This window comes from Centrocercus urophasianus, unplaced genomic scaffold (genome assembly GCF_019232065.1).
Source record: "Centrocercus urophasianus isolate 14NV4802_14NV808 unplaced genomic scaffold, USGS_Curo_1.0 seq_21, whole genome shotgun sequence".
NCBI classification, from domain to species: domain Eukaryota; kingdom Metazoa; phylum Chordata; class Aves; order Galliformes; family Phasianidae; genus Centrocercus; species Centrocercus urophasianus.
Genome location: NW_024884767.1, coordinates 12,868,841 through 12,940,929, shown reverse-complemented (window position 1 = coordinate 12,940,929; position 72,089 = coordinate 12,868,841). Strand labels below are relative to the sequence as shown.

The following is a 72,089-nucleotide window of genomic DNA, read 5'->3' as shown; positions in this document are numbered from 1 at the left end:
GTGTTCCTCAGGTGTCAGCTATTCAGGAATCTGGCTTCTATGTGGTAACAGAATAATAAAAAGCATTAGCAGTCAGAGAACCAAAGCCACATGGTTTGTTTGGTTGGTTGTTGTTGTTTTGTATCCTGATGGATGAAAGTATCAAATTTCTGGATTAAAATCATGCACAACAGATGAAGTAACAGATGTGTAACAGTAATACATTCCCTCTCCCTCACACCCCAGAATGTCTTTTCTTAATGCGAATTACAAACAACACTGTTAAAAATTGAGCAGTTATTTTCAACATGAAAGACAATAATGGAGATACTAAAAATATTTTCCCTCACAGCTACTCCAAGGAGTGGATGGAGTACCTCCCTATGAGGACAGACTGAGAGAGCTGGGGCTGTTCAGCCTGGAGAGGAGAAGGTGCTGGGGAGGCCTGAGAGCAGACTTTCAATATCTTAATGGGGCCTATAATGAAGAAAGGGACAGGCTTTTCATCTGGGTTTGTAGTAATAGGACAGGAGGAAATGTTTTCAAACTAAAAGGGGGGAGATCTGGATTGGATTTAAGAAAGAAGTATTTTACACTAAGGGTGGTGAGGACAGGAACAGGTTACCCAGAGATGTGGTGAATGCTTTGTCCCTGGAGACAGTCAAGGTCAGGCTGGATGGGTCTCTGAGCACCGATCTGCTGTAGATGTTGCTGTTCATTGTGGGGTGGTTGGACTAGATGGCCTTTGGAGGTATCTTTCATCTCAAATGATTCCGTGATTCTCTGATTCATTCATTCTTGTCACCCAACATATACTGTCTTCCTAAAACCGAGAGATGTATTTTGACAGCAAATTATTTGAGTAGCCCTGAACAGAGGTTTCTAACAGTGAAGGTGTCAGGTACTTCATTTCTGTATGCCAAACTTATGAGAAAAAAATCTCACTCAACAGAACTAAGCCTGTTTTCCCTGTTGCCAATCAGATATGACAACATTTAAGAATTAGCAGAAACTGCTGATTGCATGAAATGTTCAGGTTGGGAGGGAAACAGCCAAAAGCTACAGAGCAGTCTCCACAGGTTGCAAGAATAACATCTTCTCCCATGTTCATTTATTGAAAAATAAGGCATATCACAGCATGGGACAAGCGATAGAAATATTATCCTGTATATTTACTGCTCTGAAGCACAGAAGTGCTACAGGCAGAAAATTGGGTAAGGCCTTAAAGCAAGCGCAAATGAAGCTTTAGAAAGCATTTGACTCAAAATTTGTCTTTGCATGCACTATAGTACTTGCTTCTTTGTACTTCTTGAATAAAGAATCTGTCTTAGTAAGTAGCAGAGCATGGTAGCAGAAAGCAGAACTGTGCACCTCAACATGAATGTGTTCATTCTCTGAGCAATTTTTGGTATCTCTCATATGGTGATAAAAGCAACCAAGTGAGCCCATAGGGAATGGGGAAGATACATTTAAAGAAAAAACTTAACATTATAGTAGCTTGCAAATGCAATTAAAATGCTTTTGTTTAATGGAAAAGGCACTAAAATTAGGAAGAAGTACTATGAGGCATAGCAAGGTGATGGAATGTGGTTTGGTATTAGTCACGTATGTCCCTTCTGTGACTGAAGTTGCCCTGTGAGGGGCAGATCACAGAGGGACTCCTGGACTGTCATTACAGATGCCTTTCCAGGAGCTGGCACATTTCAGTCACGCCACCAGAGACTGAACCACCAGCACCACTCTTGCCGAGGAGCAGCTGAAGATGTGCCAGTCGTAAAGGGTGACATGCTGCAAAAGTCCTGGGATCAGCAAAAGGCTGTGCAGAAGGAACATATTGGTTTGCAGGGGATAACTAGCATCAGCAGAAGAAAAGCAACAGGATGAGATGTCTCTCCAAGCAAAATCTTTTCCTTCTGGTTCTGTCTTTTGACATAGAGGACTCTCTCCAGCATCATCTGAGCTCCTCTGTAAACTGAATGTTCTGTCCTAAATCATTCTGAGGAAAGGAGGTTTTCCTGAAGCTGTGGTTTGCTGGCTCCAGACAGAAGAATGATAAAAGGTACAAAAAGTAATGTTATGCTGTTTGAATTACACTGTCCCAGCCCCAGGGGTCTTCTTTTTTGGAATTTTCCTGTTGGCAGTAAATCTCAGAATACTGAATAGTTGATACAAGAATTGAAACAATTTGGGGATGCTTCTCTCAGCCCTTTGACTTACTGACCCTAGCATACTTCTGTCTTACAAATACAAACCTGTGAGACATCACAAGTTTTCCAGGATTGTTGAACTGGTCACAAATTTCCAATTAACCTGCTGACCTAGCACTTGCAGATAGGACTAAATTGCTGATAAAGGCTTTGTTCAGGATAGCCAGGAATTATCTTGTGGAACCACATGTAAGTGTTAGTGCTAATAGTGCACTCATTCCTTGTCCAGATAAATCTAGGCTCTCAGCAGCGCTGCAAGTGAAGAAGACTTGTTATCTAGCTTCTATATCTTAAAATTCACATTCTGGATTTTTCTGTGGTACTGGCACAAAACAAGATACTTTGTCTTTTGACAGCAGAGAAGGGCAGGCTCTATGGTCCTACAAACATTCCGATGCCGACAAAAGGAATCAATGCTACGTTTGGCTAGCATGACAAGGGCTTCCCCAGCAGATGTAAAAACTGTCCTTACCCCCTGCATTTCCTCTTAGGGATAATGTAATAGCTAAGTCTTCCCAGGTGATGCAGAAACAGGACATTTTGTCTTGAACGCTTTCACCTTCGTGACCAGAGCAGCAATGTAAAAAGGGCAGTGCTTCTACTTGACACACATGCAAAGCCGTGAGTTGTGTTTCGATCGTGATACCATGATCTCTGTGCAGGTTGAAAAACAGGCCCCAGGAAAAGGGTGAATGCATAAGGACACCTTGGCATTTAATTTGTAGCCACAGCTCCCAGGTAAATGGGTTCCTTCTTGGTTGGCGAAGGACTCTGCAAACTTTTGCTGTACTAACCAGGGCTCAGTGTCTCAGGAGCAAAGTCAAACTGCTTGGGAAGCTGAAGTCACCTCAACATTACAGGACAGAAATTCAGATGATTTGAAAAACGGAATTGCTTTGTTTTTATAAATGGCAATTACATTTGTTTCAGTGGTCTTTTTTCATCTGTATTTTCAAGTTTATATACTGATGACTGGGACTTTAACGAAGAAATCCTAAAGAAGGTGCTGAAAGAGGCATAGCTTCTGAGTTCAGTATAAATGGAAGCCATTTAACATCTGAGAAGGCATCTGTGAACAGGGCAAGGAAGATGAACGGGTATTTTACAGAACAGCTGATTGCACACACGTTGCTGTGGACTGCTGGGTTTGTTCATCCCTTAGACAAATGACGGACTTTGCACACCAAATAGAGAAGCGTTACTGAACCATGCTGATGATTCAGAAGCAGTTCCTGTTCCACACAGCCATCCCTGTCCCTGCCCCACTGCCGGTTATGGCCCTGCCACACCTCCTGGCAGCAGAGCTTGTCCTCTGGCCACCTCCCCTGCCATCTTCTCCCTTGGTTCCAGTAGCTGCCATTATGTGAAAATGCTTCTAATGCCACAGGTTAACCAGACCAAGAAGGTTAAAAATAACTACACAAAAAAGAAAAAGAAAAAAAAAAGTAGCAGTTAATAAAATATCCAAGGATACCCATCTTTTACAGCAGAGATAGCAGAACTGAAAACATACTCTTAAACTCCTACCAGTGCTTCCAGTGTGACATGTGTAAACTGCTGATGACTTCAGCTTATATTATGAAGTGAGAAGAATAAGGAGCAAATCCATGCTACTGTTGGCTCTCCTTCTGGACAGCAGAGTGCAGCCCCAGGCAAAGGGTAAAGGGAGGAAGAGAAATCAATTGTGAGAGCCATTGTTCCTTGTGGTGGTGAGTCAGTGTTCTTAGGCCTTGAGGAGCAGCGTGATTGTAGGTTTCATTTCTCACTTTTTTTCCTTTTCAGGAATAGCAATATTAAAATTATATTTCAAATTCTGAACTGCAATTCTGTGGAAAGAGGTTGCACAGAAAGCCAAGGAGACTTGCTCAGTAAATGGGGTAGGAATCTGTGGTTGTTTCTTTCCGCAGATATTGTGTTTCCCATCACTTCAGAAGAATTCTGATTTGGTGCTGAGTAACTATCAGAGTTACCTCATCCCTTTACAACATTAAGTAGTGGGATATCTGCTCTGACCTCCTATTATTGCATGCAAAAATACTAATGAAGGGTTTATTCTTCCTCACTATCATCAGGAATCTCTGGCATTTATATGACTGGTTTTACACCACTCTAACTTTTGTCAGTTAGGCATTGTGCAGGCATCTGCAGTTACTGTCCCTGACCAACATGTTGGGTAGGTGAGTGGAATCACCTTACAGAATTCCCGTTATATTGGTGTGTCTTGTTTTTGCAAAGGAGGAGTGCAAGATAAATAAGCACATGTAAATAAAAATAACAAATTACCATTGCCAAATGCAGCCTTCCCAGTTTAACTGGGTGTATGCTGTGGTTGTTGTCTAAGTTTTCTGCTTGTTAGTGTAAAGGACATATAGTGTAGGCAGATCTTGTGTAAAGCACCAGACGAGTTTTAATTAAATAATGTATACTTTACAGTACAGTCTGATGTTTTTAATATAATAAAGTGTACCTGCTTTGTTGGTGAAGAACAAATATTTTTGACGCACATGCAATATCTAAAAAGACAAGAAAAACAAAACAAATAATAGCTCTTGTTTCTATCTAGCATGTAAAATTTTAATAGCTTGCCAAAACAAACTGAATTTTTATAGGAAATTTAGTGACACCAGTAATGTATTTAACACTTCTGGTCTGATTATTGGGAGTTCTGCTCAAAACCAAACATCTCCTAATGCACAGCAAACAACAGCATCTGTTAATCACTGTCTGCAGCCATATAAATAAAAAGAAAGGCCTTGACTAATTCCAGTACATTCATGACAAGGGGTTGTTTATACTCCTGTAAATTAACAGGCCTTCGTAGTGTCTCCAGATTTCCCTCTGCTGGAATTATGGCAGTATTGCTCACCAGAAATAAACTGCAATGGTCTACTTGCAACAGATTCATGGGGAATATGTTTTAAATTTTGCAAATATATGAAGATTGAACAAGTTCCTGACTGATATTGTCATTCTTGTCCCTGATGATGGCTTTGGTGGCCTTTGCCACTCCATGATGCACCTGGCTGCTTAAAGCTTGACAGTAGATGCAGAGGAGAGGTGCAGAGAGGCAAATCTCCATGCTGTATCTTATTGGGAATTTTAACTATATTCCCATACAGGTGTAGCCTTTGCTTTTGCACAGCACAAGACTCAGAGCTTGCCGTCATGACTGCAGCTTCCTGTCTTCACTATTTACTGATCTCCCAGGGATAACTCCTTGCTCTCAGTGCCCCTTGTTTATTCTTTGTTCTGGCAGTACTGGCATCAGCAGTGCTGACTTTCATTCCAATTAAAATAATTCACTGTTAGTACCAGAATGTAACATTATACATCAAAGGACTGATTGAGCTGGGAAAAAAATGGTCAGGCATGGTACTGTTCAGTTCACTGTAGCTACAGAGAGCAGGGCAAAAAGTTCATCCTTATGATCCTCATTCGCTTGCTGTGTGGAAGAACAGGGTAATTAGTGAGTTCAGCCCAATGAATTTTCTGCAATTTTTTTTCAGTCACTGTGAAGATTTATGAGGATACAAATGTATGTAGGGGAAGGAGTCACTTGGAGAGTTAGTGAAGTCAGTTTAATAGCTCTCCTTGAGGAAAACTGTAGAGACCCTTCATACATAATAGAACAAATTATCTGTGTACTGGACATGAGCAGCATGGTACATTTGGCTCTAGGATATGGCTCTGATTATCCTTTCCTGTACTACAGATTGATGCAAAACTGCAGTACTCCAAGTAGTGCACACAGAGAACACTGTTTTCTTAGCTCCCATGTAGTGTACCCCTCCTTTTGTGTGTGTATTTTACCAGCTTAGATTCATTTTTGAATGAATGCTTAAAGTCTTGGAGCCCCCAACACAAGAAGGACGTGTTGGAGTTGTTGCAGAGGGTCCAGAGAGCCATGAGGATATCAGAGGATTAGAGCATCTCCTCTTCAAGAACAGGCTGAGAAAGTTGGGGATCTTCAGCCTGGAGAAGAGAAAGCCCTGAGGGAGCATTATAGCAGCCTTCCAGTACCCGAAATGACCATTCTATGATTCTATGAATCTAATCTTTGCCCCTGATTCTTTTCAACTGCCTGGAAAAATTCATCTTTTGCAAAACAAGAAAGGTGAAAAAAAAAAACAAAACTAGTTCAAACAAAACTCCCATCCCTGACTTACTGTTATATAATGCACAGCTGTGCAACAGCATTTTCATTACTATGGCTGAGGTTACATTAATTTTCATGGATCATTCAGTCTTCAGCCATTCTGTCCAAATATTTTGTGGGATTTGTAACTTGGGCATCTTGTTCAGGAGAACAGAGTTTGTTCAGCCTACTCAGTCAATGCCTGGTGTCAATGCCTATCCACCTAAGCTGAATTCACATCAGTTTCTGTTAAAGGATTGGATTTTAGAGCCAGACACACATACAAAATCCTCAGAATTGGCATTACACTGTTTTCTCTGGGTAAAATGTGGTCACCTTATCTCAGGCTCCTCCTTAAGCTGAGATACTGTTGCTAAATATTTACAGATATGTTTACCTGTAGCTGGTTTACAAGTGGATTTTACAGTCCATTGTCAAAAATCACAGAGGCAGCATCACAGTGTATTTCTTACATGTGTGACAAAAACCTTGCTGAGAAAGGAACTGACTGAGGAAAGCAGAAAATCAAACCATTAAAAACACTGCAGCATGTGGTATACTCAGAGATTATTCCATCTCGTTCTACAGTTAAGGGCTGAAAACATATGCAAATCTTTGGTTGGATTTTCTGCTCTCTGTGTACCCTTAAAGCCCATGTTCTACAATTTTTAAGATATTTGATATAAAGCAATTATGTCCCAGAATGTTTGCACTGTAATCAGTGTTGCGTCCTGCCCAGGAATGCTGCAGTACATCACCAACAGTTGGGTGCAGTGTGGCAATATGCGAGCATGTGGATGTGCTTGCAGCCCAGTGCCTGCTCTCATGTGCATTAGGTTTCATTTGGACTCCTTTTTAAAGCTATTAGATATGACACTGCTTGATTGTTGCTTCAAATTGTAGAAAACACTGTTCCCTTTAGAAAGGTGTTCCTGCACATGGATGGATAAGGTAGAATAAACCTGAAAGATTTTGTTAAATTGGTTGCAGCCACATTCTCACTTGCCTGCGTTACTAGGTAACATTACAAGTACAAAAGCTGAAATTTTGTTGATAAAATTTGGTAAAATTGATTTTAAATTGACTTAGCAAATGGATTTCTTGCTATGAAGTGGTTTTGCTAGAAGTGTTTTAACCATTAAGAGAAGAGAGAATCAACATGAGTTAACTGAAGAGCAGTGAAGAATGTTGCACCTATTACGTAAAATCATAGTGACATGCAAATCATTTGTAATGATATAAAGCCCTCATTACTGTGAAAGAAACAAGCGCTCACTATCAGTCTTTCTCTGGCAAGACCACAGCTCTGTTGATGAACTCAGAGAGAACTTTGCAGCTTTTCAGCATTATGTGGCACTTGCATGCATCCTGCTAACATGCCTCCCAAGCATATCTTGCAAAGGGAGTTAGAATTTTGCTCTGCAATGCATAATTTGCTCTGCATAATCCACCTCCTCAAAGCATTCACAGCCTCTTAACTCTCAATAAAATCAAGTCTAAGCAGTTGGGTATCATCTTCTCCTAGACTACCTCTCGTTACCATGAACTAACATCATGCTATGCCCCTGTGTGTAACTAGAGAGTGCCAAGTTACCTGCAGGGCATCCCTCCCTGGATCCTCTTTTATTTTATTTATTTTGACAGGCACAGCCCCAGCCAAAGAGATTTGAATCCAGAACATCCTGGGCATTCTGCAAGGCCCATCTGTTTAAGAGAGAAAGAGGCATTCTGGTTGGCACTGGAAATACTGAGCTGAATGACACAGAGCAGAGAAGAGCAGAAGAAGAGGTCACAAGTGTTGTCCCTGATTTTTGCTTCCACATGTTTGTTCCTTACATGTTTGCTTTCAAGGACAACTCTGTGAAGAGCAAACAAGCTTCCTTTTTGGTTGTTGACATCTTGCTATCAATGTCCACAGCACCCATCTGTGCCATAATTTTCCTTCTCTGTTCTTCTCCACCTAAGTTCCCAAGAGAAGATCACACTCAAAGTTCATTTCAGGTACATCTATGTAGGAAGATAAGTGTCTTGGATCTGCTTTAGTTTGTCTTATAAATTATTCAGAAACAAAAATACTTTAGCACTCTTAAAGCATCACTTTGTTTCATTCCTAAAAAAAGAAGTGAGTTGAAACTAACACTCTGATAAAATCTAGTTGAGCACGACACTTTGTAACCATTCCATTTCCCCTCTTACACACTAACAGATACGCTTTTTGATCTTCTAAAGGTAGCATTTCAAAAATTGTTAAAACCAGTAGTAGTTCCATTCTATTATCTTTGCTGAGAAGAAAGCTTTGTTTCCCATTTGGAGAGATATTCGTCCCCATCTAAGGATGAAAAATGGGCTGCACTCTAAATTTCTGAGCCAAATCATCAAGAACTGTGGCAGTTCTTTGGCTTCTAAAATACAGTTATGTATATGGAGTCAGGACTTTCAAAAGCAAGCAGGCCAAAGGCCAGAAATTGAGGACAAAAACTGAGATATTGATGGAAGAAAATAACAAAAATAAAAACCACACCTGTAGTGAGGAGGTGGAGGTGCAGAGATTTTGGTAAAATTGTACTAATCTAATCACTTCTTCCAAATTATACTGGAGTTAAATGTGTTACTAAAATTCTGTAAATGGTTATTTGCCTAAAAAAAATACTGTAGGAAATAGTGATTCTATCTAAATTTCTTAATCTGAATCAATGAACAGGATGTTAAGAAGAGGTGCATTTCAGAGTTTATGTGGGCTTTGATTTAAAAAAAAAAATACACAATTAAAATACACAGTATTAAAATAAGCAGAGGAATTTCCTTTTATGCTTTTTTTTTTTCCTTTGAAAAGTAAGCTACTTTGAAGCCACTACAGGCTTTGACAGTAAAGAAAAAAAAAAGAAAAAGAAAAAAACTGAGATGCTGGATATTATCAGTGAGAGAGTGTCATTTTCTCCACCCAAAGCTTAGAAAAGACAGAGTGGAGAAAGGAAATGGGAGCTCTGAAGGGAAATGCAAGCCAGCTTCCATTTCTGGATGTCAAGCCTTGAGCCCATTGGTAAACAGCCAACTACTAGCTGCAAGGAAAGTTCAGTAGTAAGGAATTAAGACTGAAAAAGCAAATGTGCTCTGACATTGAGCCAACTGAAGTGTTTTAAGTCTAGGTGTTTTCAGTAGTAACTCGGGGAAAAACAAAAACCTTATAATCCAGTCATAAAGTCACAAATACTGCTGATTTCCTGCTCCCTTATGCTCATCTTATTCTTGTCTGCCAGGACCCCCACATCCTTCTCCACATGAGGCTGCTCTCAAGCACAACTTCCCCCAGTTTCCTATAAGTACCTGGGATTGCCCAGACCCAAGTGCAGCACCCTGCACTTGAAATGTCTGCAGTGTGGTAGGTGCAGAGAGATCATGAAAGAGTGGCAGAGATGAAGTGTTGTGGGCTGAGCCCATTCTCCATTCTCCATTGCTCTGCACTTCACAGGAGAGGAGGTAGAAGAGGATGGTTTGCAAAGGAAGATTTGATAGTTTCTCACTGCTCTAGACTGCTATTAACAGGCAATAAATTACATTAATCTCCCAGTGCTGAGACTGTTTTGTCTCTGATGCTAACTGGTGAGTGATATACCCATCTTTATCTCCATCCACAAGCTCTTTATCTTCATGTTTTCTCATCCTCTTCCTTTGAGAAAGGGGAGTGGGAGAGTTGTTTTGGTGGAGTTTAGCTGTCCACTGCAGTGAAGGCACCACAATCACTTGCATGCATAACTCCCAGGTGACCAAAATTTAAACTTAAACTGTTCACGGCTCTTAGTATTCAAACTACTCATTGTAAGCCTCTACACAATTCAAATACAAGTAAGATCCTTTATCTAGATTCTTAGGAATAAGGCTGAGTTTACAAAATCTGAAAAATTTTCTGCTTGTAATAAAGTTCTTTTTAAAGAGCTACTGCTACTGCCTTCTTTATCAGTGGTATGATTGTTTGAATTGATGGAACCCAATGAAGAAACTTGAATAGAAGATAATTTCTTGTCATTGTTGATGTTCTGAAACACATTCTGCTGTGCTTAATCATAGGATACTGCAAGCTGTGCTCCTACCTAGTTAACAAATTGCATAAAGAAGAGTACCTATTGCATGTTTAAAATAATGAAAGAGATGCAACACAGCTGGGTATGAAACTTGGATATTACACTGACTGTGTCAGTTTGCAACCTTATTCAGCATCACTTTTTCCCCGTACTGTGCCAGTGAAGCAGAAAGAATACTTTGAAGTTTCTAATGCCAATTTTGATAACTATTGATTGTTTCCTGTAAAGGAATGCAATAGGTGAAAGGATATTTGCCCAGCAAATAGTCCTTGTTATTAAAGGACTGATCCAGACCCTAGATTGATCTAAGTATTATGGCTACTACTGATTTTAATGGGCATAGGATTCTATCCTAAGTATTAAATTTTCTTGGGTATCTGGACAACAGTGAAGGTTTCTAACCTTCCCTTCTCTGGATTTGCAAGGTCTTTTGTTCTTTTAGATGTCTGCAAACTTGAAAGCATAAATCAAAAGCACACTCTCATTGTTCATACATCACACTACATCAACCAAGCCGAGAGGTGTTTTCAGCTTGCTTCTAAATATGGCTTACTGTAATGTCCAAGAATGTCCAAGTAAATAAAGGTTGATGTAAGAGACAGAAATACCTTATAAGAGTTGGACATACAATAATTTGAGATGATCAGCCTTCAGCACTCATACAACACTTATCAGGGTAGAATGCTTAAGACAAGATCATGATTCTTGCCTCTGAATAGTCAGTTCTTTCCTGAACATGAGATTAATATGAAAAGAATTGTAAAGTTCCACTGTAGACCTGAAAAATGTGCAATAACCATTACAATTTCCAGAAGAAGACATTGAAATAACCAGGGAAAAATCTAAAGACTGCTTGAGACCAATAAAGAAAACAGGTATACGAGTACATTACCAGGTGACTGCATTTGAAGTATATTATTTACGCGATGTTATAAGCTGAGTTTTTCAACATCTCTGGGTGAGGACAGGATTTGTAGTGCAGATCTGCTCTCTAGTGGCAAAAATTTACCACAGTAATTTTACAGAAAAAAAAAGTGAAGTTCTGACATAACTAAGTCAGTTCATTGCTGGTTTGCAAGAAGAAGCAATTAGAAAAATAATAATAATAATAATAATAATTATAAAAAGACCAACTGAAACCAAGAGATTCTGACTAGATCTGACTGTTCTAGTTCATTTGTCATAGAATAGAATCGCAGAGTCCTTAGAGATGGAAGGGATCTTTGAATGTTATCTAGTCCAGCTCCCCTGCAATTAACAGAGACATCCAAAGTTAAATCGGGTTGCCCGGGGCCTGCTTCAGCCTTGCCTCAAAAGTTTCCTTGGATGGTTCTTCTATCACAGTTCCCTGGCAGAACTGATTTCTTGTAATACAGTCTTAAAATACATTCAATACATCAAGTAAAAATGAGGTAATTTACTATTCTTCTGAACTGTGCAGTGTTCTATCAGGCTAATATCAGTAGCCTTAAAAGCTTGTAAGACTAGAATGTCAACTCTCAGTGTAGATACATGCATGTTGCTATTTGTCAGGGACACATCCCCTTTAAGCTTCCTAGTTTAGTTTCTCCTAGAAACAGAAGACAGCAACAGCATTAGATCATTTAAATCACTTTGCAGTTATTTCTCTCCCTACATATATTATTCAGAAAAATTCCAAGAAAGACTGGGAAAATATATTGAACAATGTTATTTACAGTCATTTCACTTTGGAGAGACATAAACCTTATTATTATCTCCTGAAATCATTCTTCTGTTTAGATAAGACTGAGTAACAAAACCATTTCTAGCTTTTCAGTTATTTTACTCTTCATTTAGTAATTCACACGGAAGTGGGTGTGTTAACTTTTGAACACTGATAAATTAAACTACAATGGCTGAATTGACCATGACTCCCTTGTGTCAAAACCTGGCTAAAATGCATAGAGGCATTGAGAAACTAGCTGCCAGGCTATAAAGGATATGCCAAACTGGTAATTCTGATACGCAGAAGTTCAGCAGCTGCTGTGCAGACATTTTCATCTGAGGACATAGAGAAGAAGGTGATGACTCGTTCTGCTATAGCCTCCCACACAGGTAAGATAAAATCTAGTTTAAATAATAGTTTTAAAATATAAATATAATAGTTTTAAAAATTAAAAACAAATAAATTTAAAAAACAAAATATTTTAAAAATAAGACAGTGAATGTAACTAAAGGGGAGATATTGGGAGTTGTGTTTATACCACTGTGCTTGTATGATATTCAGTGAATTTCTCATTTAATGTTCAGAAAAACAAGTGTTAAGAAAAACGGGGATGGAGTAGGCTAGTACACTAGATAAAATTGTCTTTCATAACAATCACCTTCTTAGTATACACTGCCTTTTCTTTATTGCCAGCCCTCAAGTCTGGGAAGATAACACCAGAGGCTTTTGGAAGCTTTCTTTTTAATCACTTCAGAGAAAGGTTTACATAAGCTAAAGACCTGACTCTGGATTTTGAGGACATACACTCATTCAGAAGTGCAAATGCACACAGCTGCATAACCTACGTACCTTCTGGCTGGTAGAAACATCTATAAATAGCTAATCCTTTAGCACTTTCCCCTTGCTATTTTTGCACTGCAGAAGCACACAATAGTTTCTGGCTGTGCATTGGCTCTTCTTGTACTGTAACTAGGCAACAGCCCTATCTGAAAGCTAGCTGATCCTTGCCCTGAGCAGCTAGCAATCTAAAGGAGCAATGTGACAACAGTGAATGCAATTGACAGTATGGAAGGGAGATGGGTAGAATGGTCTGCATAATAGAAGCAGTCACAGCGCTGCAGCTGTGACACCACCAAAAATGCTGTCTGCTGGCACCATGCAGACAGAAGATGAAGCACCTCATCTTGAACTGCCAAGGCGTTCAGAGGAGGCAATGAGGTTTTTTTTCCTTTAATTTCCATGACTGGGTTCTTGTAAAAGTCCACCAAAGTTCTGTGTGAAGTACTAACAAAAGTATTTTGTTCTGAAATTAACAAATAGATACAGGAAATCTTTCCATAAGAAAGCAAGCTGTCAACTTCCATGAGGACAGGACACCCTATTATTCTATCCCAGGCACACCTTAGATGAGAGTTTTTGTTGGTATTTCTATTGATAGACTTATTCTAAGGAATGAAAAATTATGTGAGATACCAAAACCAAACCTGGTTTAGTTCAGGGTTAAGCTGCAGTGTTAAGGGATACCAACTCAACCTAAATTCAGAAATACTTCCATCAGGACTGATGTTAGATTTGAGACACAGGTATTTAAAACCATTATTTAATTACTAGCAGTGTCATCGGACCCATTTCTGAGATGGTTAGCTTAAATATTTTTAGGTAAATTATTTAAGAAAAACTGAAGATTATTTCTTATGAAGCCAGTACTACAAGACAAACAGTTCAGATGAATCCACTCAATTTTTCACTTGGATGATGCAGGACAGTTAATGTTGTAACAAAACAAATGCACCTGCTGTTTCCTAAGTTCAGTTGATTTGTACGCATGTATTCAGTAAGTGTGCAAGAATAACTGTATGCATAAGGCAATTATCTATGTCAGTATGAAATAGCAACTTCTTAAAAACACTTCTACTCAGACATTCTGATAAAGTGACATTATTATTTCATGTCATCCTTTATGCATGATGTTATTTAAAAGCATACGCATAACCTTAAAAGATTTGTTTAAGTGTAGAAGACTGGCCCTAACCAGTCCATCCAATTTTTACAGTGACTATAAGTTTCTAGTAGCTATGAGATTAATATTAATACTACCCAATGCTTTTGGGGAATATTTGGTCTTACAGAACTGCATGTAGCTTTGAAAGACTTCAGAAGATAGAGGCAAAGTAATGTAACTGATGATCAACCACAGAAATTTCTTGAAACATCCTTGGTTAATATTTTGCAAACGGTCAAAGAGAAAAGTAATTAATGTGCTATAATGCAGATATGCAAACAAGGCTTTGATCTGGGAGAAAGATGTCTTATGAGATGCATAGGAATTCTAGGAGGCCGAGAGTCAATAAACAAAAAGCAGAGAGAGTGAATACCAGAATACCAGAATACCAGAAAAGGGTGGGAAGGTCTTGTGGGTAAGAAAGCATGCCTCAGGACAGTAAGAAATGGATTACTAGGTGAGGGAAAAATTTAGGGTAGTGTGTCAGATACAGGAATGGTATTTTTCCCACGAGATTCTCTTGTTGGCAATTAATTCCTTCTGGCTTGATCTTTCTCCCTCAGTTCTTACTGAAGTATTATTGAAGTATTGCTCTTGATAATATAAAATAGCTGGCAGTTTCATCAAAGATAAAAGATAATGGCTTTGAGACATTCTTAGCTGTAGGACGTTCATGTTTATCTTCTTATAAGAAAATAAAAAACATTATTTCATGCTTTATCTGAATGGAAAACCTTTTGACTGTCTAACTCTAAAGCTGGGCCTGAAATTAGATGACAGCCTGCTTTTCGTTCTGGCCTTTACTCATTACCAAAACTGAAATTTGCCAAGCAGATTTTTCTTCCCCACTTGTCCTCACACAGTAAAAATTTTTACAAATTCTTTGACTAAAATGTGAATCAATAGTAACAAAAGGAAAAATATTTCAAAATTCCGCCCGAGTTTCCTGCTGCTGAAATAAACAACAAAACCAAAGAAAACTGCAATGAAAGCCAAGAAAACAATTTCATCAATTTCAGTTTATATCATGGAATCATAGAGTCATAAAATAAGCTGAGGGACTATTGAGTTCAACTCCTGGCTCCCCACAGAGCACCCAAAATTCACACCCTATGTCTGAGAGCATTGTCCAAACACTCCATGAACTCCAGTAGCTCTGGACCCGCTGCCCTGGGAGCCCATTCCATTCCCACTGCCCCCTTCCCTAACACTACCATAACCTGACCCTCCTCTGATTCAGCTCCTGCACCCTCAGGTCCTGTTGCTGTCACCAGAGAGCAGAGCTCAGCACTGCTGCTCTGCTGTCTGTGAGGGGCTGTAAGTGACCATGAAGCCTCCTCTCAGCCTCCTCTGCTCTGGACTGCACAAACCAGGGGACCTCACCTGCTCCTTACACTTCGCCTCCAGGCGTTTCACCATTTTTGTAGCCCTCCTTTGAATGCTTTGAATAATTTTTAGATTCAAATGTGTAAAACAGCTAAATGAGTGTCTGTAGGGCAACTGCTATGACTTCGATAATAAAACGGGAAATGAATGCGTTATTCTTTATACATCAAACTCCCTACTCAATACATTCTGTTTCTCCATCACCATAGCGTGAAAGCTTTCTGAAACAGTGGTGAGACTTCTGATTTCGGCACCTTTCTACTCCTTTACAATTCCCGTGGAGAAGACCACTTTCACTTGGTTTGGTTTGCTTTTTGTTGGCTGTGGACTTTTTTGTTTTCTGTTTTGCTGTTTGGTTTTGTATTTAGAGTACGTGGAAAGTTAATTTATCTGTGGTTTGAGTCAGTAAAGTACATGAGACACTGTTACAATAGTTAATACACTGCACATTTGTTGACACTGGGAAGTCAAAAGATATCTGGAAAATCCCAAGGGCAGATCTGAGAAACATAATTATTTTCAATGTTTTCTTTTTCTCAGTATCTGCTTTGCCTCTTGAATTTTAGGCTAAATGCCCTTAATAATAGGACTACTGTGACTGATAGGAAGTAGACTTTCTTAGCATTCATGATGAATAAACATCTCAAATGAATAAATAAATTTCTGAAGAACTTTCAGAAATTGCCTAATGACAGACACCACGGTTTTCCACATGGAGAACTAATGTTATCCCTGTTATCTGAAAGTGACACAGCTATGAACAAAGGGAAGTCCTAAGAATAGTAGACAGTTCTTCCAGAGAAGTATCATTGTGTTCCTAAAATGACACTGACAGTTTTTCTCTTTCCACACTGATCACCTAAAGATCCATTCTCAGATTCTGGTTTTGGGAAGTTAGAGATACAAATCAGATAGTCAGTAATATATTCCATATTCCAAATTTCCAAATTTACTGTCTTGTACTTCAGTCTCCGTGTCTGACGGTAGCTGAATTCATTTCTGAATGCGTCTTGTTTGAATAAAGCAAATGTTATGGCTTTGGATACTAGACCAATACCGCTCTTCTACGTCAGTGGGAGCAGAAGTAATACTCCTAAGTCAGTTGAAAGAGATTGCTACTTCTAGCTGTCAGAGCTACTTCATTGTGGAAGACTTACATCACTCACCAAGAACTGCCTTGGTGCAGGAGGCTCAGCACGTGACCAGTAATATTGCTCTTTCAGACCATGCAATGTACTTTTTCAGATTTCTAGGGATAACCACCAGGAACAGATATTTTTACAAGTTACCATATGAGGCAACAGAAGCGTGATTAAAGGTTGAAAAAAAGTCTTATTCTTGTATCTAGTCACACATAACCAATTTTGGTTAAAATACTTAATAGAAATATCACTTGGAAAACATGTTATAATTTTGCAAACTGTTTTTACACATTTGTTTCTCATATGGAATTAAAAAATGTGTCTGAGAATGCTGGTACCATAGTGCTAAATTCTTACTGTCTCTCTAATTTCCTGATGAGATCCATACACAAAAAGCCTTGAAATACAAACTGACTATGAAGACTCCTGCACACTAAAAGCACACCTAAAGCTAATGCTTTAATGATAAGACTGTCAGGCAGTCTAACAGAATATGATTGTCATTTCACCAGTTTCGCTTGGAGCAGAAGGAAATGCACGTTATGTTACAACATCCCAAAAACAAGCATAGAAATCTAAAGAACTACTGAAAGAAAGAACACTAGAACATACCAGTTTCCTTTTTTTTCTACATAAATGTTGACAGGACCCAAGGAATCAGGACTTTTTACCTCCCAGGTACAGAAGGAACTCAGATTTGTTTAGAAGTAGCTCTAAACATCCTAAGTTTTTCTCTCTTTTTGATAAAAAGTAAATGTGTTACAACTGAAAAAAACTGAAAAGCCTACAAGCATAGTGTCTGGATTAATCTACTGATAGTAACTGTCAAAGCTGGTAATTTTTTTTCTTTTTTTGTCAAAGAAATTCAGCAAAAGATATACTTTTTAAAAAGACACATCTGTCAGACTTTTCTTTAACAAATTCTCTCCCTACCAAAATCACGCATTTGAATTGAAATCTATTAGTAGGCTTTTTGTAGAGGAAAGTAAGCTCTCGTCTCATTCTTGTGTGCTTGATTACTGCCTGAACAGTGAGCATGTTTGCCTTTTCTTGTCCCTTGGAAAAAATATATCAGAATCTTTGAAGAATTATTACATTTGTTGTGTAAGCAAAGAATTTGATAACATGGTCTATCCTTGTCAATGGTTTGGGGTTGGTGCAACTTCAGGTGTGGGTTTTCTATGCCACTTCTTCATATTTTCTCCATGCTCATGGAGAAAGGCATACACAACATAGACTTATAGTTGTCACTTGTTCAAAGAGGAGGATGTCTGTTTTTAATAGCTGAGATACTGGATGATACAGGTAGGGAGCAGTACAGTTTGATCAGCCCTTTCAGCAGATTGTTTTGATAATCCTGGTTCTCATCGGGTGTCTCTGATGCCAGCATGGGTTCATTGGGCTCATCACAATTAAACAAGGCACAGAGTTTCTCCATCATATCTTCCTGTTTACGCTCCATTCTATCCAGCCTTCCCGTAACTTCCAAAATGGTTGATATATAAGCTTGTGGAGGGGTTAAATATTGCTCAAAGTCACAAAGTCTAATAATCAGATCAAATAAAAGAGGTCTTCTTTGCCCTGTCATAGATTCCTGCTAGTGTACCACTGTGCTTTTCTAGTGCAGTTCTTGTGAATCTCTGCCACATATTCGGTGTACACCTGACTCTCTCAGGATCATGCTCTTGGTGTGGATCACCAGGAATGAACATGGAGTCATGTAACATTTCCACCTTGGCGAATTCTTGCAAATAATGGATACCTTTTTCCATATCAGTCCATTTTTTGATCTCAGGCATTAGACTGTCTTTGAAGGGTTTTTTTATTATTATTATTTTGAAGGGGTATAGCAACGAGGTGAACCTTCCAGAGGGTGAAGGCCTCATCCTGACATCTACTATACCTCTGTCAATGGCTGAGTCCTTAGCAATGCTTCCCAGGTGGCAAGCTTCTCTACTATCTAGCAACACACTGTTGACTCATTGTCCCAGTTCTGAAGTAGCCAGGTGACAACAGGCACATTCAGCTGCCATGAAAAATCTTTTCTTGAAACTCAAATTTCAGTCATTTTAAGAGGTCAGGTAAGTAAGTGTCTTTCTCAACTACTCCCTGTCTTTTAGTTTTTGCCACTGCTTTTCTCAATTGGTTTTCCCAAAAAGGAGACTCTGTCTCAACCCAGAGATTCTCCCTCTCAATTTGGACTCTCTCAGAGACTCTCCCTTTCAGCGTGTAGACTCTCTTGCTCAGTTCGTACTCCCTCTTGGAGACCATTCCTTTTGGTTTGGAAACTCTCCCCTTCAGCTTGAAGACTTTCTTGCCCAGATTCAGAGACTCTCTCTTTCCCTTGAATAAGGCCTGGTTAGGAGTAAGCCAGGCCCAAAATAATTTGTGCCTCCTCATATCTACCTGAGCTGCAATATCTCTGTCTCAAATACCTGCTTAGGTTCCTAGGATCTTGCAGAAAAGTTCCATGTCACCAGTGATGTCTATCTCTCTAAAGTCTCTCCCAAGTCTCTCCACACTCCCTGTGCCACTCAGTGTTCTCTGGCTTTGGTGAAAGCTTCCTCAAAACACTGTAAACAAAGATACTGAGTGAAATGATGAAGAGTACAATCAGGGGGACTGACAACTTGATCATCAGATCAGCATTCAAAATATACATAAAGGATTCAAGGGAAAGACTGAAAGGCTGTTTAGAAATACGTTCTATAAAATTAGTAACTCCCTCTGGGATGTAACTTTCAACGCCCAATTGATGCTACATTGTATGCAGACACCAAATAGGTATTTCCATCAGTTTTTCTCATTTATTATATATACATATAGCTCCAAAGAGCAAAGTGGCGGACTTAATAAAGGCCCAGAATGTTTTGAGTATTAAAAGAGGAAAAATGATGGAATGCAATCTCTTGAAGAGCAGTTTTACAAGAAAAAGAAAATACATATTTATTTCTCTTCACAAAAGCTAGTTGACAAGGCGCCAAAACAAAAACGTTGGCAAAGCAGGCAGAGTACACAAATATCTTAGAGCACTGGCAGTCCACCTGGACGTCAGGGCCTTGTCTGCAGATGTACAATACAGAAAACAGCTCAACTTTCTAACAAAACTCTTGGAGAGCACATTTGTTCTCAAAAGTATTTCAATTGCTACCACAAGCTACTAAGCCATATCTCATGACTCCTCATCCAGGCACTTCTTGAACACTGCCAGGGACAGCAACTCAACCACCTCCTTGAGCAGCCTGACCACTCTCTGAGAGAAAAAGTTCTTCCTCATGTCTAATCTAAATCTCCTCTGGTGCAACTTGTGGCCATTTCCTCAGGTCCTGTTTGTTGCCTGGGGCCAAACTCCACCCCATCACAGCTTCCCTTCAGGAAGTTGTAGAGTGCAATGAGGTCTCCCCTGAGCCTCCTCTTCTCCAGACAGAACAAGCCCAGCTCCCTCAGCCTCTCCTCATAAGGTTTGTGCTCCAGACCCCTCACCAGTTTCGTTGCCCTTCTCTGGACACGTTCCAGGGCCTCAATGTCTTTCTTGTTGTGAGGAGCCCAACACTGAACACAATAATCGAGGTGCAGCCTCACCAGTGCTGAGTACAGAGGATGCTCACCTCCCTGCTCCTGCTGGCCACACCATTTCTAATGTAGGCCAGGATGCCGTTGGCCCTCTTGGCCACCTGGGCACACTGTTGGCTCATGTTCAGCCGAGCATCAACCAACACCCCCAGGTCCCTTTCCTCTTTACACTCATCCAGCCACTCTGCCCAAAGCCTGTAGCGCTACATGGGGTTGTTGTGGCCAAAGTGCAGGACCCAGCACTTGGCCTTGTTGAACCTCATCCTGTTCACCTCAGCCCAGTGATCCAGCTTATCTAGATCCCTCTGAAGGGCCTCCATATCCTTAGGCAGATCAACACCACCTCCCAGCTTGGTGGCATCTGCAAACTTACTCAGTTTGTACACTCAATCCCTTCATCTAGGTCATCAATAAAGATACTAAATAAGATGGCCCCTGGGGGACACCATTTATAGTGGGTTGTCAGCTGGACTTAACTCCATTAACTATTACCCATTGGGCACGGCCTTCTAACCAGCTCCTTACCCAAAGAAGGGTAACCTGTCCAGGCCCACGGCAGCCAGTTTCCCCAGGAGAATACTGTGATTGAAAGACTGTGTCAAAGGCTTTGCTGACGTCTGGGTAGATTACATCAACAGCCTTTCCCTTGTCTGCCAGTCTGGTCACCCAGTCATAGAAGGAGATGAGATGGGTCAAGCTTGACTTGCTTTTCATGAACCAGTGCTGGCTGGGCCTGGTCCCTTGGATGCCACACATGTGCCGTGTGATCTCATCCAAGATGATTTGCTCCATTACTTTCCCTGGTACCAAGCTCAGGCTGACAAGCCTATAATTTCCTGGATCCCCTTTACAGCCCTTCTTCTAGATGGGAGCGCAAAGCCAATTTACTGAGGCTGGTACTGGAAGCTAAGTATCTTCTGCAAATTCAGGATGACAATATTGCAATTTAATTTTAAAAAGAAAAGTCTTCAAATCCAGTACCATTCCTGTAGACTTCCTGGCATCTGGACCACACTCTAAATTTCAGATTTGGAGGAACACTTACAGTTATGAGTTAAGAAAGAGATCGTAGACTATTTGTGACACAGACAGAGACTTTCACAAGCTGTATTTACGAACTCTGTGGAAACTGAATTTATTACCTAGAGTATCATGATTATGTAACCACCTCTTTATCTTCCCATTCTTTGCAAGCAAATGAGATCCACAGTACTTGCTGCTTCTTTTTTTATTACAGTAGAGGTCAAAAGATCCTAATATCCGACGAGAACAACCAAATTCTCACCTTCATCTTGTACTCAAGCACACCTGTACTTTTATAACTTTAGTACAGCAGCTCATTTGTTTTTTTAATGAGTTATTTGAGGCATCTAGTTGCAATTATGCAAAGTGAAAGCAGCATACATCACACATCTATGCTTCTAAGCATTGCAGTTTCTGAAGTTCTTGGCATAGGAATAACCTATAAAAGATAATTCCACTGCTTGGTACAGTAAAAGTACTCCTTGCAGATCCCATCTTCATGGATGTCAGCCAGTGGATAAACTGTACTGTAAAAGCAGAGGCATTTGTACAAACCAGGATGACCACAATGTAAGCACATATAGGTTAAAGGATACTTAGGCTGGATCAGAAGACAGTCTTTTTATGTAGTTGGGGTATCAGAATTGTTCAGCTCTAGGAAGACAATAGAACATGAAATCCTCCACAGTTTATACCATAAACCAGTAAGTAGGGAAAATATTGACACGAAAGTTTCTTAGACATTCTTCAAGTAAATAAGCTGAACCAATTCAGGGTTAATTTCCCAGTGCTTCTCTTCTACTTTGATCATTAAGAGAATAAGCCTCTAAAATGGTAATTGAAGGATGGGTGTGACATGATGCTTTAGATCTTCTTAGGTTTCAGTTGTCCTCCTTATCAACTGCTAGAATTTAAGCCAACTGTATTTTTCTCTCCCATCTTCTTTCAGTTGAGGAGCTCTACATTACCTATAATGCATGTTAGGCAGGTTACCTGCAAGATGTGTCAGATTACTCCATTGGGACAAATTTAAATATGAAATGCATATCAGATTGATGAAATGCATTATCAGATTGAAAACGATTTTTAATCTGATGCAGACACATACATTTATGACGCAAAGCACTCCGAACTGACACATTCTAATCTACAAAGTTTGGCCACTTTGCACATTGAGAGTTCGTGGTATTTCACAGCATACTCTATTCTTCACTTTGACTGACTCACAACCTTTATGAAGGAAGTCAGAGTCCATGTGATCAGCCTGCTTTAACTCTATTACAGACTCACAGAATGGCTGAAGATGGAAGGGATCTCAGTAGGTCATCTGGTCCAAGCTCCTATTCAAGTAGGGCCACCTAGGATAGTACGCTCAGAACCACTTCCAGGTGGCTTTTGATGATTACTAGGAGGAAGATCTTACAACTGCTATTCCAGTGCTCTGTCATCTGCACAGTAAAGAAGTCTTTCCTGATATTCATGCAGATCCTATTGCATTCCAGTTTGTGTCCACTGCCTCTTATCCTGGCACTGGGCACTGCATAGAAAAGCCTGGTTCCATCATCTTTGCACTCTCCCTTCAGACCAATGTTGAAGAGATCTCCCTGAGCCTTCTCTTCTCCAGGCTGAACAGTTCCAACTCTCTCATCTCCTCATAAAGATATGCTCCAGTCCCTCAATCATCTTCCTGGCCCTCTGATCGACTATTTTTAGTGTGTCATATGTAACACACTGGGGAACCCAGAACTGGACACAGAACTCCAGATGTGTCCTTGCCAATGCTGAGTAGAGGGAAAAGATCACTTGAATTGTTGGTGATAATTTGCCTAGCACAAACAAGAGCACCATTAACATTCCTAGAAGCAAGGACACACTAGTGACTCATGTTTGCCTTGGTATCTATCAAAAGCCCTGTATCTTCTTCTGCAGAGCTGCTTCTCAGCTGGGTTTCCCTCAGCATATCTTGGTACCTGGGACTGTTTTTCCCTGGGGCTGTAAGACTCTGCATTTCTCTTAGTTGAACTTCATGAGGTTATTGTCAGTCTTCCCACCGTCAAAATCCCTCTGGATGGCTGAATGGCCCTATGATGTGTCAGCCACTTCCTCAAGTTTCATGTCCTCTGCAAATTACTGAAGTCCACTCCACTCCATATTGTTAATTAAGATATTAAACAGGTCTGGACCTGCTGTAAACTGCTGGAGTCATTACAGTGACTTTGGACAAAAGTCTGCTCATCACATCAGCCATTTTTTTAATCCAAATGTGCAGACAGACAATTCACTGTGAGGAAAAGGTGGGACAAAAAAGTGAAAAACACAAATTCCAAGTTGTATTTATAACAGTACTTCTGTTTCTAGAAGATGAGAGATTCAAAGTGAAATGATTTAGAGTAAGTGGCATGTTGTTTTGACCATGGTTTGTAGTAAAAGGTGGCTATCAATCCAGATGCATATTTACACGGAATGGGTAAGTCATCCATTTACATCCTTCTGCAATAAAGGGAAACAGCCAAGAGAAAGTTCTGGCTTGCAAATCCCCAACCTGAGTATATCTGAAGAATGAGTTGAACTAGAGAGATGTGGGATTTAACCACAGCTCAGCACTGCAAAACTGCATATGGGTAACCTTCTCCCTGTACGGCAAGAATTCTCATTTAGTGTCTGTTGGTGATTTTAGCAGCCTGGTTAAGATGCTCTTGCAAGTTCCTGACACAAGTTTTCTCTAATCAACACAGAACTGGGCTTATCTGTTGTCAATTCCATGTTAAGATACTTCCATCTGCCATTTATTGAAAACTTAAGTGCTTAGTCCAGTGCAGAAAAGCCCACCTAGTCACTGCAAAGAGAAGTGTAGGCAGGAGATAATACTGTGCCTACATTCCATAAGTTAGGTTTTTGAACTGAAAGTCTAAATTTGACTTAAAATACTTTGCAAAGAGGACCGTGGTTTCTCAGGATAAAAATAGTAATCAACTTCTAGCAGTTGAAAACACATTTGGTCCTTGTTGTATGGCATTTCCACTTCATGACACTTAAATCTGCACAGCTGAAGCAGTTCAAGATGCTGTCATAGACTGAGATGGCTAGAATGTAGAAGTACACTGACCAGTGGGTGCACCTTACTCCTACACAGCACTGTACAGAAGCTTGTGGTCTCCACCTACATAGCAGATAACACGAAATAGATTTCCATTGATGAAGTTAATTTAGAGCAAATTCACTAGAATAAGGAGTAAGCATATTTCCAAGAAGCAGTGGTGTGTGGCTTGAGACAGTACTAAATTTATCCTGTGCTTCACTTGCTTCACTTCTATGCATACTGAGTAAATCACAGAACTCAATATTCAAGTTCTCCCTGGTGCTTGCACAGTATACCCTTGCAACATCTTTCTGCCCCCCACTTAGAGTTGAGACATGTTTTTGGGGCTTAAGACTAAGCTCTCAACTGAGTTGGTGCATTTTCTGTGGCTGCTGCCAACATCACCTTGGTTGAGCATCAGGTTTCAAAACAACAAGAAAAGACAAACTAGCACTGTCCTACTCTCCTTGCCAGTACAGGATAACACTACCAGTACTTAAAGAGGATCTGGGATTATTTTTTGAGGGAAGCCATGGAGTCAAAAAGTTACAACTAGGCATGCCCAAAATATAAGCTAAGCTTCTGTCATCCAGAATGTGTAAGAATGGTTGAAAAGTCTACTTTATGTCCTTAATCTCCTTTGTCATCATCCCATTTCTATGCACGTGTGTGTGTTTGGAGGAGGCAGGGAGAAAGTCAGTGATTCTCAGGACCTATCCTGCCATTTCCAACAGTTTTCTACTTACCTCCTCTTCCATGTGCACATATTTAAGACAGCAGTACCAGTAGGTGCCAGCAATCATCACCATCCCATGCAGCTATGTGACACTCCCTACTGCTGTTAGCCTCCGTTCTTTATTAATACTGTAACCAGGTCAAAAGAAGCCAAGAGTGAGACCCACAAGTGTAGAAGAAAGGTAGAAATCATTTCCTCATGTCCATACCTAGCTCCTGTTGTCTGTTTCAGGCTTGACAGAGTAAGAATGGAAAAACAGGAGGAAGAACTAATGGGGTGAAGAAGGCAGAAGGTAACTGGTGCTGGCCAACTCTGTGATATTTAGGATAAAATAAATTTCCTGATAACTGCATTAAGATCCATTTTTGTGCTTCTAGATTGATGTGAAAACTGAAATGAGTGGAATGTGAGTGCTGACCTGGGGAACTGGAGCTGTGAATTTTGAGCAAGGTGGGGAAAATGGGTGGGTTGATATGGAGGGTCTGGAGTAAGTCCACTTTAGGAAAATTGTGTAACTGAAGGATATGGAGAAGACACTTCAGGAGCAGGTATTTCCAAAGGACACTCACTATCTCAGTAGCTTTCATTGCAGCTTTAGAGACAGATTCGGGTATTTTTTAATCTCACTTTCCTTCCCAGCCATAAATCGCCATTTCAAAGGAGTTCTCTCTTCACCACCCTTTTTTTTTTTTTTTTTTTTCCTGTAAGAAGCATAGCAACCTTAAGCTGTTAGCAGTGTTGCCTTGTCTTGGAACAGTAAAAATACTGAACAATAAGAACAAGCTTACTACTACAAGAGTCCCTGCCCAAAGATAATCCAGACCAGGAACTAGGAATTCATTGCCAGAAGAATTACTAGTTGGTATGTTATTAACGGTGCTATATTTCAAACTGGAAACAACTCTCCCAGTGTCTCACACAATTAATTTTTTAGTCTCCTAATCGTCTATACATATGTCAAACATTTTGAAAATCAGAACCTGTAATTGAGATGAGGAGGTAACATAATCTGCCCTCACCAAGATGATTAGTGTGGCCCACTGTCTGGGAGTCATTCTGAGATTGGTTTGCATACCAGACACTTTCTTTCAGGCTGGTAGTAGCAGCCATCTCACAAGAGCCTGACTCCTCTTCAGTGGCCACAGAAATGCTTGACAGTGAACAGTACAGTCTTCATGCAACTAAAATATAAAGGAGAGACTTACTGTTTCTGTCCTGATTGTTGAGATAGCCTAAAACCACGATTTTCTCTATACTGAGTAAAACCTGGAATTTTAGAAGTGTGTTATTAAGTTCAGAAACTGAGGGGGAAAAAAAACAACTATTACACACTTGTCAGCAATCAAAATAAAGTACACTGATTTGAGTAATCCTCTACTGTAAAACTATAAGTTAGTGATTGTGTGTCATTAGCCACAATGCTCAATTTTTTCACTATCATCTAACAGCTGCCCCATTCTTCTAATCATGATGAAGAATACTGAGCAAAGCCTCAAAGAAGGCAGTTGCACAGTGGTCTCCAAATGATCACCAGAAGTGCCCTGCAGAGAAGCAACTCCGAAACACTTCCTTAAACAGAAACATCCTTTATTTCCTTTTCATGAAGTGCTACCTCACTTCCTATGTAAACTTCTTTCCAGCTCCCCCTTCCCTTCTATTCCTTCCCTCTTAAGCACTCAACCACTTCTCTGTGCTCAACTGCACTCAGGCATACTCATCACAGTTCCACTTCTTATTCAGAAGTCCATATCTCCCCTGCAATGCTCAGCTTTTAAGGCTGTTCACTCTGGCAGGGTTCTTAGGTTTGTAATTGCTCTACTTACTTGAATTTACCTGTAAAGCCATTTCCACTGCTACCTGGTTTTGCTTTTGCCGTTCAATTCATTAACCACATACTTTTGCAACTGTTTTTGGCAAGCCTGTCACTGTTCTGTGTGCAGACAGCAAGCACCATGCTTGTTAACGAGAGAGCAAACTATAGGCTCTGCCTCCCAATTCACAGGTGAGGATGGTAAGTGCTGAGAAAAGTGAACCCTTAGACTGGCATACTTAATGAACAAGACTGTTTCTAACATGGTGAGGAGGGAAGAACTAGCACACAGCATCATAGAATCACTGAACGGCTTGGGTTGGAAAGGACCTTGAAGGTTACTCAATTCCAACTCCCTGCTATGGGCCGAGCCGCCATCCACTGGATCAGGCTTACCAGGGCCCCATCCAATCTGGCCTTAAACATCTCCAGGACTGGGCATCTAGAGCTTCTCTGGGCAGCCTGTTCCAGTGCCTCACCACCCTATAAGGAAAATAATTCATTCCTAATATCTAATCTTTTAGTTTAAAACTCTCCCCTTTGTCTTATGACTATCAGACCCCATAAAAAGTTGGTCTCCCTCCGGCTTATAAGCTCTCCTCAAGTACTCTAAGGCCACAGTGAGGTCTCCCTGCAGCCTTCTCTTCTCCAAGCTAAACAAGCACAGGTCCCTCACCTTTCTTCACAGGAAAAGTACTCCAACTCTCTCATTATTCTTGTAGTTCTTCTCTGGACCCATTCAAGAATCTCTGCATCCTTCCTGTACTGTGGCCCCAGGCTTGGAGACAGTACTCCAGATAGGGCCTCACGAGGGCTAAGTAGAGGGGACAATCATCTCCCTCACCCTGTTGGTCACCTCTTTTTTGATGCAGCCCAGGATAATATCAGCCTTTCAGGCTGCAAGTGCAGAGTGCTGGCTCACATTCAGCTTTTCATCCATTCAAGGCTGCCTTCTTATGCAACTCCCTTTTATGACTACTTGAATTTACTTGAGTATGTTCCTCGCCTAGCCTCCCCTCTCATCAAGGACACCAAAGGAGGTTAAGCGTTGTGGTGACAGCAAGGCACCATGATGCCAGGCTCATTGCACAGGACTTGAACAAGCATCACCAGGTGAGCTACTGAACACCTACGACACAAAGCTACCAGTCTCCTGTCAGGTTTCATCATAGTATGTGCGAGTCAGGAACGTTGCTCCAACATGCCCAGCAATCCCATTACGAGAGTGCATTCTACACTACTACTAATCAGTTTCTTTGATAGGGACTGAGCCACCTTCCTCTAGAGCTTCGCGCTCCACTCCTCCCATCCGCCAGCCTTCAGCACCAGCGGCTTCGAACTCACCGGCGGCTTCGTGCCTCCCCCGCCCCGCCCCGCCCCGCCCCGCCCTGCCCCGCCCCGCCCCGCCCCGCCCCGCGGGTGGAGGAGCCGGGCTCACCCTGGCCCGCTGCCCACCGCGGCGCCGCTGCCGCTCCCGCTGCGCCGCAACCGTCAGCTGCCCGCCTCTCGCTCCGGGCGGCAGGGAGCGCCTTCTCCGCGCCGTGGGCGGCGGCCCCACCCCTCACGTCGGCGTCGGGAGGCCGAGGCGGAAGCTGCTCGGCTGTGCGGCGACGGGCGGAAGTAGCCATGGTGGCGGCGGTGGGCATGGGGCAGCAGTGGATCCTGGTGGAGATGGTGCAGGCCTTCTACGAGGTGTGTCGCGTCTGCGGGGTGGTGGCAGCTCTGCGGGGTGGTGGCAGCTCTGCCGAATGGTGGCAAGCCGCTGCCCGAAGAAGTCGCGGCGGGGACACGGTGGCGGGTCCGAGGCACGGCCGAACCGACTGAGGTCTTTCGCGGCCTTTGGCCCTGGTGGTCGGGATTTCCTGGGACAGACGACTGAAAGCGGGGTTCCAGTTGGCCGGGTCACAAGAAGGAAGCGGCCGCGAGCTCGCGCGGAGCCTTGCCGGCGGCTCTAGCAGCGCCTTGCGCTTTCTGCTTCTGTCAAGGTGCCAGGCTGAAACAGATATATGGTGTTTTAAAGATGCAGAAAAAAGGTGCGCTCTGGAATGACTGTAGCGTGTGGACTTAGGTGAGCATTTGACTCGCCTCCGCTTAGAAACAGGCGCTTTTTTTTTTTTTTTTTTTTTTTTCCAAAACGGTGATTTAAGGTGCCGACAAGGAGCATCTTCTCCTCACCCTGTTGTTTGTGGCTTTTCTTTGATGTAGATCAGCAAGGCTGTCTGGAAAGAGTTGCTTATTTGTTTTCCTTCTTTTGCAAAACTAGGCTGGTGGTAAGGAAATAGCAGTCTCAGTTGGGAAGTCTAGTTTATTGGATAGTTCATTCACGAAAGTTAGATGTTTGGGTAAACTTTATTTTCAGTCAAATGTGAACAGATAATGTAAGTTTGGATTAAAGCTCTGTCTTAAAGCTGCATGGCATTGTTGGTAATGCTTGGCAAAATCCTAAGGGCTGGCTCAAAATGCGATCTCAAGATCTAGCACTTAAGGAAATATCATCTTTATACCGTGTTTGCACTTTGAGTCTTTTAAAAATAGTAGGCCATCTACTGTATAGACTGTGGCCTTGCTGAAATGAATTAACTGAACCTGTCCTTTAAACAACTTGTCAAATAATTTTTCTGTAACTCCACAAAGACCTTTAATTGCTTCTGCTACTGGACACAATTGAATTTCCTTCTTCTAAGCATCCAAAAATGCAGAGAACAAAACTTCTTTTGAGTATTGTTAGGTTATAACGCCTATTCAAAGTGCCTTTGAATGTAAATCAAGCAAAAATGTGTCCTGTGGACCAGATTAGATCTCTTTTTGTAAATACTAGCTAGTGTTTCTGCTGGTAGGCTTTATAAGCATCTAGGGTTGAAGTTGGTGTGTATAGACGACATAGACCTGGAAGCTCTGTCTGTGGTTGTAAAAACTTTCTGCTCTCATAGACACCGATGTGACCCACAGGGCTTATCTGTAGTTCCTTTAGTCATTATATTCAATATTCAATTAGTGTGTGATTATAGCTAAAACTGCTTAGCAATGTACTCTGAACATTGTTCATTAGCAGTAGGACGAGTCCATTCATACTCAACGGCTAAATGTGGTAGTTGTGAAGTGGTGCATTTTTATAAAATCCTAAGTTCTGTTGGAAACACATATCAGCTTTTGATCAGTTTTTGACTTCCTGAGAATGTAACTGGTGGAGACAAAACTGTCGGAAAGTATCAAACTAGTTCAAATAGAATTATGTTTAGTTCTTGTACTTTATTATGCTTTTTTGCTTTATTTTCAGGCTCCTGCATACCATCTTATTTTGGAAGGAATTCTAATTCTATGGATAATCAGGCTTATTTTTTCCAAGACATACAAGCTTCAAGAGCGATCTGATCTAACACCTAAGGTATAGTGTAAAAATATTTTTCTTTATGGAAACAGTTGATAAACATTGATGTGTTTGACATTGAACCACTGATGTAAAACAGCGAATTATGTTAGCTTTTCTTAGGATTTCAAGGGATAAAATTCTGAGTAAGGAATTGCTTAAACTCTTCAGTTTGTGCTTTTAAAGAAAGCATGGTATATTATTAAAAATGTTAAAAAACAATGTAACAAAATTAATGTAACCATGAAAGACTAATGATCCAGTAAAAAGTGACTTCAGTCTGGGGCAGTGAGTCTCTGAAACAGGTTGCCCAGAGAAGCTCTGACAAACAGCAATTAGTACAATTTGTTTTACGGATATCTCTGGGCTGCATACAATAAGTTCTTCCTGTGATACTTCTCATGAGACTTATAAGAAATTTCTTGAACTCGAGAGGTAAAAAGGAATGTTAATTCTAGCAATAAAAATTGTAAAAAATTACATTGTGTGGACACTGGATACATTAATTCTCAATTGCAGGGCACAGAAGAATAAAAGTGCTAAGAGCTGCATTATAGCAAAGGGTATGATTTGAGATATTAATTATTAATACCTCCAGTTTTTTTTACCTGTATCTGGTATTTCCTGGATGGTCTGCTCTATATGTTTCTGCTTGATCAGGGAGCTTGGACCTGATTACCTTCTGAAGTTCTTTCCAGCCTTAACTGTTCTTGATGGATAGCATAGTCTGAGGAAATGCTTTCTGGTGATATATTGAGATTATGTGACAGTTGATAAAGGAAATTTAAATTGGTCTGATCTGTGAAAATTGAAGGAATGTTTTCAATATAAACAGCTGTATTTGGAAGGAAATGTCTTGTAAAATAATGCTTATATGCCCTAACTAATGTACAGTGCTTGCACTATAATAACAATAAATATGCAATATGCAAAACAATTCTGTAATTATTTGAAAGTAAGCATAAATACAGCAGTGAAGCAAAAATGTGGATAAGCCTTCTACAGCTGGAGGAGTACTTAAGCAGATTGAAACATCAAAGCTGTGCTGGGATTCTGTTACTTTTCTGTAAGGTAGCTGATGTGAAAAAGCTCTTTTGCATGTGAAATGGCTGTAGGTGGGGAGGAAAATCTTAATCCTCACTAACAATCCTCAGATAGCTTACACTGATCTGCTTACTGCAGTATGGGATGCTACACAAGCAGGTTTTGGTCTGTTGAGCTACAAGTAGTAACATGCCAGCAAGGAGATGCTGCTTATGTGCTCTCTCCTTTGTTTAATTGATGCTGTGGTGCCCAGTCTCTGCCACACCAGAAAGAGTGACTGGGTTGTTTATATGCAAGCAGTGGAGATAAGTCAGCTCACACAGCAGAGCTCAGGCTACCCTTATGTCAGCCAGTTACATAATGATAGTTGGTGTTTTTCAATGACTTGCTGTAGGGGTTTCTGCCAGAAAAGAGCTGATTTCATATGATAAATATTAGCAAAGAGTACCACTATTGCACAGCCATATAGCATGATCTATCAGGACCAGTCTGACCTGGGAAACCAGAAGTAGATTATATGTTGTGCAATCTAGTGAACCTACAAGTCACACTTCTAAAACAATGAAGAAATCCACCCAAACGTGTTTTCTGGGTTTAGTCAAATGTGTAGCAATAGTACAGTGAAACCTAGGGAATTAGCTTTCAGGCTGACTGTTATCATTCATAACATTGCTTGCAGGTATTGCTATTGGTTCAATTAAAAAAAAAAAAATAAAATAAATGAAGCTCTTGAATAATTAACTAATAAACTGAAGTACTTTCTCTGACTGTAACGTCTTGATAGTTTGGGATTTCAGGAGCTACAAATAAATCTAGGGCTAGATAGAATACCAGACATGCAGATTCTCGTGGGCTTTTTATTTGAAGTAAAATCTACTGAAAAGGAGCAAAGGGCCAGTGAGGATTGGTGTGTGTTGCCAAAGATTGCATTCCATCATTTAGCTACAAATTCACTCCCATCCAACAATTTGTGCAAAAGGAAGTAACCTTGTGGATCTGACAGTCTGTCACTCTGCAGTAAATAGTACTGAGCTTTTCTCAATCTGTGAAACCTTACTGGGAGTCTTATACTTGTGTATACAAGAAAAAATTGTGGTTTTTTTTTTTTTTAATTTTGGAATGTTCATTATGGTAGTAGTATAATAAATTTAATTAGTGTAGTATTCACAGGGAGGCTAGAAAGTTCTTTTCAGAGAAGAATGTTCAATTCATGGCCAGGAAATAATGTTGGCCATGAGAGCTATCTCTTACACATGTAATGTTCAAGAATTGGTCAGGATCAGAAGGTATTTAAAGAGAAAAGCAGATGTAGTTCCTTCCTGTGAGTTTCCAGTTCTTTCAGGCCAAGATTCCGCTATAGCTAAAGACATTTACCAGCTGATGGCATAGTTCTGTAAATACCAATAACTTGAAGTGCTATTATTTGAGGACTGGTATGACTGAAAATAAAAAAAGGTATTATTAATCTTTACATATTGACACAGTTGTATGCTTTACACTGTTTCAAAACACTTGTGCTAGCAAAGACATGTTTCATAAAGATAATTGCTTCATACTAGCGAGGGAGATGATTATGCCCTTATGTTCTGCCCTTGTGTGACCCCATCTGGACTACTGTGTTCAGACCTGGGACCCCAGCACAAGAAAGATGTAAAGTTGTTTGAGTGGGTCCAGAGGATGGTCACAAAGATGACTAGAGGGCTCTTGTGAAGCAAGATTGAGGCAGCTGGGCTTCTTCAGATTGGAGAAGAGAAGGCTCTGAGGAGACTTCATTGTGGCCTTAGAGTAGCTGAAGGGGGACAACCGAAAGAACAGACTCTTTACTGGAGTGTATGGTGACAGGACAAGGAAGAATGGTTTTAAACCAGAAGAGAGGAGGGGTTATATATTAGTAAGAAGTTTTTTTCCTGGGAGTGTGGTGAGGTACAGGCTGCCCAGAGAAGGTATGGATGCCTAATCCCTGGAGATGGTCAGGGCCATATTGGATGAGGCCCTGAGCAGCTTGATCTGGTGGGTCAGAGCCCTGCCCATGGCAGTGATGTTGGAACCAGGTAGTCTTCAATAATCTTTTCAGCCTCGTGCATTCCGTGATTCTATGACTTTGTAAAAATCAGGGTAAAAAGAACAACAACTTGTTTAAATAATTTGGATTGGATGTGTTTACATCAAAGTATTTCTCTTAACAAGGTGCATGGTTTTAAATATTAAAACCCATCACCAATTAAAAAAAAAATGTGTATGTGTGTTTAGATATATAAAAATGTTTATACAGATTTTACCTACTTGTATAAATACTCTACTTTGTTTTATGAAACAAAACATATTTGTATTTCCACATAGGATATTCATAAACAAAAGTTCAATGTTAAAATATAAACATGAAATGTACGTGTCTATATAAATTAAAAAGAATTAGGGAAAGAACTGAGACATGAGTTTACTTATGTTGTGGCCTGAGAGAGAGGAAATTAGAAGTTTTTTTTTCCATCGAGTAGTTATTTTAAAGTACAGTGAACTGAAGAAAAATAAGTGAATCAAGTATATATTGAGAATGTTACAATGTTAAAGTCTGGTTTCTCTGTGTAGTTGAGAATAAATATTTTTATTTTTGATGTTGGTCTGAAATTAGGCACGTATTTAGAAGGTGCCAAGTAGAAGTTCTGAGAGTGAGGGTCACTGCATGAAAGCCTCTTTCAGCTATGGGTGGACATCAGATGGATCATCTTCTGCTTATTCTGGAAAATCTGGTGTATTGAGGTATTTGCTGAATTCAAGGAGGAAGGAGTATGGGCTGGCTTATGTGCACTGTGGATCTTTTTTTTTTACATTGATACTGTAAGCAGTGTGTTCAGAGGGCAAGGAGGGTGATTCTTCTCTACTCAAGACACCCGGATAACTGTTTTCAGCTCTGGAACAATCAGCATGGCATGAACCTGTTGGAACAAGTCCAGATGACCAGAAGAGCTGGAGCACCTCTGCTGTAAGGACAGGCTAAGAAAATTGAGGCTATTTGGCCTTAGAGGAGGCTCTGAGGAGACCCCACAGTGGCTTACCAATACCTAAAAGGAAATAAGAAAGCTGTGGAGGAAGACTGTGGTGGAATGTGGTGACGGGACAAGGAAAACAGTTTTAAATTGAAAGAGCAGAGATTTAGAATAGGTAGAAGGAAGAAATTTGTCACTGTGAGAGATGATACACTGTGCAGAGAAGCTGTGGATGCCCCATCCCTGGAAGTATTAAAGGCCAAGCTAGATGGGGCTTTTGGGCAACTGTGTCCCTGCCCGTAGCAGAGGGGTTGAAACTGGAAGAGTTTAAGATTTCTTCCAATTCAGACTATCCAGTGATTTATTTCATGTAGGAAAAAAAGGCAGGACAGTATCTTGTCAGTGGTTCGTGGCCTGCGATGCAGTTCCTGCATACTGCAGACCTTTCAATGAAAGGTGGGAAACTCCTACCAATTCACTATGAGTTACAAGGAGAAAATTACTAACTCCAAATTGCTCATTATGTTTACAGATGTCAATTTCACTTGCACTGTGTTAATTTAGTGTAGTTTCTTTCTGTAAATATGGTTTTCTTCTATAAATACAGTTTTTTACCTGCTACACTCCTTTTCAAAAAGATTTTCATTCAATTGACGTTTCAATTGTTGAGCCTCTGGGTGTTTTTTTGTATCCTTAAAAAAAAAAAATAATCCAGATTTTAAAAAAAAAAAAGCAAAATACTTACATGGTTTTGATTCTGCCTACTTTGAAAAAAAAAAAAGATACTTCATCCTCTGCCTTTAAGCTTCACTGTATGAAAGTCATAAAGATGTTTTTTGAAATTAAATGTTAACCAGCTCTACAAAAAATGCACCACACTTTGTAAGTTCTTCTCCAGTAGGCAGTGGAACTTATATACTGCTCTTCTCTTTTGTCTGTCGGTAACTGACGGGCTGCAGCATTTCTCATCTACATTAGGCTTATTTCTGAAAATAATTTAAAAAGTAGTGTAAAAGAGATGCAGAACTGTTGGTGCTGGCTACACTGTGTCTCAGGGTTTTGAGGTGAGGCCTTTATCACCAGCTACATTGGAGCAAACTGCAGTCTGCATGGGCAGATCCTGTTTTCTGATCTTTAGAAGTTTTTCTGAAGCATTATGAGAAGGTATGGAGTACTGCTGGACATCTTTCATTCAGGATTTGTTTTTGTAGTTAGTCAGTCTAGGTTGGGACTACTTTATTGTGGCCTTTAGCTTAGCTGCATGTCTGTGTTGCTTTTGCTGGATTTGTTTTCATCTGTATCATTTTTCAGAAGGAGGTTATTGTCTGTTTCATGACTGCCTGTGCTAAGAAAAGGAATGGAAAAGTATTTGTATCTTAGAGAGGACTGTACCGTAACAGCTATTGGTTTACAGTGCTGTGGATCAACACCCATAGTATGAAATTAGATCTTTCATAATAGCTGTTTAAATAGCTATGTGGTACAGAGTTGCACATGAATCACAGAGTCATAGAATGTCTTGGTTTGAAAAGGACCACAATGATCATCTAGTTTCAAATCCCCTGCTATGTGCAGGGTCGCCAACCACCAGAGCAGGCTGCCCAGAGCCACATCCAGCCTGGCTTTAAATGCCTTCAGGGATGGGGCATCCACAACCTCCTTGGGCAACCTGTTCCAGTGTGTCACCACCCTCTGAGTGAAAAACGTCCTCCTAATATCTAACCTAGACCTCCCCTGTCTGAGTTTAGAACCATTCTCACTTGTCCTGTCACTATCAACCTGTGTAAATAGTCATTCCCATTTTGTTTATGTGCTCCCTTTGGGTACTGGAAGGCCACAGTGAGGTCTCCTCAAAGCTAAATAAGCTCAGTTTCCTCAATCTTTCTTCTTTGGAGAGATGTTCCAGCCATCTGATCATCTTAGTGGCCCTCCTCTGAACCTGCTGCAAGAACTCTATGTCCTTCCTGTACTGGGGTCCCCAGGCCTGGACGCAGTGCTGCAGATGGGGCCTCACAAGACCTGAGTAGAGGGGGACAATCATCTCCATCTCCCTGCTGGCCACCCCTTTTTTAATGCAGCCCAGAACACAGTTGGCCTTCTGGGCTGCAAGCACACACTGCTGGCTCATGTCCAGCTGCTTGTCTGCCAGGACCCCAAGTCTTTCTTTTCAGGGCTGCTCTCAAAGAAATCTTCCTCCAGCTTGTATAAATACCTTGACCCAAAATCAGAATATCATTGTTTGTTTTGGGTCAGTTTAGCAAACAGAGTTAGGTTTCTTGTTTCACGCTGAGAGTAACCTGAATTCAGGTAATACTTTTTTCACCATTTTGGTGTTACTGATGTTATATGCATCAATCTTTATAGGATGCTTTGTCTAGTAATCTGCCATCTGAAGTTATTTGCTGAATCTTGTTGAATGTGAGATTTACTGTGCTGTAATAAGTAGTAGTATATGGATTAGCATTTCAGTGCATGTACAACTATTTGCAGGGCTCCAGTGATCTCTTCTGCAATTGCTGAAGAAACTAAGAACCTTTTCTTACATGAATATGGCCATTTCAAAATAATGGATAAATTGAATTGTGTATTGTGTTATGTGTAATGGCATTTTGTTTCCTTTAAAGCATATGTCCCTTGGGTAAAATTAGAGTTAAAAAAAAAAAAAAATCTAACATGAAAAAAATAAAATGAAAAGGTATTTAAACTACTGCATCAGCAAAATATTAGAAATACAGATAACTATGTCCACATAAAAAGTGAATTTTTCATTTGTCTTTTGAAATAGACCTTTGCAGAGTTCTTGGGATACTAATTTATATATTTATTAATACTAATTTATATTCCAGAAATACTTAGAAACAAGATTATTCATTAGCTTAATAAAAAGAAACTGATGAAAGTGCGCAAAAGTAAGCACTATTCTGGCATGTAGTTTCCCTTTGATTTTAATTTGTTCTTGTACACTGAAGGTTTGAAAGAAAGTATTTAATAAAAACAACAACAACATTTCCAAGTTATTTTAAAAAACTGATTACAATTCTGTTATTCAGGTATTAAAATAAGTACCTTTAAAGATTCTATGGAAGTGTAACAGCTTTGTTGTCAAAAGTTAGTTAACAACGCTTACCTTATACTAGTAAATAATCCTCTTTTAGAATTCTTCTTGGTCGCTATAAAGAATGGTTTTGGTGGTTTTCCTTAGCAGTTGCTTATTTATGTGGAACTGGTCTAACGCAGCTGCCTTGCTGGTCCACCACAAATCTTTCAGAGATTCATTTAACTGATATTTTCTTGTATAGAGTACTTTGAAGATAAATATGCATTGGGTATTCTTCCATGATGAGATGGAGTGATGTGTGGTTTAGTTTTGTTGCTGTTGCCTCTTCTATGTCTTAAGTGTTTGGCAGTTTTTATTTTCTGGTGTGTCTTGATCATGTTTGTGTTGCTTTGCTTAGTATTTCAATGCCAGAGTTCTTTGAACAGCACAGTTGAAGACTTGAGAATGTGGAGTGTGGCAATTTATGTTCAATTGTTGTATGATTTGTGTTAAATTACATAGTGTAGAAGATGATTTTGATAACTAGAAGTAGACTAAATTAAATATTGATTGAATTTGTCAGGGACACCAAATTTGTATCTCTGTTCTTAATTATCATGAGACTTTTAATGCACCATCACAGTGTGTTTTTTACACATTCTTCCCTTTGAAGAACTCAGAGATTGTTGGTTGACCATATAGAGATATTACCAACCATGTGTCTCAGAAAGGTTATATGTAGTAGGGTATGTAATTTACTGCATAACTATTAACAACTGTCCATTTGAGTACAAGGACTTTTGTAGTGGAAATCCATTTTGAGCAATTTTCTTTTCTGTTCTTCAGGAAAAAGAAGAGTTGATTGAAGAATGGCAGCCAGAGCCTCTTGTTCCTCCTGTATCAAAAGATCACCCAGCTCTCAACTACAACATTGTTTCAGGGTAAGTCTAACCAAGGTAATTTCTGTTTTTTACTTTAATTAAAATATTTTGTATCCACATTTTAAGCATATTAATAGCAAACTATTTCCATATCCCTAAAATCATTTATAAATTAATTGCATTTTTAGGGGACAGAACTGAATTTGCCACTGAAGAGAAAGTCCTATTTTTGGAACCTTATCAAGATCCTTATTGAAATAATCTTTACCTCTTTGAATGTTTTTAATTTAGGGTTTTAGTTTGTTTTGTTTTTAATATTGAATGGATACTTTTGTCTTTGTCTTCATTCTGGTCTGTTTTTTTGATGGTAATTTGGTTTTAATTTTTTTTCAATATTAGCATGTTGTATACTAACTTTGAGAAAGAGGTTAGGGGATTCTGTGATCCTGTGAGGGGGATGTGTGCAATTAGAAGACACTGCAGGAGAAACTGATTTTTTGCCTAGCTAATTGGCACTTCATGAAAAATTATTCTTGAAATAATCAATTTGGACCATCAGAATGCTTGATGTGAAATTTGTTTTGAATGTACTGCCAGTCTCAACTGCTTTGCACGAGTCCAGGCAGATGATACGAAACGCTCTTCCGTTATCATCAACACTATAATCCTGTTGTAGAAGGTCACCAAGTTAATTAGGATTTGCCATTAGTGAAACTATGTTGGTTGTCACTTCTCTATTCTCTGTTTAACTTAGCCTTGTTTCCAGGAGTATCTGTTCCATGGTCTGCTGGGTAGAAAGGTGAGACTGACTGATCTGTAGTTTCCTGGGTCTTCCGTTTTAATAGTGATGGTGAAGTTTCCCCTTTCCCAGTCACTGAGATCTTCACTGGATTGCCACAGCTTCTCAAATGTGGTTGATCAAGTGGTATCCATCTCTTTACAGTTCACTTGGGACCCTTGGATGTGTGTGTTAGGTTGCACCTGTACATACTCAGATTTCTCAGGTGGTCTCAAATCTCATCACATCCTTTCTTGAATGACTGACTCTTCATTGTCCCTGTCTTTGCTTTTGCCATCTGTGGCTTGGATGATAGTTCTCAATTTTGTTATTTGTCAACACATAGAGAAATAGACAGATGTAAGGTTTTGTAATTGGCTTAGCTATGAGTTTCAGCACTGAGTGATTAGTTGAAGCTCTTGAGGTTATAATATTGAAGTGTATATTTGCTGAAACAAGATTGCTTTTAGAATACAGAACATACTTAAATTTAAAGCAGAAATACCTGTTTTTTCTTTAATTGCAATAATCTTTTATCTAAACCGTAACTTTTAGTGCAGATTTTATTTCTGTTCTCTGCTTATTATGTTGTTGTTCATTTGTTAATACTGCATATTTTCATGGTTTTTGTATTTCCTGATTACATGGTTTATTTAAACAATTATGGTTTAAAGAGAGTTGGAAACTCAATTAAACAGAATACTTATGTTTGTTTACAGTTAGCACAAGGCAGTAGAGGTTGGTATTATGGATTGCTTTATGATAAAAACATAGGTTTTCTAGAAATATTCAAGGCCTGTCTGAATGCCTGTATGTGCAGCCTGCTGTAGGGAGCCTGCTCTGCAGGGGGGGTTGGACTCAATGTCATCTCTAGAGGTCCCTTCCAGCCTCTGCAATTCTGTGATTCTGTGAAGTTTTAAGTACATTTTTATTGTGCAAGTAACTACCAATACAATTTCATTTTTATTCTTAGTACTCTTCCAAACAGATATAACTTTTAAGCTGAGAAGCATTTATCCCTGCAAGAGTCGTCTTTGTATGAATTAAGTTCTCAACAAAGAATCATGAAACTAAATAGGAAGATATTTAATAATACTTTATGAATATACAGGAGTAATGATTTTGCTGAGTTTAGCCTTAATATTAAACTTAAACATCAATTGCCAGTTAAAGAATAATGGAAATGAGGAGTATTTAGAACACTTGGTTAATAGGAAAAATGAAACTTGTGTGCTGTTGAATTGTTTATGAAAATCATGAATTTTCATTTATAACAATAGATCTCTATTAATTTTTTCCAGTCCTCCTACCCATAAAATCATTGTTAATGGCAAAGAATGTATTAACTTTGCATCATTCAATTTTCTTGGACTTCTGGATAATGAGAAAGTTAAGGTGAGTTCCAGTTACTTTACAGTGTGACAGTAGGAGCTGTGCTGGTGTGCTTCCTTGAAATTGAAAATTACTTCAGAAAGCACAAACTTTGCCAAGGGAATATGCTTCTAAAGCAGTAAATCTTATAATTTTGTGCTACTTGTCTTTTAACTGAAGTTTTATCTGATAAACATACTTGGAGCTAGCCAACCATTAGATTAGTATGTAATATTCTTGGTCATTAGAATTAAAAAAAAAAAAAGTCAACATGAACTCTGTAGAAGAATTAGTTACCAATTGCTGGGATAAATATTTCACATAATTTGTTTTATGTTAAAGAGTGCGGCTCAAGCGTCTTTGAAGAAGTACGGTGTTGGTACTTGCGGACCTAGAGGATTCTATGGTACTTTTGGTTAGTAATCTTTTTCTGATTTGCCTTTAATGTTTTTAAGACTGGTGTGGTAAGCTAACTAAATTAGTTCTGTGTGTAAGAAACTAATCATTTCAATTATTGTGAAGAAATGAAGTTATCCTTTAAAACAGTTTTTACTATAATTGGTAAGGATTGATAGCTAGCAATTTTGTTCCATTCTTTTTTTATACCTTTTCGTAATCTTTCTTACTTTCTAATGCTGGTGTTGGTGGAAAGTTTAAAAAAAAACAAAAATAACAAAACTACCACAACAACAAAAACAAAAACACCAGAAATTTACCAATCCTGGTGAATTTCAGTGTAACTTAGAAACATGTTTCTAAATAGACCACAAGAGGGCAACCTGATTTCTGTTTTCAATGGTAAATATTACTAATTTTATCTAAGCTTATCTAATGCTGTAGTCATAATTAAGTTTTTCTTTACTGATTACTTTATAGTTGTAATTTAGAAATTTTATCATGTGAGAGGGTGTTACTGAGGGTTTTCTTAATTCTGGTTAGGAAAAAGCAAGTTCTTAGTCTCTGGAAGTAGTTATTTACAGACATTGATACTGAAATACTGCTTGGAAACCAGAGAGTAATAAATGAATAACTGTACAGTTGGATGCTAAAAGCATCAACTCATTATCTTGTGAACTTTTTTGTCTTGTCAGAGGTATTGGAATTCATGGCGTGTTTGTACTCAAGTGATTTTTGTATCTTCGTTTAGCCTTGGCTTTAATTCTAGACTATTTAAAACTTTTTCAGGCTAGTCTTTTGAGTGATTGAACTGTTGCTCTACCTACTTCTTAAAAATGTCTATTTATCAGAATGAAGCTGAGTATTTGACAGCAGTCTTAAGAAACTTTCTGTTAATCTGTAGCTGTGATTCATTCCTTAAAAAAATAAAAGGGATAGCAGTCTGTTACTTGTGAGCTTTTATGAAGCTGCATTCCCTCAGTGACCATAGTTCCACATGGATTTGTTAAAATTCAAACAAGGTTTAAAATACACTGGAAAGCTCAAAGAAACTTATGGACTCTTTCTGTTGTAAGTCCAGGTTGAAATTAAGTGTTGTGAAATCCTGATTTTAGTGCTTCTTTGAAGTAATTTTTTAGAGCAGAATGTAGCTAGAGTACATTTTCTTTGCTAAATGAGAGATTCTCTGGTTTGTTCCCTGTCTCCTTTACAGGTGTAATCCTAAGTTCCAAACTGTTTAGCTTTTGTCTTTAATTTGACTACTGTTAATTGGTTCCTTTTTATGAGTAATAAATACACCATTTCACGAAACAGGAGGTATAATCTATGATATTGCTGCATGACATCACCAGTGAAGTGATCTTAAACTGAACTTTCTGAGATATCACTTTTCACAGGAAAAGTAATGGAGAAGTGCTTATAGTTTCCTCCTGCTACTGTATTGTATTTAATTGATGATTGTCACTCAAAATTATCCCCTTTATAAGTGCTGATATTTCATGTTAATATTAGAGGACTTTCTATTCTTCTCTCTGCCTGTTTATGGGGATTTTGTAGATTCAATGAGTTCCTATTAAGAGATTGTACATCTCAGAAGTGCATCCCTGTCTTTAGCCTTGAAATGTTTGTATCTTCACACAAATCTGAATCTGTACAGTAATGTTCTCTCTATTACAGGTGTGATGTGTGTCTGTGCTTTTGAGGGTGGTTTTTGGTTTAGTACTTCGGGGATTTTTTTTAGGCTGTTGGTTGGCTAACATTTCAATACCCTTCAGAAAGATGAAGACCAAAACAGGCTACCAAATAAAATGCATGAAAGTAGATGTGGGGCTTTGGTCTCAGTTATTCTGCTCTTGACTTGCATATGAGTACATGCTGAACAGTAAATTGGTACTTCACAGCTCTTTTTTACAGCATTAGCTTAATTAAGGTTTTATATGTACGCAGAAAGATGTTAACAATCATATCTTTGTGCAAATATAATCTATGTAGTGTTCTCAGTTAATGTAGATTAATGCAAGTGATGTAACCAAATGAAGGCATATAATAGCAATGAAGAATAGAAAATCAAGTAATATTCTGTTTTTATCTTAGTAGAATGGTAGTAAAAACAGAGCTGTAGACTTTTCAACCTTGCACTTACATAAAGCGTTCATTTCATTAAGTGACGATGTATCAATTTTGTGTATGCTATGTCTTTGTTATGCTATATATATATATATATATGCTATATATATTTGCTATGTTCTGACCTGTGCTTTTTGTCTTCAGTACAACTAACATTCTATCCGCGGTAGAATATGATAGATTTATAAAAATTTGGATCTTAACATGAGAATGGTTAAGATCAAAATGGTTAAATGGTTCGCCATCTGGTTATAGCTGACGTACTTCTTTTTGCCTACTGTTCATACCACGTGTTCCCTCAGTGTAGTGTTTGCTGTTGCTGACTAAAGTTCAGTGACAAATGTGCAAGCTTTTTATTTTTTAATTGTGATGACCTCTTTATCTCTGCCAATTTATTAGTTAGAGAATGTAGTGGTCTTTTATACTCAAACAAAGCATTTTTTCTCCTTTAGATATTAATAGCTGAGCTCTCAAAGCAATATTTTTATTCTTGTTTCCTCTAATTTTTAATTATGAATTTAGAAAAGCCAAGGCACAGATGGAACTTAACCTGGCAAAGAGAGTAAAAAAGAGCAAGGGATTCTGTAGGTGCATTAGTCAGAAGAGAAAGAACAAGAAGAATGTATTCCTTCTGATAAATGAGAAAACTGACAACAAAAGACATCGTGGAGAATGCTGAGCTACTCAACAAGTTGTTTCAGTCTTAGCTGATGATCAGGCTTCCCACATCTCACATCCCTGAATCACTGGGTGGGGGCTGTGGGAACAAAATCCCTCCTAAGTAAGAGCAAAGCAACTCTGAGACCACCTGATGAGACTGAATGTATACAAATATATGGGGCTTCAGCAGTCCTGAAAAGAAAGGAGTGTTGATTGATAAAAGATTCAACATGAGCCAGAAGTGTGCACTTGCAGCCCAGAAGACCAACTGGGTCTGGGTTGCATCAAGGGAAGTGTGACCAGCGAGGGAGGTGACCTGCCCCGCTGCTCTGCTCTCGTGAACACCTACCTGGAGTACTGCATCCAGTTCTGGGACCCACAGCACAAGGACATGGAGTTGTTGGAGCATGTCCACAGGAGGGCCATGAAGATGATCAGGGAGCACCTGGGCTGGTGCTTTTCAGCCTGGAGAAGAAAAGGCTCTGAGGAGATCTTGTAGAGGCCTTCCAGTACCTGAAGAGGCCTACAGGAAAGCTTGGCAGGGGCTTTTTGTAAGGGCAGGTAGTGACAGAATGAGGGGAAATATCTTTAAACTGGGAAAGGGTAGATTTTGTCTAGATAAAAGGAAGAAATTCTTTACTGTGAGAGTGGTGAGACGTTACAACAGATTACTCAGTGAAGTTCTGAATGCTCCCTCCCTTGATGCGTTCAAGGCCAGGCTAGATGGGACTTATAGCAAACTGGTCTAGAGGGAGGTGTCCCTGCTTGAGCAGGAGGAATTGGAGCTAGATGATTTTAAAGGTTCTTTCCAACCCAAACCATTCTTTGATTCTATGACATACATCCCAGGGACCTGAAAGAACTGGCTAATGTAGTTGCCAAGCCACTCTCCATCATATTTAAAAGGTCATGGTTCTCAGATGAAATCCCCGATGACAGGAAAAAGGGAAATATCACTCTAATTTTCAAAAAAGATAGAAATAAACTGGAAAACTACAGGCCAGTGAGAAGTGCCTGAGAAGGTCATGGAACAGATCCTGCTTTTGTTGAAGTATATGCAAGATGAGAAGATGATGTGAGGCAGACAGCAGGTCTTCGCCAAGGGAAGATTATGCCTGACCAATCTGGTTGCCTTCTGTGACAGTGACTTGTCAGTGGACAAAGGAAGAGCAAAGGATGCCATCTACCTGAACTTCCGCCAGGCTTTTGAGGTTGTCACACACAACAACCTTTTCTTTAAGTTGGAAAGATATGGATTTGAAAGGATGACTGTTCATAGGTAATTAATATATTTGTTGGCCACAGCTAGGCAGTAGTGGTCAACAACTCTATGTTCTGATGGAGGCTGGTGATGATGTGAAATTGTTCTTGACAACTGGGAGACTGTGAGAATAGGTAAGCTGAAAGCGACCTTCAAAGATACCGTGTCCAGCTACCTGAGCCCTTCAGGGCTAACCAAAAGGTAAAACATACTAATGAGGGCATTGTGCAAATTCTTCTTGAATGGGGCATCAACCACCTCCCTAAAAAGCCTGATCCGATGTTTGACCACTTTCAGAGTAAAGACATTTTTCATAGTGTCCAGTCTGAACCATCTCTGCTGCATCTCTGTGCTGTTTCTTTACATCTTGTCATTGGTTCCCAGGGAGAAGACATCAGCATATCCCCAGCTTCCTCTCTGCAAGAAGTTGCAGGGAGTGGGGAGGATGCCTCAGAGTATCCACTTCTCAGACTGGGCAGCCCTGGTGTTCTCAGCCTTTCCTCACGGTCCATGCCTTCCAGCCCTTTTACCAGCTTTGGTGCCTTCCTTCAGGAACATACGAGTGTCATAACATCATTCTTTTTTGTGGAGCTTAGAATTACAAATAGTATTCAAAGTGAGGTTGCACTGACATGGACTGTAGTGAGATAATCACCTCTTCTGATCATGTGGCTGTGCTGTCTTTAATGCATTGTGGTTAGGCTTCTTAGCTACTGAGGCACTCTGCTGGCTCTTGAACCTGCTGCCACCAGCACTCCACATCTCTTTGAAGACATTCTAAGGATCTCTGTTTGCCCCTACAACTTGTGTTTTTTTCACTTGATGATTCTCTGAATAATATTTTGTAGAAGAGTCTTGCACTGACAATGTTTTTGAATGATTAAAATAATCATTTATCACACAGAGAGGTTATTTTGCTTAGGCACAGTACCTAATGCTTTCGTTCACCTTTTTACCTCTGGCTGGTTCTAATGCAACAATTTATTCACTTGTGTTGTATTGTTCATGGCATTTCATTTCTAACACAGACCATTCTCACTGAATTGGTTTGGAAAATGCATGTGTGTATAGTTGTTCAAATTTATTTTGAGGATCTGTGGCGTAGAGAAGGCCACCTTTTGAATTAGCTGTATTGCATTCAGGAAGTAATATGTGATTGCACATAGTCTGAGAAGGGCAGTTTTCTGTTGTAATGATAGCTGTATTATATGCAGTGGAAACATTAGCTTGGAGGAACTGTCAGCCTGCTAGCAAGACTGAATTAATTACTATAAATTAGGTTGCTGTTTATTTTCTGCTGAAGTAATTATGTTCCCTAGTCACTGACCAGGAACCCTGCCTCATTTACATGTGATCTAATCAAAAGCAGATCTTAATTACCATTGTGTAAGAGTATGAGAGAATCACATTACTTAAATATTTTTCTAATCTTTCGAAGTTTTGGTTTAATATTGGTTTACTTGTCGTTTTAAGCAAGTTTTAATTAATTGCAGGTAGGTTTGGTGTGTGTTTGTTTGTTTGTTTTGAGAAGTTACTTTTTGTAAAACTTTTCCTACAAATGAACAGTAATTTAGTTTAGTTCAATTAGGTCATTTCTAAAAGCAAGGAGTTAGTCTTTCTGATATGAAAGCAGCTAAGCTGCCTTAGGACTTTTTATTTTTTCACTCTAATAGACGTGCACTTAGAATTAGAAGACCGGCTAGCAAAATTCATGAGGACAGAAGAAGCTATTATATACTCATATGGATTTGCAACAATTGCCAGTGCAATTCCTGCGTATTCTAAACGAGGGGACATCGTGTTTGTGTAAGTATTGTTTTCTCTCTGGAGAATTACAGATTCAGGAGTTTTTCTTCTGATGTCTCGCTTTTATTATTGTAAATCAAATTAAACCATTTGTTTAGAAAATGATGCCATTTTGGATCAAGTATTTAGTTGTAGAAAGTTTAGATACTCCTTTGCCAAATATTTCAAATCAAATCAGTCACTGCTTTGTTTGAGGGAAAGACTTGAGCAGACTTGAGCACTCAGCTTAACAACAACAACAATGCATCCAAACAAACTGAAAAAGACTTAGACTTGTGTATGCAAGGATTAAGTATGATATCTAGATTTTTCCCTAGAAAATGTGTAGTTGTATTTGATTTTCTTCTACTTCCTGCTGACATTTTTTCCTTTCCTATGTGGCGGTTGTTCCTCTCATACATATCTGCAAGGAATTGCTTGGGTAAAGATCACTGTAAACAGAACATCTAAAAAGGATCAAACTAAAGATTCAGCAAGCACAGTATATGGCCCTAGGAGTAACTAGTCATAATTACTACAGGGACAAATAAAGAAATAATAGCAAAACTCAGAATTTCCTGAGGCAAAGAGGAGGGCTTGGATTCTTTAGAAGTTGGTGGATTTTATTATCTTACAATTTTTTTTTTTTTTTTTTTGTACCTAAGAATCTAATAGTCAGAATACTCCTATGGATGTGTAATTTCACAGTTTAACTTGAACTTTCTATGAATAAATATCTTTAAGTGTTACACTTACTGATTAAAATTGATGCATTTGATTTTTAGAGAATGAACTGATGCTGTTTCTTACTTAGTTGTGCAAAAAAGCACAACTTCTGAATCAGTTGAGTTGTTTGTATGTTTTTTGAGATAAATGACCAGTACTGGATATTATATTCAAAGTGTCACTGTATCCAGGAGTTAGGTTTCAACTATTTCAACTTCTCTGCAACAAAAGATCTTCTCACTTTACTTTAAAGTACCTTGTTTGAAATTACTGCAGTTAGCATGTGCAAAAAGTTTGGTTTAGTTGCCACCTTAAAAGGTTGCTGGACTTGCTTACCTACCTATGAAATTGCATACCACATTATACCCAGAAGTTTGCTTTTCCAGGACTTAGAAATGGTGGGTAATTCTTTGATCACCAAGGCAGCAATACCTAAGGGATATTAAAAAGAAAGTTTGAGATTATTAGAGGACCTGATCACTGCAATTTTATACAGGCACATCTTTGTAACAGAACAAATGGAGTGAGAGCTTCTGGGATGACTACCTGGTCCATGAAATATGGTGCTCCTATGAATTGCTGTCACAAAAGGACCAGTGTACACTTAAAGAAAAGAGAAAGTGCTTGTAGTATAGGGAAGCTAAGAAACTTTGGAATGGTTTTTTCTAAGTGTAAATAAAATTTATTATGCCTTAATAACTCTGCTTTTAACTACCTGTAAATACAGGTATCTGCTCAAAAGTAGTACAATCCTAGCAGTTGCTTTTCTACTTTGAATTGACATTAAACTAAGTGTAAACTTAGAAGGGCTTCCTGTATTTGCAGAGATGAAGCTGCATGCTTTGCTATTCAAAAGGGATTACAAGCATCTCGGAGTAATATCAAATTATTTAAGCATAATGACATGACAGACCTTGAACGACTGTTGAAGGAGCAAGAGACTGAAGATCAAAAGGTACACTCCTTACAAAAATATCTTAGTTTTTATGTCTCTTCTGTCCCTTTTAGTGCTTTTAAACTGGATTCTATAATTGAATGGGCCCGATACTTACAGGTTTTTTTTGTAAATCTGTATTGAGCAATTAATGTTGCATGTTTAATTAAGATTGACTTTACTTATTACATTAATCACTGTTGTGCCTGGCAGTGAATTCACAGGCATTGATGGTAGAGGAATATCTCTACGGGTCTATGACTGGTGTATGTTGATTTGGGTTTTCTTGCAGAGCTTGCATTTTTTGATCTAAAAATTTGTGTAACTGTCTTCAATTTATAAATCATGTGAGTTAATTAACAGTTTCAATGCCACACCACAAAATCAACTCAGAAGTGGCTAGTCCTAACCCTCAAATTTACATCAGCAACATGATTTTTCTTTTTTTTTTGTTTTTTTTGTTTTTTTGTTTTACCTTTCTTAGACACCTTTCTTGTCTTGCACTCAATTCTTAAGATGTTCTGCCTTCAAAAATAAGGGTCAGTTCGATGGTTTACTCCTCATTCTGACAAATACAAGAGGGTATCCAAAAACAGCAACTAAAACCAGGGCCAGCAAGCACAAATACTCTGCTAATATGAGTTGTAAAATGCTTAGGTGAAGAGGTTACTTGAAAAGGCAACATTATCTTCCTTTCCTTCTCATTACTTTCTTTTCTTACCAACCAATTTTCAGAGCTTCACTTGTTACTAATTGTTGAAATTAACTGAAACCATTTGTTTCTTAAGAATCCTCGCAAAGCCCGTGTAACTCGAAGGTTCATTGTGGTGGAAGGGTTGTATATGAATACAGGAGACATTTGCCCTCTTCCAGAATTGGTAAGAGGTTTTGAATTGCCTTTTAAAGTAGATATTTCTACAAAAGTAGAAAATTTTATATGCAGCCTGTGGTATTTATGAGATTTAATGGTAAAAACAATTTTAAATTTTAAATTTTAAAACATTTTTTTAAATACCTTTAATGACTGAACACTACTGACATTTAGAGCTGACATTTCTGCAGTATTCCGAATATTGTAGTTGTCTGTCTTAACAATGTCATCCTTCACCCACTTTATGACCAAATTTTAATGGTTGTTACTTGTATTTTATATAATTTGCACTATTTTAGATAAAATTGAAGTATAAATACAAAGTTAGAATATTTTTGGAGGAGAGCCTTTCTTTTGGAGTCCTTGGAGAACATGGAAGAGGAATCACTGAACACTTTGGAATAAATGTAAGTGCCATATTTTTTGCCTTTTTTGTTGTGAACAAGAGATTTGTGCAAAAACAATTTACAGAACTAGTTTCTTATGTCTGTGATATCTGAAATACTTACTAGTCTCAGGTCTCTGCATTTTTATTTCACCTGCTTACTTGAAATCTTTTTTTTTCCTAATACTTGTGAGAAGTATTGTAAAAAATTTTTACAGTTTCACAATTTTATTCTCATTTTGAATGCTCAGTGAGATAATGATTGCAGTGTTTTCCTGCCCCATATGCTTCAAAATACCATGCTTACACAGAAATATTTGAATCTTAGGGGTATGTCAGAAAATTTTCTCTGTTTATAGCCAGCCCATGTTGTTATATTGCCTTTTTCTCCAGTGGGGAGAAAGTAGGAAAACTTTTCTTGGTTCTCTTATTGCTTATATCTTCATTCTAATATGTGATAACATGATGCGTCTTCTCCAGTATTCATGAAAATATTAAGAAGATAAATATCTTCTATACTGCTTTGATGTAATTAAAGGCATCTCTTAATAACTTGTTAATTTAACTTGCAGATTGATGATATAGACCTCATTAGTGCAAACATGGAAAATTCACTGGCTTCTATTGGAGGATTTTGCTGTGGAAGATCGTTTATAATTGACCATCAGGTAAGTCTTTTTTTTTTTAACATGATGTGGCAAGATGAGTTACACAAACATTAGTAACTGGTATCAATTTGCCAGGAGTAATATGATATGCAACATTTGATTCAGTTTAGAAACCGACTAGTTTTGAGAAACATTGCGTATGAGTTGAAAATCGGTTTTTCATTACTTCCATTAGCCTAGTGATGTGGAGAACAGGTTTAAATATGTGCAAATGAAGATACTGTCAATATTGCTATAAATAAAAAGGTGTATTTTTTTCTCCATAGCGATTGTCTGGTCAAGGCTATTGCTTTTCTGCATCCCTGCCTCCTTTATTAGCTGCTGCTGCTATTGAGGCTCTAAACATTATGGAAGACAATCCAGGTACTTAATTCTGAAGAAAAATCCCTTAAGAAAAATCGTATTCTTGAGTCGTTTTTCAACCCAAAACAACTACTATTCAGTTTAATTCCTCACCCGTTTACTCTTTTACATCTTCTCTCCTTTACAGCTGTTTAATTTTACGTGTGTAAGTTTTTCACTCAGAGGTGGTGAAGCACTGGAAGAATTTGCCCAAAGAGGTGGTGGATGCACCATCCCCGGATGCGTTCAAGGCCAAGCTGGATGTGGCTCTGGGCAGCCTGGTCTAGTGGTTGGCAACCCTGCACACAGCAGGAGGGTTGAAATTAGATATCTTTCAGGGTCCTTTTTAACCCAAACCATGATTCTATGAAGTTTTAGTTTACATAATCTTACATTATGCCTTTTTTTTTTTAACATCTTTGATGTTTCCTTTCTTTGTCACTTGTATTTAGAAAGGAAAGAGATGATAGTCATTAATCACCAAATAAGCAATTATTCTACTTTGTAGACTTGTAAGAGATTTCTTCCTTGAAAATAAATACCTTTAAAACAAATAGAGAAAGATGAAGTTATAGACATAGAAGTAGGGATGTATTTGCTTCATACTGAACAATCCATTCCTTTCCTGTTGGCATTCCCGAATTTTTTTCTCCTCTAAATGAGCATCCAAACAGGTGTATTCTGTCATCCTGATGGAAATATATCTGTGATTCTGGCAGCACCAAGTAGAGGACACTTTAATAAGGCAAGTTAGGCAAGAGTTTTGGCTCTAAGAATCGGAGAATTGCTTTTGTTCCTGGAATCGAAGAATGAATTTTTTTTGGTGTGAGAAACATATATAATAAGGACAAAATTGTCCCAGTTTTGTATTTGTTTTTAATATTCATTAGCATAAGCAGGTTGGAAGAAACCTGGAGACAAATGTAGTATTTAATTTGTCACAAATAAAAAGCAGTGGGTTTGTGTATTCCATACCTGGTCTTCAGAAATTAAATGAAAATAGGAGAAAAGAAAGATCCATCAGTCGAAATTTTCCATTTAAGAATCTGCAGTGAGTGGGTGAGAGGATCAAGGTGCAGAGCCTGCATAACTGTAGACATTTTATAGATAAGTTTGTAAATAAGTTAAATCTGTAATTTCAACCTCTTTTATCAAGCGTTAACATCTTTTTCCTATGATCATGAACCACCTGGATTTTGTCAGCTCTGTGATTTCCTTGCAGAAATGGGAATCAGGAGCATTTTGAAGAATAGTGAAGGGAGTTACATCTTCTATTTACATTTATCTAAATATACATATATAAAATATCTCTTAGATTTTCCTATTTTTTAATCATGGATTTACAAAAATTTAAGGTAGAAACAGGCGATATAAGCTTTTTTTTTTTTTTTTTTTGTCTAGACATTTTTCAGACTCTTCGGGCTAAATGCAAGCGAATTCACAGTGCTTTACAGGGGTAAGTGATTCCAAGTTTTTAAAACCTGTTGAAATGACATTATGCCTTATTTCTAGAAGGGATGTTTATAAGCCCTTGGACAATTCAGTCTTCAGAAGAGTGTTACAGCTCATAATAGTGCAAAGCATATTGAAAAGATTGCTTAAATAAAATCATTTTGTGTGCTAGTAGCTGGAGTTCTAGCTTAGCAGGTAAGCTTTCAGATGTCTCAAAGAGTCTTGCAATCAGCTTTTATACCGTATTGTTCTTCTGTATGAAACCTGAATCTTAAACAGCAATAAAATATTGATTATTCTGGAGACATACAGCAAACTGCTAGAATTAATTGGAAAATAAAGTTTCTGTTTCAAGTTCTGTAACCATTTTAGGGGATGACTGTTTGACTAATAGCTTTTTTTGATTGATTTTATTAATAAAAATATATACATTGAATAGTTTCAAGAATTATCAATTATATTATAATATAATATTAATAAATTATATTTATTATTTTAGAATTAATTTTCTTCTTCAGTTTTCTGTTGTGCTTTACAGGAAGTGAAGAAAATTTTACATGCAGGAAATCTGTGGTGTGTTTATAATTATTCTGCCTGGTTTTAATTATTTATTTTTAATATTGGCCATTTTTTCTGTATGAATTACTTGGTATTTTAAATAAGCATCTGTATTCTGATAGCGGTCTCCTGCTTCACCCTATGTTTTATGCTAGAGCGTTAGTTGTGCTCAAATTCTTTGGAGTAGTCTTGGTCTTCTTTTGCTGTGATTTATTTCAAATTTGTTTGAAATACTATTGTTTTTACGTCAAAAACACCTGGACGCTGTTATGCTTGAAATATTTTGCACTCACTTTAGAACTATGTGTGTCTCCTTTCTACTAGTAGAATGTTGTGACTAAGCAAAAAGGAAAATAACTGTAGTATTTTCTCTCTTCTGTCATTTTGAAGTGGCAATTGTAAGTATGTTTAAGTACAGGAAGAATTTGTCAACCTTTTACTCATCAATATCCAGTGCAAAACAGTAGCCTTTAGGACATGGCTGACCTTTTAAAATCCTGCGGTTGGTTCTACCTTACTTAATCAATTAAATTCTTTATACGGTTAATGTAGTCACAAATTAATACATATCCAAATTGCTTAAGTGTCCCCTAATAGGAGTTTTGAATTATGAAAAATACAGTGGTAACAGAGAAGTCCAAAAAAAAAAGCAAAACAGCAAGGGAAGAAGTTACTTCTTGGTCATTCTGAGGAAGAACTTGGAGGACTTAACAGTACAAGGCAATTGGGCAAAGCTTTAGCTGATTAAAAAGTTCATTACACAGTGTTGGAGGAAAGACTTGAGCTAATATCTACAGGATCATGTGTTTGTTTTTTTAATCAATAAAAATGCTAGAAAAAGTCTGCAATGGTTCAGAGGGATGGCAAAGTTTTGAGAGAGGTTCTTTGTGTTTATTGTAATACTGTTGCATTAAATACTTTCATCTTCCTTGCCTGACGATGGCTACTGCTCAACTGCAACTCTTCATTATATTCTTGTGACAGGTGAACTACTGGTTTAAGAGAGAGCATAGAGGAAAAGTAGAATTGTATATAAATAATGTGAAAAGGAACACACAGCTCTTCTCCTTTCTTCATGTACAGTAAATACAGTGACAGTAACAAATTAAAACCAACCTTAAGTGCATATCTATGGAAGAAATAGAAGAATTCTTCTGAAACCCTTATAGAATTACTTTCTTATTATCTGGGGTGGTTTATGTACCATAAAAGAACAGTAACAGATGGAATACCTGTCACAAAAAATCCTACCTTCATAAATAATCTTAGGTAATGTAAATTTCTGTCTTGTATTTTAAAACGTCTAGTATCTTAATAAATATATGAAGAAGCTCTCTTGCAGGAATACAGGATGCAATGGGAACAGAAGTTTTGCCTGTTCCAGATGCCTGACAGTATTAGATAGTGTCCTTTAAATAGTTCATTACTTACGACTTATCCTGCTGAGATTTTTTTTCAATAAAGTTTTCATTGAGGTAAAGCAGATTTATTTCTAAAGTTTTCCCCTCCTGGCGAAACTTGATGGTTTCTCACTGAGACCTCATCCTAGTTTTCTGTTCAGAACACTGGCTGTGATTAACATCCTTTTCTATGACTATCCTTTCATGCAGAATTCCCTACAATTAAGAGCTTATTCTTATCATTCAGTTCTCCAGTTTGGCCTGATAACTAACACAAAGAGCCTAGTATACCTTTTGGACTTGGTAAAATTACATGCATACTAGCACATTAATGGCAGGAGACATCCCTGGTCTCTGGAGCATGCTTGTTTTCTGTTTCATTGTTAGAATGGTCTGTGGCATGGATTTGGCCCAAGCTGAGCAACACACTTGAAATTAACTCCTGGATACGGTTCAGGAATTAGCTAGTCAGGAAGCATTCCTAGTAGACAGATAGATGTGGCCACCCTGAGTTGGAGACTCGAATTTTTAAAACTATGGATGTGGGTCATTCCATATTTGTTGGCCTTAAGACCAGCATCATCTAGTCCAACCATCCACTTACCGCCAACATTTCCTCTCTAAAACATGTCCTTTAATAAAGTATCTGCTCTATTTTCCAATACTTGAAAGGTGATTATAGCAAGAGCAGGGCTGATCTCTTCTCACTGATGACAGGTGACAAGACGAGGGGAAATGGCCTCAAGTTGTGCCAGGTGTAGATTGTATATCAGGAAAAAATTATTTACAGAAAGGGTTGTTAAGCACTGGAATGGGCTCCCCAGGGAAGTGATTGAGTGACCATGACTGTGTGTTTAAAAACAGTTTGGATGTGATGCTTAGGGACATGATTTAGCAGAGGGTTGTTAGAGTTACGGTAGTATGGTTATGTTGTGGTTGGACTTGATGATCTTGAGGGTCTTTTCCACCCTGAGGAATTCTATGATTCTATCTAAATGTTTCTTGAATACCTCTAGGAATAGTGCCTCAACCACCTCTGTTGGCAGCTCATTCCAGTGCTTCTTTTTGGAGAAAAAAATTTTCCTAATATCCTACCTGAACTTTCCCACACACAGCTTGAGGCCATTCCTTCTCATCACTAGTTAAATGGGTGAAGAGGCCAACCCCCACCTCACTGCAAGTTCCTTTCGGGGAGTTGTACAGTGCAGTGAGGTCTCCCCTGAGCCTCCTCTTCTCCAGACTAAACAATCCCAGTTCCCTCAGCCACTCCTCATTAGAATTGTGCTCCAGACCCCACACCAGCCTTGTTGCCTTTCTCTGGACATGCTCTAGTACGGAGGGACGATCACCTTCCTGCTCCTGCTGGACCTCACTATTTCTGACATAAGCCAGGATGCCGTTGACCTTCTTAGCTATCTGAACACACTGCTAGCTCATGTTTAGCTGAGTATTGACCAACATCCCCAGGTCTATTTCTTCCACACAGCCTTCCAGACACTCTGCCCCAATCTTATAGTGTTACAAGGGGCTGTTGTGGCCAAAGTACAGGACCTGACATTGGTCTTGTTGAATTTCATCCTGTTAGCCTCAGCCCAGTGATCCTGTTTGTCCAGATCCCTCTGTGCAGTCTTGCTACTCCTAGGCAGATCAGTGCTTCCTTCCAACTTGATGTCTTCTGCAAACTTACTGAGGGTACACTCAATCTCCTCATCCAGATCATCAGTGAAGATATTAAACAGAACAGGCCTCAGTGTTGACTCCTGAAGAATACCATTTGTGATCAGAGTTATATACGTCAGGACTGTAGCAACCAAATTCTAAGGTGCTGATTAACAGCTGTCTTCAGCTACAGACATGAGAGCAATTCTGTTGGAATTACTAGTGTTTAGATGAGCTTCTGATTAAGTAGCAGAAGGCGCTTTAAAGATTTTCTATAGGAAATCAATAAAAATCAAAAATTTTGCCAAAAATAAAGCTTATTTCATATCATCACATAAGCAGGTAGAAAGGCTTATCATTATTTATTTTCCGAACTATGACTCTGAAGACTCAAGTTTGCTAGCTGTGTTTTCATTAGTAAAATAGGAACATATCCTAACATTTTTCTTCATCTTTGGAAGGATCCTTCTACAATTTTTCAGTCTTTTGCAAAAGTTATTAGTTAGAACTAAGTAATCTAGAAGTAAACTAGTTAACTAGTAAACTAGAAGTTCACTAGTCAGAACTAGTTATTGTTTCACAAATTTGCTAAAACTACATTTAGTTAACTGCAAGAACGGTGCTCTCTTGTTTTGTTATTTTTGCCTACTGTGAACTGAAGTGTACATGTTTGGCCTGCATTATTATAATGAATAGTATAGATATAGATAAAAGTATAATAGATATGGAGAAAAGTGGAAGTAATCTAAAACAGCTAGGGAAAAGTAATAGAATGCACCAGAAAAAAAGTGCTTCAGTACTGTAATTTGAATAATTGTACTCAGGCTTTTGTCAGTATTTTCAGGAATGCATAGCTTCTGTGAAGATTATTAAGAGCAAATATGTTCCTGTACGTATTGATTTTTATGCTGTAAATACTAGCATGGAAAGCTATTAATGAACAGCTATTTTTAATGTTAAAAAAATTTAATATTTTCTGTGAAACATCCTTCTCACTTCCTTATCTGGAAAGCAGAAACACTTACTCTCTAGAACTTCAACACTTATGTACTAGCGTGTGGGTTTTTGGTTTTTTTTTAGGATTTCTGGCTTAAGAGTAGTGGGAGAATCGTTTTCTCCAGCATTGCACCTAAGGTTGGAAGGCAGTTACGGATCTCGAGAAAATGATGTGAAGTTGCTCAAGAGAATTGTGGATTATGTAAGTGTCCCTTTAACAGTTAAAATATATCATTGCTTTTCAATGTGATAGTGAATGAAATTCAAATGCATGGAGTGACTTGTGGGTAATTTGTAGAGTATCCTGTTGGAATGTCTTGCAGGAATGCTACAAGAAATCTGCTTCTTCACTGAGTCCAGGGCTACTAAAAAACATCTTTTACCAATTTTTCGTTGCACATGTTTAGTTTTGTAACATTTGACAAAAGTACATATTTCTTGTTTATACTTTAGAATATGGTGTTATCCTGTTGTGTACTTCAAAACTCAAGTTCAGAACAATTGTTTAGGAAACTTCTATGATGTTCAAAGGAAACTAGGCTATTGTCTGAACAGAGTTCAGTTGGTGTATTTTAACTATTACATACTTAGCTTTCAGTACTTTTGCATATTTGCAGCAATTTTTTGTGTGTGAAGAGAATCCCATGTTTTGAATATAGTATCTTTTTTTTCTATCTGTACATTGGCTTACTTCCTCTATTGTAAAATAGATGGAAAGTGATGGGGATATTTTAGATTTCAGGTGGCAGATACACAAGACTAAACCACAGACAAAAACTAGATTATCCTTGAAAATACTCTGAAATTTGTTTGAATGGCCTAATGAACATAGCATTTTTGTCGAATTATTTGGCGAGGAAAGCTGAAGAAGCTACATCTAACTTCCCCAATTTTATCTTTTATTAAAATTAAATACTCTTTCTTGCACAACCGCCAAAACTTCCATTTAGGGAAGAGTTATCGTGACACAGTAGTAGTGAAGTAAGTTATATGCATTCGATGATCTAAATGATATACCTTTAGAAATTGCCAAACTCTGTTTTTATCTAAACGATCAACCTTGTGTTTTGTTTTCTTTGGTTTCTCTCTGTGCTTTCATCCATAGTGCGAAAATCGTGGTATTGCATTAACTCAGGCCCGCTACCTGGAGAAGGAAGAAAAATGTCTTCCTTCACCCAGGTAAGTAGAAAATCAATATATTATTTCATTTTATGGGATATGACTCTATGTATGTTTTCATGCAGCAGAATTTTGAGAAAAGATTCTGATGCACTGAAGTAACAACTATATCTGAACTACCTGAACCCTAACAATCAGTATGGCACGGTCTTTGCCTGTTTACCAGGCATGTTTCATTGAGCTGTGCGTGTGCAGAAACAGAAAAATTTCTCTCCACTTGTAAATATGGAGAACAGGGTGAAAATATTCTGACCATTTCTACATTTGCTCATGTGTCTTGTGTCTGGTTGAATTTGAATTACTACCTAGAGCTAGTAATTTTAATGTTAGTACAGGAAAAACCTAAAACTGAAGACAAGGATTATATGTGCGTATGTTGTGGTTTTCTTTTTCTAGTATTCGAGTAGTGGTAACAGTGGAACAAACAGAACAAGAACTGGACAAAGCTGCATCACTTATTAAGGAAGCTGCAGAGTCTGTACTGAATTAACCCACAGTTTTGGATTCCTTTTTCCTCAAATTATAAATGTTTTACACTGTATAGTGAACTCCACTTCAGATATTAAAGCTTATCCACCATAGACATTAAAGTCTATCTAATGAGATTGTTTCAGGATAGTAAAAATACAGTGATGTATAGAATCCTGAATTTTGAAAATGGTGAATGACGCAATGTACTTAAAATTCAAAATCTACGAAACATTCCTAGAAATGAAATATCACTGTTGCATGCAGGTCTTTTTCACAGGTTTCATCTTAAAAAGCCTTAAATTTATTTCTTCAACCCCCTAAATGTTACCACATACATGGAGAGAGAGAGAAGAGGAAAATATGTATACATATGTATATAATTCATTTTTTTCTCAATAAGCGTCTAAAATATGTATCTCAGTATGTAGGAAGTTCACTTGCTTTCAGAATGAAATACTAATGAAATACTAATACTAATAGTACCTTAAGAGAGAAATAACACATTAAGAGATAATTTTGTGCTGTATTGCGTCATTCATCGTGGGAACTTCAATTCTTACTTGTTTATATCTTTTTAACCATTTCTGAAAGCAGTTTCTCAGAATGCCTAGTCAGATGATTGCTATCAAAATGTAAACTAATGTTTAACACTGTTTGCATACTGCATTTCGTATGTAAATATGCATATTTGATTTTATGGGTGAGATTTTTCTTATCAACTTGAACACCTAAACTGAAACCTCCAAATTGTGAGAGTATTGCAGTATCACTATAGTGTGTTCAGTCAGGGGTCTTTCGCACCACCAGTTTTGAAGAGGAGGCATAAACAATGTGAAGAACTAAAGTTTTGAAATGGCAAATGAATATAAGCTTTTTCAAACAGCTTTGGAGCACTAAAATATGTGTATTAAGTTATAGCTCTGAACAGCTGCTATCCATTAGAGTAATTAATTAGTAATATTTGGAGTTTTATGCTCTTGTAATTTGCAGTAGTCACAGATGGATAGAAACATAACACCAATCTGAAGAAATTGGTAAGGATGGATGACAGTAAGCCATAGCTTTTAATAAAATAAAAATGTATTTCTGCATATTTTTAACAATACCAGTTCAAAAAACGTTGTGTTCTACCTGATCTGTATTCGAGTTGTTTTATACTTATTTTTGTTTTTGGTTGCTGCTACAAGGACTACAGTACTATTTTTGAGAAAGATCACTGTTTAAATAAACATTTTATTCAAATTTATATATATTATGTACTTAGTCATGTACTTAGTAGCATGATTCAGCCATATTTTGTAGAGTATTCTGCATCAGATGAGCGTAGTCTGTGTTGTCTCCTTCAGTTCTTAATGACTCCATCTTTGCTGTGATTTTCCAAAACTTCTGAACTTTGTCTTTTTAGATAAAACCTGCTGAAGTTACTCTTGAGCACATTTGTTACTGATACTGCCAGTACTAGCAATACTCAAATAGTTTTTTGTGTACAGCAGACGCTTCATCACAATGTACAAAAGTATTCATATTGCATTTACATTTACATTATTCTGTCTTCACTTTGACTAAAATCCTGTGACAAGCCAACTATGTTAAAAAGCAAAAATGTGAGGATGGAAGCTGATTCCTGTTTTGTGGACTAGAACTGACATGCCTTTTCAAGAGCAATCAGCCTTCTCAGATTCTTAAGAGATTCTGAGAGATGGAAATAAGAACTAACCGGTAGGCATTGAGCTTGTGACCCATTTTTGGTTTGATAATACAAAACTGAATTTTCAAATAAAATCAAGCTCTTTGGCTGAGAACAAATGAAGGGGTTGGATTCCATTGCAGCATTATTGTTTTAGAGTTCAAGGTAAGTCTATGAAGCTAGACAAGTAACTGATCAGCGTTAATATAGAAGGTTGTAGAATCCATACTGACTCCTTCCATTTTAAATCGTCCTGAAATAGAGGGTTTTTGTTGTTGTTGCACTCTCGAGAACTAGCAACAAGCTTTAAGTCTGTGGCAGATTTGTTTTGTTTTCTGTTGTTTTTTTTTGTTTTCAAGTAAAGTGATGAAACCTGAATTCACAGGAAGTTGAGCAGGACTTCTGTCAACTTCAAAACTTTTCTCATGACACCAAAGTTCAAATATGTTGTTAAGAGCTGTTATCATTAATTCACATAGCAAACACATATCCAGCATTAAAACATTGATAAATCTGCTTTTATCAGTTTTTTGCTTCAGTAACTGTTTAGGAAATCTGCACTTGGATGACACTAAAGTGGATTTCTTTCTGTTTTTAGCAATTCAGTTATTGTTACTAATGTGTTTTCTGCTTAGAGGTTTTAATTTCTCTTTGAGAAATTCTCAAAGAGAAATTGAAACGCTTAAGCAACATACCGGGTGGGAGAGAGATCCCTTGTTCCTACCCCTTATAGTTCTTTACATAGAGAGTGGTGAATTGCTGGAACAGGCTGCCCAGAGAGCTTGTGGATGCCCCATCACTGGAGGTGTTCAAGGCCAGGTTGGATGGGGCCCTGGGCAAGCTGGTCTAGTGTTAGATGGGGAGGTTGGTGGCCCTGCCTGTGGTGGGGGTTTGGAGATTTGTGATCCTTGAGGTCCCTTCCAACCCGGGCCGTTCTGTGATTCTGTGATTGTCAGTCTGACCATGTCTGGTCCTTTTTCTCTCTTCTGATAAATGTCTCTGTTTTACATGAAAAGCAGGTGAAGAAAAAACAGTGACTAGGGGAAAATGTTCAGGTTGGGAAGATAGCAGGTGGCAAACTTTTGACATTAGAAAATCAGACGTGGAAGTCTATTAACGTGCTTAAATCCTTAGTGCTCTTTGCTGATAAATGTATGGACAAGCCGGTTTTAGTTGTTTTGTGGCTTTGTTTGGATGACATGGGGCACTTTCACTAATTTCTTCAGATGCTGGAGTGAGATTGGGGTCTTAGTACACAACAGGAAAGATATTTAGGATCAAAAGCATACAGGCTCATATCCTGAACTGTGGCAATGAGGCATGGACTCAGACGTGAACGATCCAAATCATTTATTATATGTTCCCACATAACCTCTAAACATTCACAAGATTCCTTTTGAGCTTTCCCATTCACAATTACAACTTTCCCATCTGCCTTTACATGTCAACAAAGTATTGCACAAACGCTCCTTAGCCATGCATGCAGGTGCTTATCCAACCAGAGCCATGGACTGTTCCTTTGGGTTTTTTCTTCTAGAGCTGTCCTTGCTTCTCAGTGTTGCTTTTTCATGTTGTTTGTCTTGCTTCATAGCTGCTGCTCTGAATAGTCTTTTTTGTATTCTCACCATTCCCCCTTTTTTATTTATTAGCAAACTACCACCACTATTTACTCTAAAATAATAGCACTACTTATATTAATAACATACTAATCAGAACTCAATCAAGGCCTTGATTGAAAACACTAAAAACATAAGAAAAGAGTTACACAGAAGGTCATGAGTTTTTTTAGCTGATATGTGCACACTCAGGCAATCTTAGACAATTCCATGAGTGGGAAATGGAAGATCCCTAAGTTAATGTGCTATTACTTATTAACTCCTGAGAGACAGCAAAACACCGAAAAGGAGAGAGAAGGAGCATGCTGGCATTGGATGTGATAGGCAGTGCCAGCAGGGCATCCCCTGCTTTGAAGTGCACTTTTCCTCTCTCACCCGCAACAGACTCCTGCTTTTATTCCTCTCGGGGTCTGCATGGTTTTTTGTATGGAGGTCTCTGTGACCAATGTGTGATGCAGAGCCCAAGCGGAACACCTGCTCAAAAAACAAACTACCGAAGCTAGCTCTTTCTACAAACAAAACAGTTGCAGAAAGTATTCACAGTCACAGCTGCTTATTCCCACGGTTTCTTGCTGACCAAAGTGAGAATGTTGCCATCCACTCCCCGACATTGCTAAGTGGATCTACATTGCCCAAGTTGTCATTAACTTGTACAAGCTTTTTAATCATAACTCTTACACAGGATATAATGCAAGGGATACAGGTAAAAGGCACAAAAAAACTGATGCATTAGTCCTAACTTAATTAGTTTCTGAATCCAAGGGTCCAGACATTGAAACCACACAGGTAGCCACCCCCATGAATTTCCCACACATAATTTCTGCACACCTTTCTGCAGTTGCTGAATACTTTCATGGATGGAGGTGGAAGGATCTGTTAAGTTCATGCAGCACAGTCCTCCAGTGTCCTCACAGCCATGTCCTTGTGTGAGAAGCAGGAAGTCAATAGCAGCTCTGTTCTGCAGTGCACTGTGACAAACTGAGTTGACATCCTGTAACAGGCCCGAAAGTGCTTGCGAGGTTGCATTGGTCTGTTTGCTAAGCCAACATCCTAGCTTAATTAAACTAACTAATGCTTTAGCAGCTTCTACTAAGAGTGAAGAGTGATGCAAACGTAATTGATTCCCAGTTGCAAAATATAATCTTGTCTTTGCAATCAAAAGCATGAATATTTCTTCAGATTCTACCATTTGGTGTTTTGAAAGGATCACAGTCAGATTCATCATTAATAAGGTCAACCTGCCCTAGGAGCAGGGCCCTCCTTTAATATATGATGGAATGTTTAGCCATGTGCAATCTCCACATATTAAAAATACTACTCGGGGTAACTGAAGGTGTAAATTACTAGATATTGAAATATTTGAAGATGTGTAATTACACAAGGGTGATGCATTTCTATACGCCAGCATTGTAGCATTGACTGACCATGAAAGAGATTGATTGTTATAATAACTGAGCAATACGCACCAATCCCTTATTACCGATCTCAAAAGTTCTAGCTCCTATGGGGTAGTGACAGTGGGGGCGAGTGGGGAACCCATTCATCCATTTTCCTCCCCGGACCTTCTCTTCCTGCACAACTGAGGAAGCACTAGTGGTGTGAGCCAGTTGTTCTCATTTTCCTTGATCAAGGGGAAGTCCTACCAGACACGTGGTAATGGGGAATCAGGGGATGATATTGATAAGCAGAGAGTGTTCTGTCCAGTGTTGCTGGCAAGCATAACCCACACATTAGTCTTAGTGTGCAGGTACCCATACAGCTTTCATGACGATGGTGCAGCAGATGAAGGTGATGTCAACAAATGAGGTTGCACTGCCATTCCTGGCATCCATCATGGTCCTGCACCTATAGAAATAAAAGCAAAACCTCTCCCCCAAGTTATCAGTGGGAAAAGGCCTTCCCATTTACCTGATTCCTGATTCTTTACTAATACACTAGCTTTCCCATGAATATTCATTCTTTCCGTGTTTTCTGAAACAAAATGATGGGCCATCAGTGGTCCTCCATCATCACACCATTGATTTAAGAAGTTCGATACGTGTGTGGCTTTAGCAAGCCTTTCTGCTGGAAGTGCCTTCTCCATTCCCTCTTTTTGCTTAAGTAGCATAGCGTTAAGGGTGCTGTGGGTACACTCAGCTATGGCTTATCCCATAGGCGAGTGTGATACGCCACTGAGATGTTTAATTCCCCATAATTGTAGAAACTGTAATACTATCTGAGATACATCTCCCAGGCCATTTTCTATCTTAATAGTTTTTGGGTACCCCAAGAATTGCAAAGGCCAGAAGAAAATGTTTGCAGATGTTGCAGGCCTTTTCCCCAGTATGTGCTGTCACTGCTATGGCTCTGGAAAAGGTATCCATGGAGATGTGGACATATTTAAGTCTTCTGAATTCAGGGATGTGTGCGACATCTGTCTGCCATAATTCCAGAGCTGTTAGGCCTCAGAGATTATCCCCATGCAATAGAGGAGGTGTCATCTGTTGGCAATCAAGGCATGCTGTAATTATCTGTCATGCCTGAGTCAAGCTAAGGCTATAAGACTTTTGCAGTGCCTTAGCATTCTGGTGAAAAAAGGCACGTGACAGCCAAGCCTGCTCAAATGAATTGGGAAGAACAGGAACACCAGCTAACTGATCAGCTTATTTGTTTCCTTCTGTTAAAGGTCCTGGAAAAACGGTATGCGATTGGATGTGTATTATAAAATATGGCTCCCATGGAGAGAAATAAAGACTATATAGCAGCATGAACAGTTGTTAATTAGAAATGTCTCTTAGATATGATCCTTCTAGTCTAGTCAGTATTTCTGTAACATAGGCTGAATCAGTGATGATGTTAATTAGACTGGACCATTTTTGAAATACTCTTACAACTGCAGCTAATTCTACAATTTGTGGAGAGCCTTTTATTGTCTAAATATCCAACTGCCATCAGCCAGATGTGTCCTACCATACAATACCAACTGACTTGTTCTCCCTGACCCGTTTGTGAATACAGTCAAGGTGTCTAAGGGTACCAAGGCACATTTTGGCATCTCCTGCATATTAAAATGCATTTTTAGCAAGTTACCACCAGGTGGGTGTATTGATGTTGCCTCAGTGAATTCCTCCACTGCTACCTGAAGAGGCAGTGAACATTGGGACAGCCATTGTAACATGTTTGTGGACACAGATAACATAATTACTGAAGATTCAGCCCCACTCAGCAATAACAACTTTTGTCTTCTTTGCATAACAAGAGCAGAAATCATTTCAACTTTTGTGGTGATCATTTTGGAAAACTGATGTGACAAAAAGATCCATTCCAGTTAAAAGAGGATCCTGCAAAGTATTATTTCACTGAAAGAGGAGAGCATAAGGCTGAAAATCTGGATTCAGTACTACTAGGTGAAATGAAAGGACAGGGTCATATCGCTGAGCTTGTCGCTGCGACATAGTTGAGGCAACCTGCAAAGCTTGCTGCACTGCAGGTGTCAGTGATCTTTTGGAATTTATAGCTGGATTGCACTTTAATAACTGAAATAATGGGAGCAGGGTTTCATTAGGTATTCCTAGCAGAGGCCTGATGCAGTCCCTAACAGCCTTTGCAAATCATTTAGAGTTTGAATGTCCAAATCCAGTTTATGGCGTTGGAGTGATAGTCTGATTTGTAATTCACCATCCCAAATACTTCCATGGTGAACTCTCTTGGATCTTTTCTGGAGCTACCTCTAAACCACAGCTTCTCATACTGTCAATGACTACAGCCATGGCATGTCACATTTCTTCACTTGACTTGGTTGCCACAAGAATGTCATCTGAGTAATTGTAAATAACAGAATTAAACAATTTTTGCCTCTCAGGGGCTCTGGTAACAAACCACTGAGGGATCATGGGGCTGTTTTTCATGTCCTGAGCTAATACCATCCAGTGATACCACTTGGTTGGTGCTGACACATTTACAGAAAGGACATAAAAAGCCAACTGAAGAGCATAATTGGGATCCAGGGGGATGTTGAAAAAGCAGTCTTTTAAGTCAGTAGTGAGCGAGGCGCCATGAGCAATTACAGCCACACCAGCGCCTGTGTCCAAAATGCCTGAAACATCAAATCTTTGTGGGAGGTTGCCCAATTCCAGAGTACAGGTTGAGGTAGTTTGAGCATCTTAGGCCTTTTGGGTCCATAATATCTGAGAGGCCCCTGTAGATCCAAACCCTGCAGTCCCCCTGTCCGCATGCGAAGCCAGCACCAACTGTGCCCAAAAGTAAATTAGTTGAGCAATATAAGCACGTGCTTGTACTTCACATGGGAGCATGGGTGCCCAGACCATAACCTTAATCTCTCCAGTATAGTCAGTATCCATAAGTCCAGATAACACAAAAAGATCTTGCACTGAGGCTGATGAATCCCTAAAAGCAAAGTGCTCAGTCCATTTCCCAATGGACCAATTACCCCAGTAGCCACTGCTCACACTACCCTAGAATGAAGGATTACTGGTTTGGAGATGGCCAGGTCCACTCCCGTGCTGCCACGGGCCCTGGCGTATAAGCGGGGGGTGTTGGAATCAGTTCTGGTGTTGATGTCTGTGCTGGGGCTACTTGTGTCATCACGCACCTCCACCGTGCCCTCCGACCCCCGTTTCCCTGCATGGATTGCCCATATTTTACAATACCTCGAACGGACTCCCAGTCCCGGGGGCTCAGGGGTTTCTTTATTAGGAAATTTCTGGGCTTAAATGTCCTGGTTGTTCACACGCGAAGCAGATAAGACTGCGTCACGGCGAGCGGCAGCGGCGCGGCGAGCGTTGGAGGAGGAGCGGTGGACGGCCGTGGGGCAGGGACAATCCGGAGCGGACTGCGGCCGCGGGGGTGCCGGCGCCTCCCAGCAGCGGCGGCGGCGCTCTCCGGAGCCCGCCATTTTCCTTCTCCCCGGCCGGGGGAGGGGTTGAAGTCGCGAATCGGATGCGGCAGGAGCTGCTTCCCGCACCGACGGGAAGCGGCGGGGTGGGGGGGAGTGCGAGGGTAATGGTCGGTAGAATTTGTCCTTCCTCGTCGAAATTGTTTGAGAGCTTCCGATATTTTGCGCCAAACAGGTAAAAGTTTTGCAGCTGTTTTATCAGCAGGAGAGGGATCCGGTTCTTTCTCCAGGTTCCTGGTCCCGCGATCCGGAGGATTGTCTGACCCATCCCGCCGATTGTTTAAGGTCGCACCTAACGATGGAGGTGCCGCAGATTATACCGAGGCTGCCGAACCATATGTTTCTTTAAAGTCTCAAAAACAGTTCTCCACGACCCTGAAAGCCTTTGCACTACAGTATCTGAGCAAGTAGCATCATCCCAGAGTCTTATGCCAATTTTGTCCAAAACTGCTCCATCAAAAGATAACCCAGATTTCCAAAACGCCGGGACATTTTTGCTTACCTGTTTAAGGAAAGTAGCTAATGCTGAGGTAGATACAGTTTGATTCTGAAATTTTAAAATTCTCTGTAGTACTTCAAGATTTACTCGTTGCACCTTCAATAGTGAACACCCCATAGTTCCCCAAATCCGCTCCAGTATTAAAAAGGGGTTGCTCAGAGTGCCATCCCACTTCACACGATGCTTCTGCACAATACTCTCCATCATCTGGTAAACTGCTGTACATTCCTTGGACATGTCCCCATCCATAGTTCCCCACTGCTCACTGCTGCTTCCCCAGAGATGACATTGCCATACAGTCAATCGTGCTTCCTTTCAGCAGACTGAAGTTGAATGGACTTGCCAGCAGTCAGCCACACAAGCCAATTCAAGTCCCTGATACAGGGTGCCATTTGTGGCAACCGGGCACAGAGTCAGTTGTGAACAATCCAAGTTGTTTATTATAGGTTCTCACATAACTTTTGTACATTCACAAGTTTCCTTTTTAAGCTTTCCCATCTGCCCTTACAACTTTCCTGTCTGCCTTTACATGTCAGTATGGTATTTCACAATGCCATGCCTACAGGTGCTTATCTAACCAGACCATGAGCTGTTCCTTTTGCTCTTCTTCTAGATAATCCTTAGTTTTCAGTGTTGCTTTCTCATGGCGTTTATTTTACTTCTCAGCTGCTGCTCTGAATAGTTTTTCTTATATTCCCACACTGAACTTCAGTATTTTATATTGAAAACAAAGATCTACATTCTTAATTTTAATTAAACTACTCTATTTATTTCAACCTGCCACCTATTTGAACAGAGTTTTAATTAAGTGGAAGCATCAGGATGGAAAGAGGTGATTTAATAACATAATACCCATTATTTGTAAGATTATACACTAGTTGAGAAAGAATGCATTTTAACTATCGTAAGGTCCCATTGAATGAAATTGTTCTGATGAAAATTATTTGCAGTGTAGAAGGGATTGAGAGTTTATATTTGGAAAGTATTTTTGCTTGAGAAAATGTCTTTTTTTTTTTTTTTTTTTTTTAACCAAGTCATCTGTCCATGCATATTTAAAAATAATTGATTGTTATTTGCATGAGCTCATTTTTTAACACAAAAAACCAACAGATTACTTTTCTGCTTTTTATACTAATCGTTATTTTTGGATAAGCGGTGAAATGCGTAAGGAAAGTATTAAGAAAGAAGTATGGCTGAATAACCTTGTGGGTTTTTTTTTCACTTTTGAAATACAAACCCAGTCAGTGCACAGAGGGGTGTACTGTCTCCTTTCTGTCACTCCATCTGGAATTTATTATTTTAAACAGTGTCGTGAAGTGTTGGCATTCTGTGATCTATGAAGTTGCTACTGCAAAAGTGTCTCACAACTTGAGATGACTTAGGAACTGTATGTGAGCTGGAAATGCTGCTTAAATTGAGGAAATACTTACAACCAACACAAAGTATTAGTGCATTATACTGTTTCAGTATTCCAATAAAAGGAAGTGTCTGGATAATGTTTCTGGTGTTTTTATGTTCTTTGTCAGTTTTCATGCTAATAAGATAATGGATTTAGGCTGTCTTGCTGTTGATGGATTGTTCAGATGTTCATTTCCTGTTGTGTGTGTGTTAGGTCATTCCAAAGTAAGTGTAATAAAAGTCACATACACATAAATCAGATAAGCTGCAAATTACAAGAAGGTGGAAATATCAATCAGGGAAGGATGGATCTATTCACAACCAGTTTCTAGTACATGGATAGTCGGTACTAAAAGAAAATAGACACTGGGCCAGATAAGATTTTGCTGTGACTTGATCTGGAATTTCTGATATATCAGCAAACCCCCAAATCCTGGTAAAATACTCCCAGCTCTGAAAGGCCCTCACAGAATAAAATACTATAATTTTGAATGTTTTATTGTATGGATAATATTTGTCTATTTAACCTGTTCTAACCTGGCGTTGAATACTCGTGGAGTAACCAATGTGCATTTTCCAACAGGGGAGCCGTTGTTGATGAGAGTAAGTATTGGATTCAGAGGTAAAATATTAAGTGGAATTGGAAATATAGTTAACCAGGGGTTTATGTTTTTGATGCGAAGCAAAAAATGAGAACATGGATGCACTTAAAGATGTGGAGGGGTAGAATACTGAAGATATGCAAACTAAACTCTTCAAAAGATCTACATGTAATAGATGGAATTGCTCTTTTTATCTCTTGGACTAAAAACTTTTAAATGTGTTTGCTTTCTGTTTGTATACTTACTTGTTTGTGTGAATGTCTGATACTGAACAGGTTTCTAGCACCAATGTAATATAACTGCTGTTTTTTTATATAAACAACTTGGAGATACTAAGGATCTTGACCAACATTTAGGAGCAGTGCCACACCAGCACTGGCTTCACTTAACAGTATTCTAGCTGGAAAAACCAAACGAGGCTCTGAAGTACTGACTAACTCCGCCAGGAAATGGCAATCATTCTTGACACTTGCAGAGTTCAAAATTTCTATTGGAATAAGCATGTTTATGATATTGAAGAACGTCTCAGTAGACACTGGGGTGGGATACAAAGGAAAGAATTTAAATTCAGTGCATTACTGTTAGTACAAGTGAGAGGGATGCTAAAGAGGAGATAAGGTGAAGTAATACCAGCATTTCGTACTAGTCTTAAGAAGCTGTTTTGACTTTCTGCAATCATTTTTCAGTGGCTTGGCTGTTTCTTTCACACAATACAGCAATGAAATGGCTGTTTGGTACAGTTAATTGCTCTAAGAATGAATCCTATTTTTGTTTCAGCTTTATTCAGGATAATACTTTAATAAGCTAGCTTTAAATTACGTTTATTTTGAGTGAGTTTTGCATGGTGCAAATGGTGAGTATGAACGTTAGTGACAGAATTATACATAGACTGTGATATGCCATGTTAGAATTACTACAGTAATTTAGCATATTAGAATTAACAAATAGTAACCAGTGCTTGCAATAATATATTTACTGAGTTACCATGTAAGAAATTAAGCCAATACCTAGTCGTAAGCAGACAGTTTTCAGATGTATATTTTTTCAACTTTTTGAACTTTGTAAATAAGTGAATTTTACAGACTTTGTTTACACCTAAATTGCTGTCTTGAGAGTAAGAATTTTAAAATGTTTAAGAGTTTACAACGATCTGAACTTTTTAATAAATTCTGTTTCTCAAGTACTCCATCATTTCACGCATCTTAGTTTTCTAGCCATCTTCCTGATCTCTCACTTTGCGGGATAGCCATAAAAAATAAATGCAGTTAGTTGCTTAAATAAGTTTTAAGCATTTGGTTACCACAGACCTAGTTTTAGGGATTATGTCCACATTTTCTGAAGATAGAGATGTGCTGTTATTGTCTGACTCATGTAAGGCAAGGAATGAACAGAGTTGCTTCAAACTGGGGCTTCAATCTAGTTGTCTTTAAAAACAAATTGCTTATATTAGTTCATATTTTTAGTGAAAATATAATCAGTCAATCCGTTCCTGGAGTACTACATCTGGATATGGAGTCCTGAGTACAGGAGAGACGTGGACCTGTTAAGTGCATCCATAGGAAGGCCACAAGAATGATTCAAGGGATGGAACACCTTCTCTATGAGGACAGGCTGAAAGAGCTAGGACTGTTCATCCTGGAGAAGAGAAGGCTGCAGGAAGACATGATAGTGGCTTTCCAGTATGTGAAGGGGAACTGTGAGAAAGAAGGGGGCAGACTCTTTAGTAGTGTCTGTGGTGACAGGACAGAGATAAATGGTTTCAAAATAAAAGAGGGGAGATTTAGTTGGGATATAAGGAAGAAGTTTTTTAGAGTGATGAGGCACTAGAACAGGTTGCCCAAAGAGGTGGTGGATGCTGTGTCCTTGGAGACATTCAAGGTCAGGCTGTCCTGGCTCTGAACAAACTGATCTAGCAGGCAGTGGGTGTGCCTCATTCTATGAATTGGACAGCTATTCTGTTTGGATAGAGCTGGTGAGTGCTGTGCAAATTACAGCGTACGTATACTTTGAGGCTTAAAGTACAAGTTGAAATCTGTTGAACCACACAGTGGCTCAAATATCAGCAGTCATTTTTAAGTACAGAAGGCCTGCTCTGTCACCACAGTAAATAGTTTTTTTCTTTTGAAACCATACAATTAAGTATGGATAAGACATCACAGCTACAGTATCAGGTATGTTGGAGATAGAGGTTCAGAATGGAAACATTTTACCTGAATGTTGTAAGATAAAGAGAGAGGGAAAAAAAAAAAAAAAAAAAAAAAAAAAAAAAGGATGTTTTTGATTTTTGAACAGTAATGAAAATATAAAATATATAAAATATGAAATAAAAAATATAAAATATAAAGTAAAATATAAAGTATAAAAACAAAGTGGTCATTAAGTGCTTGTTAAGTGTAATAAGAACACAGTGCTGCAATGGAGCTGTAATAGAAAAAAATGAACAGGAGAACCTTAGCTATCATTAGTAATGTTATTGGAACTAGGTTTCTGAAGTTAATTATCACCAGAATGTTGCCCATCCATTGGCTGTCCATCCAAGTCTAGGGAGTGATTACACATGGGAGAATGGTGAGTTTGATTCTGGATACCAGGGAAATCTTACAGAAACAATAAATTGAAGAAGTTACATATACACTTTGCAACCTGGAGACAGACTATAATGTCTGATGACAAAGAGAATTTAGTATGTATCCACACATCTTTCTATGAGTACATTTGCTACTCTGGACTAAGAAAACTGTTGAAAACAGCTAGATTAAGAAAACAAAAAACAAAAAAAATACAAACCAGCACAAGACTGTGAACAATTTTGAGCAAAGAGTTGTATTAAATGGCAAGATTTGAACAACTCTGTGCCACAGTGCAGCCAGTTGGGGTGGGGAAAGAGAAAGGTGTAGAAAGCTAAACTGCGACTGAAGGAGTTGTCACAGACAGGAAAATGACAGCACAGTTTGTCTTTGGGGTAGTTCATTATGGAAATGTTCATGGTCGTTGTGCAAGTTTTATGCTGCCTAAAATTGTCTGAGAATCTTAGTGATTGAAGGGACTGACACAGCTCATTCTGAAAACAGAAGAAGTCTCAGATGTCTTAAGTTGCTGGTATATCCCCTTGCATGTGTTTTTGTCATCCCTTCTGGCAGCAGTGATGGATATGAGGAGACAAGCTGAGGAGAATCTCACTCCGGAAACAGGCTGTGTTGTAGTCGCTTTGTCTCTATTCAAA

The 72,089-nt window shown here is 38.9% G+C and overlaps 1 protein-coding gene across 1 annotated transcript; it reads left to right on the top strand.

Annotated features, from left to right (window-relative positions):
- Positions 1 to 28,433: 28,433 nt before the first annotated feature.
- On the top strand, positions 28,434 to 59,416 carry SPTLC1 (serine palmitoyltransferase long chain base subunit 1). Its single transcript, XM_042822962.1, has 15 exons — positions 28,434 to 28,530; positions 30,116 to 30,223; positions 38,117 to 38,211; positions 40,231 to 40,324; positions 40,643 to 40,715; positions 46,418 to 46,550; positions 48,081 to 48,210; positions 48,978 to 49,067; positions 49,360 to 49,467; positions 50,018 to 50,113; positions 50,380 to 50,476; positions 51,857 to 51,911; positions 56,605 to 56,722; positions 57,626 to 57,699; positions 58,096 to 59,416. Exons 1-15 carry the CDS (start codon positions 28,465 to 28,467, stop codon positions 58,187 to 58,189), a joined length of 1,431 nt encoding a protein of 476 aa, XP_042678896.1. The 5' UTR covers positions 28,434 to 28,464; the 3' UTR covers positions 58,190 to 59,416.
- Positions 59,417 to 72,089: the final 12,673 nt, after the last annotated feature.

Excerpts from the sequence above, each read along its gene's own strand:
- SPTLC1 (XM_042822962.1), top strand. The coding sequence starts at position 28,465 with ATGGTGGCGGCGGTGGGCATGGGGCAGCAGTGGATCCTGGTGGAGATG. Across the intron at positions 28,531-30,115 it reads TGGTGCAGGCCTTCTACGAG|GCTCCTGCATACCATCTTAT; the intron begins GTGTGTCGCGTC and ends CTTTATTTTCAG. Across the intron at positions 30,224-38,116 it reads GATCTGATCTAACACCTAAG|GAAAAAGAAGAGTTGATTGA; the intron begins GTATAGTGTAAA and ends TCTGTTCTTCAG.